The sequence below is a fragment of the Papio anubis genome, chromosome 11, assembly GCF_008728515.1.
Source record: "Papio anubis isolate 15944 chromosome 11, Panubis1.0, whole genome shotgun sequence".
NCBI lineage: Eukaryota > Metazoa > Chordata > Mammalia > Primates > Cercopithecidae > Papio > Papio anubis.
Window position 1 is genome coordinate 39,920,058 of NC_044986.1, and position 72,089 is coordinate 39,992,146.

The 72,089-nt window shown below is 40.3% G+C and overlaps 1 long non-coding RNA gene and 1 pseudogene across 1 annotated transcript; both read left to right on the forward strand.

The window, feature by feature from the left end:
- Nucleotides 1-17,532: 17,532 nt before the first annotated feature.
- On the forward strand, nt 17,533-58,347 carry LOC116269428 (annotated as a pseudogene).
- Nucleotides 58,348-62,149: 3,802 nt separating this feature from the next.
- Nucleotides 62,150-66,420, forward strand: LOC103887661. The gene is made up of 2 exons (XR_651858.4): nt 62,150-65,823; nt 65,910-66,420. It is a non-coding gene; the product is annotated as an uncharacterized LOC103887661 (long non-coding RNA).
- Nucleotides 66,421-72,089: the final 5,669 nt, after the last annotated feature.

Genomic DNA, 72,089 nt, shown 5'->3' on the forward strand with positions numbered 1-72,089 from the left:
GCCTCAGCCTCCCAAGTAGCTGGGACTACAGGCGCCCGCCACTGCGCCCGGCTAATTTTTTTTGTGTTTTAGTAGAGACGGGGTTTCACCGTGTTAGCCAGGATGGTCTCGATCTCCTGACCTCGTGATCCGCCCACCTCGGCCTCCCAAAGTGCAGGGATTACAGGCGTGAGCCACCGCGCCCGGCAGTGCCGTATCTTTAAACTGTAGATTCCACTTATGATCTTCACTCATTTATACATTCATTCTTCCAACCCCTCTTTGTGGAGATGCCATTTAGTGCCAGCCTCTATCCTAGGAGCTAGGAAAACAGCATGATAATGAAAGGAGCCAGAGAATAAGCAAATACTCAGGAAAATATGTCAGGCTGTTAAAAAGGCTATGAAGAAACTAAAATAGGGTGATTTGGTAAAATTGAAATAAGCTTTAAAAACTCATTACTGGTTTCCTTGTGGTGATCCACACATTGGGAAGGTGTCTTGAGAAATGCCTTTCCATCTGTGAAACCCTTAGTGTAGCTCAAAGAGAGAATCTGGGTGGAGCTTGGAGTGTTTTCTTCCCCTATAACTCTGAAGATTAACTTATTTATCCCTTCGAAAGTAAAAGAAGAGAGTGTTAAAAGACTCTCACACAGCAGACACACAGTAAATATTTATTTTTATTATTCCTTATTTGTTATTGCCCAGCCCTCTGTGGTGGTCTCAGTTCACTGGGCAAGTAAAGTTACAAATACACAGCAATTAGTCTCACTTATCGGGGCAATGGTCTGCTCCAAGTATTCGTGTTTAGAAGGCAGAGGGTTGGAAAGGAACACTGAGAAGTGTTCGTTCCTCAGAGGAAGTTTGCTGCACACAGTCACCTGCCTGGCCCCAAGATGTCTGCCTGGTATGTATGAGCTGCTCGGCAGAAAAGGCATCTGGTGTCCCCCCAGCATGGCACAGGGGAGACACGGTCCCATGACTGCGGAAGCCCTTCAAGTCCCTTGTCTTCAAGTACAAGTAGGGAGCTTTCCATATATGAACTCACTGTTTGCTACCTTCGTCCTAAAGACCCTTCTCCTGGCTGCTCACTCTTCCATTTTGGTTCTTGTCCCCAACTTTGCAATTGACCTTCGGGACCACTTTTACAGCAATGGCCTTGGATCTTGCAGCAACAGTTCTTGTTCTCCACCCTAGCTGTGCTGTTGCCTCACAGCTCAGATAAATCCCCACTCTGAGTTCATGTCAATCCTTCCGAAGTAGCTTTTTTTCCAGGGACTGCTCATGTGAACAGCCTCCCAGCTTCCGCGCTTTCCCTATCCCATTTTATGAGCTTGAAAACTAAACATTCAGAGTGTATCTCAGACAAATTAGCCAAATGCAGTGTAGTAGTAGAGGTTAACCATGCAAGTTCAAAGCATAGCTTTGAAAAGGAGATCTTCCACTTAGTAGCTATTCAAACTTGGGAAAATGACCCTCTCTAAGGCTCTACCTTCTCATCTATAAAATGGGGCTAATGATTCAATGATTCAGTGAGATGATGTCCAAGGCCTGGCACACAGTAACTAAATGTGAGCCACCACTGCTGCCTCTCCTGGTCCTTTAGCTCAGGTTGACTCAGTGGCATCATGGTGACCTTAAAGCATCTAAGGGTGCCTAATTTTCCACTAGAGCATACTGAAACATAAAACATAAAGCACAAACTTCATAAATCTTGATTATAAGAGTGGGATCCTCCTTCTTGAAAATCAAAATGGAAAAACATGGGATGGTGTGGTTCAGGTAAAAGATGACGCAGTGACTTTATGGTGGTCACTTATTTAGTAGATGTGAAAGGTTACAAGTGGCAGAAACAGTCTGATCCAAGGCTTGATCACAGAACACCCTGAGAAAATGTGTAAAGAAGGTAGTGCATGGCTGAGAGAAAGAAATGGAGAGTAAGCCTGGAAAGATAAGAAGAGGAAGGCGTGGAGAGCCTTGAATTCCAGGGTGAACAGCAAGTGGTGAAAATGCTGGGCTATGGGCTTTAGAGACCCATGGGCTCGGTGTGAATTCTCATTCCATATCATACTAAGTAAGGTAATGGCGTTCAAATTTTTTTGAAGATGACACACACTAAGAAAAATGTTTTACATTGTGTTCCAGGACACATGCCCACATATACACAAATGCACACACACCTGTGAATCAAAGGTGAATGAAATAGTTTTTATCCTAAGTATGCATGACATACTCTGATATTTTCTCTTCTACCTCATTTCTTAAAGCTGCTAGCTATGGACACGAAATTGATCTCACTGTCCATTAATGGGCTGTATCTCACAGGTGAATTAGATAATCTTGAAAAAACTACTTTTTAGTTGGAAGTAGTTGGTGGCTCATGCCTGTAATCCCAGCATTTTGGGAGGCCAACATGGAAGGATCGCTTGAGCCCAGGAGTTTGGGACCAGCCTGGGCAACCAATAGAGATGGAGTGTGGGACCCCATCTCTACCAAAAATTTAAAAATTAGCCAGGCATGGTGGAGCATCTCTATCAAAAGTAAAACAATTAGCCAGGCATAGTCCCAGCTATTCGGGAGGCTTAGATGGGAGGATCAATTGAGCTCAGAAGGTCAAGGCTGCAGTGAGCTATGATCACACCACTGCACTCCAGCCTGGGCCACAGAGTAAGACCCTGTCTCAAAAAAAAAAAAAAAAAAAAAAAAGGAAAGAAAGAAAAAAGAAAAAGCACTTCCTATCTCTGAACTTTAGATACCTTATCTATGAAGAAGAGGTAATGCCACTCTGATAGAGCTGAGGACTAAATAAAACAGCTCTTAAAGCACCTGACACAGAGCTTGACACATCGTGTATATTCAATACATACAGTTGAAAATATTTTTGCCAATTTATTGATGGAGATTAAGAGAAGGATTTTGAACAGTCAAAGTTTCCTGGAAATTTTTAGTCTGGTGATTAGGAGACATTGTGCAGTGACATTAACTGGATGAGGAGACAGGATAAGGCTAACTAGGGGACATTTTAAGGTTTTGTTGCATGGTTTCAGTTTTGCTTTTATTTTCAGACTATAAAAAATCATAATAGCTCATTACACAGTTTGGTTTCTGTATTTTTAATTGTTTGATGACTTAATATGCAAAGGTTTTAATTATTTATGTATTTTAAACTTCCAACATCTTCCTATTGCTTTAGACTTGGAAAGCCCCTCCCCACTATTAGAAAAGTTAAATATTCACCTTCATTTTGTTTTACTTGTTTATGTTAATGATTTTATCTTAACATTTAGCTATTAATTCTTCTGAAATTTATTTCATGTATATATGCATAAGGTGAAGTTCTTACTTGATATTTTTCCAAATAACTAGCCAATTTCCCCATGCCATTGTTTAATAATCTATCCCTTTCCAATTGCCTTGTCCTATATTATCATGTATTACATCCATGTGTATTTTATATATATCCAGTTATGTGTGTATTTGGATCAACTTTTTGATTATTTTGTTTGGTTTATTCTTGCAATCATATCATATGTTTTTTGTTTTTGTCGAATTGTGCAAGTGTTCAAACATATAGCAAAATACAGAAAGTAATTAACACTATGTGCCGAACTCCCAGAATTAACAAATAATTAGCATATGTGGTTCAGATATTTTTAAATTAATAAACTTTATCTTTTAATAAAGTGTAAAATAGAATAGTCTTAAGTTCATAGCAAAATTGAGCAGAAGGTACAGAGATTTCTCATATACTGCCTGCCCCCACACATGCATAACCTCCTTCACTAGAAATATCCCCCTCCATAGTTCTGGAGGCTGAGGCAGGAGGATCACTTGAGCACAGGTGTTTGAGGCTGCAGTGACCTATGATAGGGCCACGGCACTCCAGCCTCAGCAACAGAGCAAGACCCCATCTCTAAAAAAGAAAAAAATCCCCCACTAGAGTCCTACACAATGAACCTATGTTGCTACATCATTATCACCCAAAGGCCATAGTTTATATTAGGGTTCACTCTTGGTGCTGTACATCATATGGGTTTTGACAAGTATATAATGACATGTATCCACTATTATAGTATCTTACAGAGTAGTTTCACTGCCCTAAAAATCCTCTGTGCTCTGCCTATTCACCCCTCCCCTGGCCCGAATCCCTGGCAACCACTGATCTTCTTGCTGTCTTCATAGTTTTGCCTTTTCCAGAATGTCATATAGTTGGGATCATACAGAATGTAGTATTCCAGGCTGGCTTCCTTCACTTAGCAATGTGTATTTAAGGTTCCTCCATGTCTTTTCATGGCTTAATAGTTACTTTTTTTTTTTTAGCACTAATATTTCATTGTATGAATGTGCCACAGTGTATTTATCCATTCACCTATTGAAGGACGTCTGGGTTGCTTCTAAGTTTTGACAATTATGAATAAAGCTGCTATAAATATCTATAATTTATAATGGACATAAGTTTTGAATTATAAATATCTATGTGTGAGTTTTTTCGTGGACATTAATTTTTGATTTATATGAATAGTCTGATTGCTTGTTCATATGGTAAGAGCGTGTTTAATTTTATAAGAAACTGGCAAACCATCTTCCAAAGTGGTTGTACCATTTTGCATTTTTATCGGCAACGAATGAGAGTTTCGTTGCTGCACATCTTCATCAGCATTTGGTATTGTCATTTTTTAGGATTTTGGCTGTTCTAGTAGGTGTATAGTGGTATCTCATTGTTATTTCAATTTTGCAATTCCCTAATGCTATATAATGTTGAGTATCTTTTCACATGCTTATTTGCCATCTATATGTCTTCTCTGGCAAGGTGTCTGTTCAGGTCTTTTGTGCATTTTAAAATCAGGTTGTTCATTTCATTATCGTTGGTTTTAAGAGTTCTTTGTATACTTTGGATAACAGTCCTTTATCAGATGTATCTTTTGAAAATATTTTCTCCTAGTCTATGGGTTGTTTTCTCATTCTCTTGACATTATCTTTCCCAAAGCAGAAGTTCTTAATTTTAATGAAGTCCAGCTTCAGATATTTTTAAAGACCAAGAATCACTACAGATATAATTGAGGTAATTTTGTACCTTTTCTCACTCTCTTTTATTTCCTTACTCATCTAGAGGTGAATCACTGTCATGAAGCTCATGAGCGCACGTACCATTCATGTTTTTACACTTATATTTCGTATATACCCATGAACCAGATAAAATCTTATTTTGTTTATTTTTAAAGTTTACAGCCGTGACTGGCCAGGCATGGTGGCTCACACCTATACTCCCATTGCTTTGTGAGGCCAAGAAAGGAGGATTGTGTGAGTCCACAAGTTCAAGAACAGTCTGGGCAACATAGCGAGACCTGTCTTTACAAAAACTTTAAAAATTACCTAGGTGTGGTGGTGCATGCCTGTAGAGGTTGAGGCAGGAGGATCCCTTGAGCCCAGGAGTGAGAGGCTGCAGTGAGCTATGATCATGCCACTGCACTCCAGGCTGGGTGACAGAGAGAGACCCTGTCTCTAAAAATAACATAATTAACTTTAACTAATTAATTAAAATGTATGCAATGGCATTATACTGTGCATATTATTCTGCAACTTTTTCAACATTATATTTTTGAAATATATCCATGTTGATACTTATACATCTAATTCATCTACTTAAAATGCAATTGCATTGCGTTCTATCATGAGTAAACAAAAAAGGGTATTAATTCATTCCTCAATAGATGGACATTCAGACTTGTTTCAATCTGTTGGTTTTTGTTTTGGCAATTACCAACAAAGCTGCAAAGGACTTATAGTACACCTCTTTATGCATATATGTAGACATTGAATACAGACACAGAAGTGGAACTGGAGTTTGTAGTATAAGAATCTCTTCAGTTTTACTAGATATTGCCTAACTGTTCTTCAGAGTGGTTTGCCAATTTACACTCCCACCAACAGTATATTAATTCCCATATTTTTTAATTCTAGCATTTGTTCTTGCCAGACTTGAAATTCTGTGTGTGTGCTGGGGGGAGGGAGGGGGCGTGGCTAAGTAGCTGGTGTAAAAAGCCATCTCATTGAACAATTTTTAATTTGTTTTTCCCAGATTATAAATGAAGTTAAACATGCTTTGGTATGTTTATATAATTTGCTCATTTTCCATTTTTTCCTACTTCCATTCTTTAAGGATACGGATGATTTGTCTGTTATGCACGTTGCAACTTTCTTCTCTTGATTTTGGATTTTTTTTAACTTTGTTAGTAATGCTTATGGTTATACAAGTTATATGGTTAAAGCCAAATTTGCCAATTTTCTCTTATTCATTAGAGTTTTAAAAATCATTAAGAACTCCTTTTCTCCCCTGAGACTACAGAGATAATATCTTATATTTTTGTCTAGAAGTTCTAAAGCTTGTATTTTGGTAGAGTATGTCTCCTTCCTTTATCCATTGTGCAAGAGTGGCTCTTGTATATCAGACCTCAAAGAAAACTAAACAGTCCTTTGGGCACCCAGGGAAAAGATCACATCATCTAAAAGAAGAAATAAATTAAGGTTGGCCTCAGATACCTCTCTCTTTCTCTTTTTTTTTTTTTTCTGATACAGGGTCTCACTTTGTCACCCAAGCTGGAGTGCAGTGACACTATCATGGCTTACTGCGGCCTTGACTTTCTGGGTCAGGTAATCTCCTACCTCAGCCTCCCAAGTAGCTGGGACTACAGGGATGCGCCACCACGCCCTGCTAGGTTTTTTGTTGTTGTTGTTGTTTGTTTGTTTGTATTTTTTGTAAAGACTGGGTTTCGCCATATGGCCCAGGGGGGTCTCAAACTCCTGGGCTCAAGTGATCTGCCCACCTCAGCCTCCCAAAGTGCTGGGATTATAGGTGTGAGCCACCATGCCTGGCCCTCAGTTCTCTCTTAAATACATGAAGAAAGGATACCAAATACACCGAAGCCTAAACAGGTGTGGGAATGTCCCTAGAGAGGACACCCCAGCCTCCACTGGACACTCGCTGCCACCACATGGGCTCTTCCAGTGGACAGTCACTGGTGGTGCTGAAATGTTATCTCTGTGCCCACCTTATTGTCTTTCTTTTATAACATTGTTTTAACTAATCATTTATTTTTTAAGTTTTTAAAAATTTTTCAGTCATGTTTTTAAAAATGCTTAATATGGAAATTTTTTAACAAAAGCAAAAATAGAATTTCATTATAATGAAATTCAATGTAGTCACCTTAGTTTCAGCAAACTAACTTGCATTTTCTAGTGAGTTTTTAAAAATCCCATTGGGATTTTGTTGAATGTTAGATATTAATTTAATAGAAACTGGCATTTTTAATCTTTAGGTCTTTCTATGAAGGTATATTGTATCTCTCCCTATTTATTCAAATCTCCCTAATTTCTCCAAATTAATCATATACACACACAAGTATATACATCATTATGATTATTCCTAATTTCCATTTTTAAATTTCTGTTGCTACCATTGCTTATATGTTTTAGTGTTTTGGTTGAATTATCCCAATATATTGCTAAGTAGATAGCAGTGTTGTGTAGAAAAGCTGTTGATATTTGAATATTTGTCTGTATCTAGGCTCTATACCAAGCTCTCATTAATTCTGAGTATTTTTAAAATAATTGTCTTGGATTATCTTAGGTGCATAATCACATTTTCTGCATGTAATTATAATTTTATTTCCCCCTTTTCAGGAGGTATATTTCTATTTTCTGTTTTGTGTCTTACTATATTGAATAAAACATTCAGACTATATTGAATAATAGTTATAATTGGGCATTTTTGTCTGGCATTAATTTTAATATGTTTGCCTCTAAGTAGTTCACCATTTGTATGGTGATGGCTATTATTTGTAATTTTATTACGAGCATGCACTTCTATTATTTGTTTTAATAGGGCTTTGAAAATCAGGAAGAAAGTGATATTTAATTTTATGAAATGTCTTTCAGTTGTTTGACAATTTGATTCTTTGATTTATTGGTAATAATTCTTTTATTATTAATAGATTAGCTAATATTCAACTATCTTTAAAACGTGTGATATATCTCAATTGGTCAGAGTAGTAGATTTTATAGTGTGTTACTGAATTCGGCTTGATTGTACTATAAGATTTTCATGTCTAGACTCATAAATGATCAGGATTTATGGTAGCACTTTTTGTGCTATGTTTGCTGTTAATACGTTCTGGAATCAGGTTTATGTCACTTCTTAAAATAATGTTGAAATATATTTTTTTCTTTGGGAAATATTTTATAAGCATTTTATTTATGTCAATTGAAAGTTTGGAAGAACCAAATGGTAAAATTATCTGGCCCATGGGCAGCATTTCACAGCAAGAATTCCGTGCAATGCTTTATAAATTAGGGAATTTCGGATTAAATGCAGTTTAATCACTTACTCTGGAACTTCTCAGAGTTATGTCATTGTACCTTGTAAACCTCCAGCATATTCAAATTTATTTGGCCACAGAGTTCCTTTATATTGATGAACTAGTATTGGGTGAAAATACTTCAGGTACACCACAGTAGAGCTTTTTTTGGTGAGGATTCTTTGACAAATACTTCATTAGATTATGTCAGTACTTGTTACTGCCGTTTTCTCAGTATCTTGCATAATTTATGCCCCAAGAGTCACTCAGTAAATATTTAATTAATGAGTTAAATATTTTCATTTATTTCACTGATTATTGGGCCAGTGTTCTCAGGTGAAAGCAACAGAAAGTAATTTAGGCTGGAAAGCAATTTCTCAAAGGAATTTGAGTAGCCTGGAGACAGACTTCCAAGAACAATTCCTCAAGCCACGTCCTAGACACTGAAAGTATATTTTAGCACTGTTACCAGGAGCTCTTTCTTCTGGAGTCTCCTGCTACCAGCCCTGAAGCCGGAAGCCCTGGCACCAAAAATCCAGCTTTATGGTTGCTCTCAAAAGCTCATGAGTGTCTTTGCTGTCATTCTCAACAGCAAAATGTATTTTGTACATTTTCAAATTGTTCACTTTTTTTTTTTTTTTTTTTTGATACAGAGTCTCACTCTGTCACCCAGGCTGGAATATAGTGGCATGATCTTGGCTCACTGCAACCTCTCCCACCCAGGTTCAAGCGATTCTCCTGCCTCAGCCTCCTGAATAGCTGGGATTACAGGTACCTGCCACCGTGCCTGGCTCATTTTTGTGTTTTTAGTAGAGACAGGGTTTCACCATATCAGTCAGGCTGGTCTTGAACTCCTGACCTCGTGATTCACCCGCTTCCGCCTCCCAAAGTGCTGGGATTACAGGCATGAGCCACCACGCCTGGCCTGTTCATTTCTTTAGTGGGTCACGCTTATAATCCCAGCACTTTGGGAGGCCAAGGCTGGCGGTTCACTTGAGGTCAGGAGTTCGAGACCAGCCTGGCCAACATGGTGAAACCCCATCTCTACTAAAAAGAAATACAAAAAATTAGCCAGGCTGATGGTGGGCACCTGTTATCCCAGCTACTCAGGAGGCTGAGGCAGGAAAATTGCTTGAACCTGGGAGGCAGAGGTTGCAGTGAGCTGAGATCATGCCACTGCACTCCAGCCTGGGCAACAGAACAAGACTCCATCTCAAAATAATAATAATAATAAATATATATATTTTTTCTCCATACCTATATCTATATATCTATATATATATCAATATCTATAACTATCTATCTATCTACATATATATATATATATAGAGAGAGAGGGAGAGATAATTTATTTGGGCTAAAAGTTTGAGGACTGCTACTGGGGAGCATAAACTCAAATTGCCCTGAATATACACTTTGATTAGCAGCAGTTACAAGTCCAAATACTTCAGTTCTGAATTTAAATTTCGCATGGGTATGCCTGGCTGATGGTGCTGGGTAATCTGTCACTATCTTAGCTGCAGAGGAGGCTGGGCAAATGTAGTTAATGGCGAATAACTTGAGAAAACAAAATTATAAAAAATTCTCCAAACCCAGCAATAATGTTAAAAAAATACATATTTTTCTATTTCTTGGATCAATTGTGATAAAAATTCTCAGAATATTATACATTCATCCAGATTTTAAACTTCATTAGCTTAGACTTTATTTTAGTATACTTTTATAATTGAAGTGTTACATATCTATGCAGAATTCTCTTTTTCTTTTATAATTTTGCTAGTGCTCTTATTTTTGGTTATATATTCTGGAAGTGTTATTCTTTTTTAATGCTCACACCACTCCCCATCCTCCTCCTTGCCCCTGCCGAAAAAAAAAAAAAAAAAAAGCATTTTATGTTTTTTCGAAGAACCAGCTCTTGGATTTATCTTCTAGTTGGTTAAGGCTTTCATCTTTTCTATTTTTGTTTTATTTTTTTCTTAGAATTGTTTTGGTGTTTTTAATTTAAATTTTCAGTTCGTATATTTTTGCTTTCTTGTTTAGTAATAAAAAATATTTGAGATACACATTTGCTGTTGATTACTGTTTGACCATATTTCATTAATTTGGATTATGCAATATTTTCATTTTGTTATGTTCCAAAACACCTCTAATTATAATTTGGGTTTCCTTTGTGATCCAATAATTATTTAGGAGACTGTGTCTTAATTGTCGAGCAGCTGATGCTTTTTGGTTTTAAATGTTTAGTATTAATTTCTAGTTTTCTTGCATTTTAGTCAGAGAATATGGCCTATATATTTCTTGGAATTCCTTGAGATTTTCTGAACCCATTTTTGTAAATGTTCATGAAACTTGGAAGAGAAAATATATTATCTCTGTGTAGACTGTAAAGGTTATAAAGAGTTTAGATGTTGTTTCTTCACTTTTTTTTTCTTTTTTGAGATGGAGTCTGTTTCCCAGGCTGGAGTACAGTGGTGTTATCTCCTCTCACTGCAACCTCCGCCTCCCAGGTTCAAGTGATTCTCCTGCCTCAGCCTCCCGAATAGCTGGGACTGCAGGTGTGTGCCACCAAGCCCGGCTAATTTTTGTATTTTTAGTATAGGTGGGGTTTCACCATGTTGGCCAGGCTAGTCTCCAACTTCTGACCTCAAGTGAACCGCCAGCCTTGGCCTCCCAAAGTGCTGGGATTACAGGCGTAAGCCGCTGTGCCGAGCCCACTTTTTTGTTATATTAGTAAAAATCTACGCTAAAATCATGAACAAATTCAGGCCAAAAAGTTAGTTATAAAAGCATGTGGCATGAACAAGACCCATTAGCAGGAGAGGTAGCTATTTCAAGGTAAAAAGAGAGATCTGAAGGACATCAGAAGGGCGGGAGGGTAGGCAGAAAAGATAAGCAGAAGGGAGAAAGGAATCAGAATAGAAATGCAGATTATAGATGCTCAGGAGCACAGGTTTGGGACCCATTTCACAAACAATGGGCTCTGGTTGATGGAGTCATTCTTTTATACACCGCATGCAACGTCTTTGTCAGGGTGAGATAGATACAGCATAGGGTGAGAAGCTGCTTCTGGAAAATAAGGCTAAAAAAAAAAAAGACATGTCAGACTAAGAATGGAAGCAGAAGGGAATATTGTGGTCAGTGAAGGGAATTTCAGAAGGGAGACCCTAGAGGTCTCAGGTATGACCTCACTTGCAAACTCTCCGCTGAGTTTGAATAGAAATAAGAGCACTGAGGCAAGAGGTTCCCAGATTGACTGAGAACCTATCATTTTGCAGGTCCGGTTTTCCAGGCTAAGATACACTGTGCACAAATCCCTGCTCTCATGGAAGCCACTACATGTTCTCAATATGGTAGGGGGCAGGGAGGTAGAACTTCTTTAGAATAAAGCCAGAAACAGCCTGGAGAGGAAGCTAAGAGGTAGGATGTTGGTAAGTCTTCAGTGAAGACAGGAAGAAAGTGGAATATGCAAGCGTCCTAAGTTTTGAAAGCAGAAAGACTCTCTTGGGAAGGCCATGGGAAAAGTGGCGGTGGGGCAGCAGGAGCTAGGCAGCCCTTCCTCTTTCTACCTTCGTAACTAGCTTTCCCTGTAGAAGACTCAAGGAACGATGTGGTGTTGGTGTCAGCAAGGTGAACTCAGTGTGGAGGAAGCTATTTCAGATGTCCAGGGAAGGTTGGCGTAAGTAGATGGCTCTAGGACCAGATTAAGTTCAAATCTAGGTATCTGTGTAAACTTGGGCAAGTTATTTAACCTTTCTGAGCTTCTGATTTCCTTATCTTTAAAATAGAAATGATAACAGTGTCTACTCGTAGGTTTTTGTGAAGATACATACAACAGATTGTTGTACAAAACTTTTAGCACAGTGTGTTGTAAACCTCACCTTTAGCTATGAGGATTCTAACCATCCTCATGTCTTTACTTTCTTCCTTTCCTGATTTAATGTTATCGTCAGTCACTATGAACAGTCCCTTGCATGTATCCTAAGCCCTTGACCCTTTCTTGCCTTGTTAACAACCCTACTTAAATCCAACTCTCCATTGTTTCTTTTCCTGTACCTATGCAGCTAAACCTGGCAGAAGAAAAATGTACAATCATTGTGACTGGGCTCACTGTACGCTGGTGAGCATTTAATACCTGGCATTGCATTTCCCTATTCCATTTGCTCTCTCACTTTCCTAGATGATTACTTCATACCTTTTCTCTTAAACCTTCTGCATGTCCTACCCCATTCTCACTCTCACCTGATGACTTTGTTTACCATTTCATTGTGAAAATACAGGCAAGCAGAAGAATACTTTCACGAACTTCAACTAACTCTACCTGCCTCCCAACATTCATTCCTATTGTTCCAGTTATGAAAGCTATGTAAGGAACTATCCCAAAACTTATGACCTAAAAGACTGACCATTTATTTGGCTCAAAACCCAGAAATTTGGGCAGGGCATGGCAGGGATAGCTTTGATCTGCTCTACTTACTATTGCTGGGCTGGCTTGAAGGTTAGTGACTAGAATCTCTTGAAGTCACATTCACCCACATGTTCAAGGTTGATGCTGGTTGTCAGCTGGGATCATACATGCCTCCCCAGGTCTGGGCTTCCTTACAACATGGCGTCTGAGTTCTTGGGTGAGAGTTTTGGAGCAAGATAGGCAAACAAAAGCTGTCTCGACTTCCATTACATAGGTACTCTAGTCACAAAACATCACTTCTATGTCATTCTATTGTCTCTGACATAGAATTGTCAGAGGGGCTGCCCATATTCAAGAGAAGGGGAATTAGACTTCACCTGATATCAGTGGCGAGGTTCTAGAAGAGGATGTGGGACTGGAAATATAGCTGCATCTACTTTTGAAAAATACTTTCTGTATTCTCTCCTGTTTCTTTAAATAAACTGCATTTTGGCCACTGAGAACACCACAAAACCTTAAAAACTGCATATAGAGAAGTCTCCACACCTGAGGCCAGGAGTTCAAGACCAGCCTGGGCAACATAGCAAGACATCATCTCTACTAAAAAATTTTTTTTAATTAGCTGGGCATGGTTGTGCTTGCCTGTGGTCCTAGCTACTCAGGAGGCTGAGGAGGGAGGATCGCTTGAGCCCAAGAGTTCTAGGTTACAGTGAGCTATGATCACACTACTGCACTCTAGCCTGGCTAACAGAGCAAGACCCTATCTCAAAAAAAAAAACAAGAAGTTTCTAATGTGTATGCTTTGGAATTCCAGTGTAGCTAAAACATTTTTTAAAAATTGTGCTTTTATAGTATTTCATTATGGCTCCTTGAAACAATTTGAGCTAGTCCCACCTTTTGCTGACAGCAACTCTGAACCAGGTATTACAACGAGATTCCTGAATGTTTCAAGAAGAAAAAACGGTCTGTCAAAAGATTGACAAGATTTTTGGAATATTCAAAGGAGTTTATAGCCTTTAAATACCATAAGTCTAAATGAAAATAAAGATCTTAGTTTTATTCGTTTAAGTAATAAACCTTTACATGTTCTAAGTGTTTCATATACACTGGCTCATTTAATCCTCATAATGACACTGAGGGGTACTGTATTAGTCTGTTCTCACACTGCTAATAAAGGCATACCCAAGACTGGATAACTTATAAAGAAAAAGAGATTTAATGGAATCACAGTTCCATGTGGCTGGGGAGGCCTCACAATCATGGCAGAAGGCAAGGAGGAACAAAGTCACAGCTTACATGGCAGCAGATAAGAGAGATACAGCATGTGCAGGAAAACTCCACTTTATAAAACCATCAGATCTTGTGAGACTTACTCACTATCACGACAACAGCACGGGAAAGGCCCATCCACATGCTTAAGTACCTCCCACCAGGTCCCTCCCACGACATGTAGGAATTATGGGAGCTACAATTTGAGATTTGGGTAGGGACACAGTCAAACCATATCAGGTAGGTACAATTTACCTAGAGGAAAATGAGGCACAGTGAAGTAAGTAACCTGTCCGAGGATTTACAGCTTGGGGGTGGATCTGAGCATCCAACTCAAGTGGTCCTACACCAAATTCTGTTCCCCTAACACCGGCTGCACTGAGAGAGGATGTTTAGGATCATCTTTCCCTGCTTTGCTTACTATTCCCTGGGGACCCTCACTTCTAACCATGCCATACAGGTAGAGGTACCTACTGCTTTAACAAGCTGGTTGTTTTTCATCAACCTCAACTGCCTTAGGACATCTAACCTCACATACAAGACAACTCTAGGAAGCGTGTTTTTGACTCTCTGCTCACCGTCTGAACACACTAGTCTATTTGCAGACAGCTAGTAAGTCCAGCACAGTTTGATACAGTGACTTCGAAAGGGAGGAAACGGCAACTGGAAAAACTAAGGTCTGGCTTGTTCCTTCAGTCCTTTCTTGGCCTTTGTGCTACCCAGATGTCTGTTGGCAAATTCCTCTGTTTGACGATCAGCAGCTGTTTAACAAAGATCAATGCATTAGTCAATGGCGCCCACACTGACTACTCAGTTTCCAACCTAATGGTTTGTTTATGAATGGGTTAACTGATGGCTGGCTTGTTGAGTGTGGCAAAGCGCCAATCCTTCTTCTGTAATATGTGCAGTAGAGGGTGTGGGGCCTCCTGTTGGCAGCCACCACCATGAAGTCAGAGACCACTGCCCCCACCTCCTTTCTGAAAATTACAGGATAGGGGAGGCAGAAAGAAAGAGGGAAGATGGTTCCGTTTCTTAAAATAATTTTACTACTTAAATTCCCTAATCTCTATGTTTATCATGTATTTAAATCAATTTCCATTGACTGGAGACCGTTATGTAATGTAATAAGCTCAAAAGACATGTGTGCTTTCTTCTGAAATTTCAAACATAGATGCACTCTATTGAAATAAGGTCTCCACAGCATTGTTTCTTGGGGCTGTTGTTGTTGTCTATGCAGAATAGTCTTGTATAAAGAGATGCATAACTTAGTTTACTGAAGCTGAATTTTCCATGGAAATTATCCAGTGCTTTCCCAATTCTCAGGCGCTTTATCTGACAGTCTTTCTTCCTCTAGATAATGGCTGGCAGCAGCCCACAGAGTGGAGGTTAGATGGTGCACTTCTGAAAAAGTCTTGAATGGAGCCATTGTTCCCCTGAGATGGTCTGTGTGTTTCACTGAACAGAGAGCAGGGTGTAAAAAAGGCACCTTGTGTGCAACTGTTGGCGAGGTTGGGGAGTGAATTAAAATCTCCAGAAAGTCTGGGCAGTGCTGTTTAGAGGAGCAGTGAACACTCTGGAAGTACTGTTAGCTCAGACATTCCAATGTGGTGAGGCAGCCTCGGGGACACGACTTCCCTCCAGTCTCATTTAGAGAGGGAGCCATGGGGCGAGCAAAGGACACTGATCTGGACCTGCTCTCTTTGCAAAGATTTGAGGAAGGCGCCCCTTTCTAGGGATGGGGCCACAATGATTATCACACTTGGATAACTTTCCTGCACAACAGACCTAGATTTGCCTTGCTTACTAATCACGCAATGACTCATTTGAAGGATTCAATGTTAACCGCTTGTGCATCTACCGGTTTGTAGCTATCTATTCCCACGTGCCAAATTAAAAAAAAAAAAGTCTTTGGGGGTGCCAGGTGATGGATGAAGTTTGATATTATTCGGTCATTAAATGAATAATAAAACCATAATATAATACTGTATATTAAATAAATAGCCTACCTTGTTTATTGTCAGTGATTCTACCTCTTTCCTCAGCCCTTTATTTACTTGTTCAGGATAACATAGCCTCAGGGATTGAGTGAATTACCACTTCTCATTGTCCTAGTGGTAAAATCCCAAGATCTCAAGGAACAAAGAATTTCTTTAGAGCCCTCTGCAGAGACCTTTCTGAAATCAGCTCTCCAGGGAGGCAGTCATGTTAGTTTTCATTAAAGTACTAGTGGTGAGAAAACAGCAAGACAGTTTAAGGACCAGACAGGCAGATTTTTCTTAACAGCAGGATTCTTTGGGCCTCCTGTGCATTCTTGCTCCAACCTCTCCTGTGTTCTGGAGCATCCAAGAAGGGGAGATCACTTTTAAGAGGGACCGGAAAGAAAGGGTCAAACATGAGCAGGAGGAAAGTGTGTGGGAGGAGGCGGTGATGCTCCAGGTAGAAGGCTCAGCTTAAGTTCAGGTACAGAGCTGGAGTGGGAGAGACATTCTGTTGGGTGATCCTTATTAGCCAGGGCATGCTGGGTTACTACAGCCATGGGAAGTTAGTCTGGAGGGCAATAGGGAGCCAATGAATGTTTCTGCATAGATTAAAGTTGTAAAAGAGGAAGAATAATACAGAGGTGGTTTGAAGAATTGATATGGTCCAAGGGAGAGGACAGTCGGAGGCGATATGGGCCACAGGAATGGGTCCTCATCAGATGTAGGAGAAGAGGTCAGGCCTAGGGAAGGGTCTTCCATTAGAACAGGTAGAGGCAGGAGGAGCAGGTTTAGGGGAAAGGGAGGAGGATGATGATTTGATTTTTTTCCAGGTCCTTGGCTCTCGTAAGACTCATAAAAGCCGCTCCAGCGGCTAAGGAGGTTCTGTGCAGAGCCTATGGTTTCTAGCTGTTAAGATCTTCAGGTGTGCTTGAGCAATGAAAGAGTACTGGATTAGGAGTCCGCAGGCCTGGATGGCCCCGCATTACCAGCAAAAGGAGTATTTCCGGAGCCTGGCACAACGCTGGGCACATTGATGGGGCTCAATGAATATGTATTAAATGAACGAGTGACAGAACAGATTCGAGACTTGGTGCTGCCATCTACTACAGAGACCTTGATCGTGTCATTTATCTGCCGTGAGACTCAGTTTCCGTATCTGTCAACCAGGGATGGTTCCCTGGGGTAGTGTGAGAGTACATTCCCGCTGCCTGAGGTGTGCAGAGTTCCCGCCCTTCCCGGAGCCGGGCGCCCCAAGAGCGCTCTCTCTGGCTCCCGCCAGAAAGGATGGCTCCTAGGGGCCAGGGTCAGGGGTCTGGGAAGGGGTCGCGCCGCCAGCAGCCAACTCGGGGGAGGCGGCCGGGTCCTCGCTCCGCGCCCGCCTTCCCCGCACGGCGGGAGCCGGGGGCGGGCCCGGCACAGGCCGCTCCCCCGGCCGCTCGGCCGCCCGCGGCGGCGCTAGCGGCCTCTCACCCGGGGCGGGCGAGTTCTGGGAAAGCCCGGCCCAGGGCGGGGGCCCCGCTGCCGCCCGCGCAGCCGCCGCCGTCCGGGCAGCGCGCACAGCTCGGCGGGCGCGGACTGGGAACTGCGCGGGTCCACACGGTAACGCTGGGCAACGTGGGCAACGCGGCGGGCGGCGGGAGGGGCAGCGGCGGCGCGCCCGGGCTCTGCCTCCCGGGCTCTGCCTCTCGGGCACTTGCCTGGCTCCTGCGCGTTCCTGGGCATCGGCTCTGCAGCTGACACACAGTAGCGGGGACACCCGGCGCCGCTAGCGACAGGCGCGCGGACGGCGGGTCCCAGAGGGACTTAGCGCTTGGGGACGCCGGCGAAACTCGCCAGGAGCGAAGAGGTGAGGAAGCGACTCTGTAACTTGGTTCCTGAGGACTGGAGAAGGGGAAGGATGGGCTCGTTCTCTCCCAAGGCAGTCGACCCGCCGAAGGGAGCAGCCCGACCCCGCGTACCTGGGCGGAAGAGTGTCCTCGCCCTCCCGGGGGACCCAAGGCGGGTGGTACCCCAGGGCATGCAGGCCGCCCTCGCAGGGGCTAAAAGACACCCTGCCAGTACCTTCACTCCAAACGTCTGCCTCAGGTCACCCCTCCGTGTTGTGAGTGCGGTGTGGAGGTGGCCAGTGCAAAGAAAATCATAAGCTCTTTTTGTGGCAGTGCTTAGCAGCAGTATTTCAAGGAAAGTGCTCAAGAGATTGTTCCTGGAGAGATTTGTGTACATCAAGTCCTAGAAAATACAATATTGGACCTGGTCCCGCTCTAACTGGTAACTAGAAGAATAGCTAGCTTTTCCTTCAAGTCCTTTAATGCCACAGTAATAAATAACACTAGAGCAAGAAGTCTTCTGTCGTGGCGAATGTTAGGTGCATAGCGTAAATTTGTGGGAGCTTTCGCCCCCTTGCTCTGTATTGAAGCCATGAGACACTTGGTTCAGCCGACTTAACCAATTATTCAGTGTAAGACTCATTTAGTGATTAATCAGTGTCATTTTACATAGTGAGTTCCCTGAATGCATGTTAAGTAGGATTCACTTAAAACTTTTCACTCTTCGAAAAGTTATTTGCACGAAGGTCATAATTTCAGTTGCATTATGCAAAATTTGCCTGTAGGTCTTTTAGATCTCTGCAGGATTGGTGTGTTTTCATATTTCCTATACCCCCGAAGAGGTAAGGCAGGGCCACTGCCACAGAATGGGCGCTACTGTGGCCGAGAATGCTTGACCCCCCTAGGGAGAATTTTTGAGAGCCTGACTTGGGAGGTGGAAGCAGGTGACCCCATCGATGCTTGTACAGGTGCCCAGTTGTCATTGAGGAGAGAGGTGGACTATCTCTAGGTTACTGCATGCATCCATGTCTTCATGAATACTTCTCTGAAGAATGTCTCATGGTGTAGTCTTCTAAACCATATGATGGCACATCTTCTCCCACATCTACCACTCTAAAGTCTAACCATCCTTCAAACTGTGTTTTGCTGGTGTTGTGCGGCTTTTCCCGAAACAGCCAAACTCCACCTGCTCTGATTCCTGCAGGATTTTTTCTCCAGGGCCCTTTCTGCTCTCCACCTTCTGAGAGTTATTTATGTAGATGTCTCATTTTCCCTACTAAAGGTATTTGCTGTGGCTTTCATGGCAAAATGCTTGCACCTAGAAGACTCTTTACAGATAATTGTGGGCCAGTATTAAATCTTAAGATTTTGGTTTTACAACATAAATATCTACTTTGGAGAAGGAGACAATATAATTGAAAGGAGCTAGAGGAATGTATAATGTTTACCATTAACACTATCCTTTATTTACAGCCCCATGGGGGAAATTCCTTTTATACCTGGGAGCCTTGTCTAATAATCATCTTTGGTTCATGCCTTGGGACCAGGTAAGAGGTGAGATTGAACTGGAGGGACATTCTTCCAGTCCTCTTAGTAACATAAACTCCTGGGATGTGCTCCAAGTTTGACCTGTCATTAAAAATTCCATACTCCAGTGGGTTAGAAGCTAGATTCCAATGAAGGCAGTTGGTTTTCTTTTTCTATTTACAACCGTTCTTAGTCACATTCTTCGCTGGGCTTTTGTTGTATATTAAAAAAAAAAAAATCATTTGATGTGCAATTTGTTACCTGTAACTTTCTAAATGAATAAAAGAAGATTGAAAAACTACTGTGTATGGTGGAAGCGTTTTCTAAAGTAGGCAGCAGGGGATGTTTCCCATGCCTAGGCAAGAGGAGGGATTTGCACAGAGTGAGGCTGTGCTGCACGTGTGTGCGCGTGCGTGTGTGTTCCACACGCCTGGCTGACAGGTGTCTATACAGGACAGTTACTATGGTCCTAATGCCTTCTCTCTCTGCTGGAACTACTTCTGCGGTAGAAGAACAACAAAACAGAGCTTCTGGGTTCAGAAGCAGAGAAAAAGCCAAAAGCAGTAGAAGCAGCTTAGAGTGTGAATTTGTTTGCTGAAGTTGCTTTCCTCCTAACGTTCAGTTGAGATGTGTGGCATTGAGCAAGTAGGGGTTTGGTTGAGGGGAGGGAAGACAGGTGATTGGGGAGTATGGTGCTTCTGGAGGAGGGCTGGAAGGTTCTCATAGGGTTTTAGGGAAGCGTGTGATTTAATTATGTAAGGCCCAAAGAGGAGAGTTGGAGATGGAGGAGTAGGGAGTGAAGAAAGAGAGGAAGAAGATATCAAAGATGCATTTTGTTATAGGCCGACCATGTGGCCTACAAAGAAGGGCAGAACTCTTTCTAGCGTCTTGTGTTCCTCTCTGCTCCCTGGATGCAGAATGCAGGGTTTTTACGGAGGCTATAATTCATCTGTGTTATGGCTTGAATAGATTTTTATGGGCCAGATTGGGAACCAAGCCCTTGGAGGCTGCATTGTCCAACATGGTAGTCACTAGCCACATATGGCTATTTACATTTGAATTGAAATTAGTTAAATGAAATTAACCAGCCATATTTCAAGTGCTTGAAAGCTACATTGCAGCTAGTGGCCACTGTATTGGACAGTGCAGATATAGAACATTTTCACCATCTCAGAAAATCCTTCCCTAGAGGATTGTTTCAAAGGGGTAATACCTATTAATCTCCAAAGTGTACTGGTTTCCAAATGAAATTTAGTCATAACTTTAAAGCTTCCAAATTTTACATGAAAATAATAGAAGTGGTTGTTGGTAACACTATGGTGCCTACTACATCCAGGCACCACTCCAAGCACTTTTATCAATTAACTCATTTAATTTTTACATATTAGGCAGTCAGTGTGAGAGATCTTATCCCTTGCCTGTATTTCCAAAATCAAAAAAGCTCTGAAAACTGTGGTTTTCATAAATTTGGCTACAAAACTTGGTCTGAACTGATGTGAGGTTATGACAGTCTTTATTTTTCTCACTTGGTGAGAACTACATGTACATTTTTACTTCAGAAATTATGGGCATGTTTTATTTGCTGCAGATACCATTGGAGGTGTTATGTAATATATGGCATATGCACTTTTACCGTTACAAAATCCATAAAGCTTCTGAATCACAGTTGGCTGGCTGCTCAGAATTTGGATTAGGGAGTGTGGACTTCCATGATTATGCCCATTTTGAAGAGGGGAAAACTGAAGCGACGAAAGGTCAAGTGACTTGTGTAAAGTCACAGCAAGGAAGTGCTAGTGTCAGGAACCACTCAAAGTGGGCTGTCTCCAGAGTCTGTTCTCTTGACCACTGTGCTAGCCTACATTAACCTCTGGGTTCATGACCCAAAACAAATAACCGTCTTTTTTTGTTTGTTTGTTTTTTGTTTTTTGGCTAGGTGAAACCTAATAGCTTTAACTCAGCTCATTAGAAAGTTTCACATAGTGATCTGGCTAAATTGTTTAGCAGTTGAGGTTTTGAAATGCTGTGGATGGTTCAACCACCGTAATAGATGTGCTTAGCCATTGTTTAGCTTGCCCCTTTCCACCCTGTGTCAGCCACACTTGCTTTTGAGCATTCACTGTGTAAGAACTGGTAGGAAAAGAGGTGGGTGCTGGTGAAACCATTGGGCTCCTGTTGAAATCTTTGGCACGTGGGGACTTACATATTCATAACTGTTGTGGGGTGGAGGGTGGCCGGCAGTTTGGTCCTAGTGTAGATCAACTGTTACAGGCAGGGGCCATTTGGTGGACTACCAGGATTGTAAGCCTTCCTGGCATGTTTTCAGAGGGTCTGCATCAATCTGACTCAGTCGGAAGTCTTTCTAGGGAAACTGTGAATTCCTCTTTTCTTGTGGGAGTTTGACTGGAACTGCAAGGCTGGTCTGGGGGCAAGAATGGACTTTTCATTTCCCCTCCCCAAGTAATGGGAAGCCCCAGTGATCTCTTCTTAGATTTTTAGTCCAAACCTGCCTTTGAAGAAATTATTGAGTAACCCCAAGGTTTCTCCTTTGAGTAGGAGGAGATGTTCTAGACATTTGACCTTTTGTGTGTAGTTTAGCATGGCCTCTGCAGGACCCCCTGTCTCTTTGCAGCCAGGGGCATGTGTACCTCTTGTGGCACAATCTCTGAGGCCCTTAATGATCTTTCCCCACCCAACTCCCCAAATCCAGTTATCATGGCTTAAGGTATGGAGCCTGGACACTCTATTTGTCAATTCAAGATTCTCTAGAATCAAATTTCCCTGGGGTTTACATAGTACAACCTTGGAGGAGCAACTGACCTTTGCGTAAAATAGCAATAGTAATTGTACAGGGTTGCTTTGAGGCCACAGTGAGATAGTTCACCTAAAACACTTTGCATGGAGACAGACACCTCCTGAGTGCTCAAAATTAGCTACTAATATTAGCTAACTAACATTAAGAAACTAATGGTTCTTCCCCCAGGGCTCCTCAAGTCTTTCCAGTCTGCAATGTTAGGCTTTGGGGAGGTATAGATGGTAGGCTAGATCATGATCTCCCAAAGATGTCCAAGTCTGAATGCCTGGAACCTGTGAATATGTTACTTTACATGACAAAAGGGACTTTTACAGATGTGATTAAATTAAAGCTCTTGAGATGATCCCGGATGATTAGCTCTGACTAATCTTGAGTATACTTAGAAGAGGGAGACAGGAGTGATGTGAGGAAGGGGTCATGAGCCAAGCCTCTAGAAGCTGGAGAAGGAGAGAAAATGAGTTCTTTCCTAGAGCCTCTGGAAGGAATGTATCCCTACTAACCCATTTTAGACTTCTGACCTCCAGAACTGTAGGGTAGCACATTGCTGTTATTTAAACTACTAAGTTTATGGTCATTTGTCACAGCAGCTGTAGGAAACTAATACAGCATAGAAGAATAAAGAGGGAAGCAGTCGGAGTGAGAAGAAAGCTATAAAAATCAGAGAATGATAATAGCTAGCATTTAGTGAGAGCTTTGTACTAGGTATTGTTCTAAGCACTTTATAGGTACTAACTTGTTTAATCCCCACAATCACTTTCTGAGGTAGGTACTTTTGTTATCTGCATGTCACAGATGAGGAAACTGAGGCACTGAGAGGTTAAGTAACTTGCCCAATGTCACACAGCTAGTATGCAGCAGATCTGGGATGTGAGTCCAAGCATTCTGGCACTCTTAACTGTCACCCAAACTACTCCCAAAGGCAGGCATTTCTGGCTGTTGAGTCTGACGCTATCAGCCACTGAACAGTACGTGACTGTTCGTGGGGAAAATGCAATGTTGGAATTGGAGAGAAAGAGGGCAATGTAGTTGTTTGTTTCTTCCCCAGAACACTGGTTATTGAAATACTCGTAAGTTTTCACTGTTGCCATCTCCTAGACTGCATCTGGACAGCCTGAAGCCGTGGGAGCGGTTCCTGGGCTGGCCTCCCTCTCGCTCCCACCTCTGTTCCTACAGCCGCCTTGCTCACCACAGACCGCTGGCCCCGGCGCCCTGTTGGCTCTGCTTCCCGCCTCTGCCTGTTTATTGGATTTGCCTCATTCCTGACTCTCTGCTCCAGCCTGGAATTCCACCACCTCTGGGCCCTCCAGTGCTCAGACTTGAGCTGGTTAGTGTCAGCGCCCAGATTGGAATGGCCCTCTGTGACTGCCAGTGAGGAATTATTTTGCCTTTTTCCTTTGATTATGCTGGCTGTTGTTGGTGTTCTAGCTGGGCTGCTTTTGTCTCTCAAGCACATAATTCAGAGTGATATTGGTTTGGAGCAGGGGTTTTCAAACTGTGTTCCAGGAGTGTTTGGGGCCTCTGCAGGGTGAGGGAGATGCTGGGGAATGAAGATCTCAGTCATTTACTTCGGCTTCTACCGAGTAGTCCTGCTCTTATTTGTCTTATGTACTGGTGCTCTGTTTTAGATTTTGCGTGAAACAGGGGCTCTATTGTTACATAAAGAGACAAGTTTGAGAAGAACTAAATAGACTTGCCATAGACTTGGATGTACAAGAAATATAACTCTGTATTTTCCCTCATTTCATTTTATAAGTTTGGGATCTGGAGTCAGGTTGCTTAGGTTCATTTATATCCTGCCTCTACCACTCATAATCTTCATGACCTTGTGCAAGATACTTGGCCTATTTGGGCTTAATCATCCTCATTTACATTATAGAGGGGTTACAGTAGTACCTACCAAATAGGTTTTGTAAGAATTAAATGAAATAACTCATGTCGGAGGCTTAGAACTGTACATGGTCTAGAATAAGAATTCTAACAAATATTAGCTTCTTTGATAATTTTTATTGTTGCTACTGAGTCTCCCAGTTGAATGGCAGGAAAAGAATTTAGCCTCCTATCTTCATGGGGTTCCCTTCTACTGCTCTCTGAGTGGTGTTGCAGCAGCAGGTCTTACTTCCTCTCTCCCTGGCTGCCACTGAAATAGCCACTGTCCTTGTCTGTGGGTGATTTCATATACAGTGCCACTGAGCTGCCTCTCATGGGTGCAGCAGCCACAGCGCCCTGAAGTCTCTGAGGTCTCATTGCCTTCTGCCAGGAAGCGAGGTTCCTTCTGCTTTCGGGACTTACAAGACATTTTGTCTTTTCTCCCCTGACTACCAGCCAGTAGGAGTTGGAATGGGGGCAAGGGTCAGAGTAAAGCTCCAGTCTTCTCCCTATTTCTGCTCGATATTGGGTCTATGATACAGATTTAATGCCCTTTAACCCTTTCCTCTGTGCTCTTATGGTTTAAGTTTTTAAAACAAAAGCCAAAAAGGCTCACAGGTCTGCTCCCAGCCCCCCATATCCCTCCTCTGAAGCAGTGAGTACAGGGCTACTTGCTTGAATGGGGGAGGAAGAAGATATCTGGGGAAAATAAAACAAAACATAGATAGGGTGCCTAATCTTGACAGGGCTATTAGTCAAACAGTACTGGCCAGTGTCATCAGTGATGTTTGCCCAAAACCTCTTATCTCTTCTTAGTAGTGGCATCACTGCTGGCTGTGTGGTTGTATGGTAACCTCCAGGAAGTGTGCTCCATTTGTAAAAATAACGAAAGGTGTCCTTTAGAGGGGCTGATGATGGGTGCACACAAGTTCAGAGCTATAACAAAACTCAGCTAGCATTTGTGTATTTTCATTGCTTTATAGGACTAGCCACATAATAATAATAAAACAGTAAGGCTGCTATATTCAGAATGAAGGAAGAGGCAGATATAAGGAGAGTCTCTGTTTTGATGACTTCACTTTAGGTTTAAACTATATAATATTACTGACTATGGAAAATCTGGAGAATGGAAAAAAATCATTTGGGAAAAAAACATGTGACGAAGTACATGCTATACAAATCTGGGATTAAAATATCACATAACATGGCTTACTTTGGATATCACAGGAGTTGTTTCAAGTTACTGTCATTTCTAAAGAAAGTTTCGATTCATTTGTTGTTATTAATAACACAAACTCAGATTTCATTGATTGAGCATGTTTTTCACATATGAAATGTTTCCCTGGAAGAACTTAAGCCGTCTCTAGTAGCCTGTTTTGTCAATCTCAGAAAAGTGGATAAAATTCACAAAAGCTAAATACTCTGGGCATGAAATTGTATTCCTTTTCCCTCTACAAAGGCAGAGTGAATTTGGATGACAGAGCAGAGCTTGAGCAGTTTGGGTAACTGCCGGGGTCTGAGTGGATTCACTTCTCTACTACTCAGCAGGCTAATTTGCTTCTAACCCAGTTTGGCTTACTGTGCTTGAGGTTTTTCTTTCATCATGGCTTGGGCACTGTTTTAAAATTTACAGTGGTAGGGATTGGTAAATCTAGAGGTAGTTGTGAAAAAAACATGCTCAATTATTATTTGAATCTAAGAGAAGAAGGCAGGGAACTGCTGAGCTATGCGTAGAAGCTATATAAGTTTGCAAAAAGAACTCCAAAAATCAATTTCCTGCACCGTCAGTGCAACACAGACATCAGACAACCTTGCATGCTCTCCCGTGACACTCTTGGATCTAGGCTTTTGACTGCCTTTTGCTGGCTGAGAATGGTCCGGGCGTCTCTAATGCCAAGTCATGGGATGGCTGACAACAGGTGGAGGGTGTTCCTGTTGCAGGCAGGCAAGCCTAGATCAAATTAGTCAGAGAAGTTAGGAGAGTGTGCTCATTTCTCGCCATGCTATGTATTTCTAATGAACTATCACTGTCTAAGTGGTCAGATATAAAATATATCACCTATTTAGGAGATACTCGTTTTTAAAAAAATCTTTAATCCAAAACCTAAGTTTGCTTTAACAACTAAAATTCTATATTTTATCTTAAATTATTAATACAGACATACTTCTGTTTATATTTGTTTATTAATTTTTGGTTATGTGCTGTTATCCAATACTTAAAATTGAGGGGAAGAAAGGAGAAAGGTCCAAGCTTGGCCCTCTTGCTTTTGGAGGAGTTGAAGGAACCTGTCTCCTAAGAGACTGATGGATTTGTCCTAAGCTACCTAGCTGGGGAGCGGTAGAACAGGGACTTTTGTTTTTTTGAATAAAATTGGGATCACATGGTAAATACATCATACCCAATTTTGGATCCTAGATTCCTTGCTTAACATTCTATCATGAAGATTGTCAACTTTAAGTAATGAGATTCAGAAAATATGATTAAGTATAGAGTTTATTTGAGCACAAATCTTGCAGATGACCACTCGAGGAATACCAGTTCTGAAATGAATGGGGTCAGTGGTCCATAGTGGAGAAGTTCTATGTCTTACTCATTGTTTTCTAAAGGTTTTATATTTTTTTATTTAATCAACTTAACTTTTTAGTAGATTCTCCTGCACTCTTTAGGTAAGGAATTATATTACCCACAAATAATGATTACTTCTCTTTTAAATCAGAAATTCCAGAACATTAATAACTGAGTGAGGATAATAGACTGTTTTATTTTATTCCTGATTTTAATGGAAATGCTTTTCATACTTTCTAGAAGGCATAATGTTGGCTTTTGGTTTAAAATAGTTTAAATTACTTTGAAGAAGTAGTTTTGTATTCCTGGGTTTAAGCAAAAGATGAAAGGGAGTTGAACTTTATCAAATGCCAAAAAGGTAATCTTTGAGATGATTTTATGCTTTTTCGCATTTGACCTACTGATGTGTTCTATAAGGTTCACAAATTTCCCATCATTAAACCATGTTTGCAATCCTGCTGTGGCAGTTCATTGTCTGTGTGTTAATCAGTTGTATCTCTAAAATAGAGATATTAATCTAGAAGCCACTTAGATTTTACTTTGAACTTAAAAAATTAGCTCTACTTTAGCCATGGTCATCAAAGGCAAGAATTAAAATTAGCTTGCTGCTCCTGAGTGTGCATAGATTGAATTCCTGGAGACCCCGTGTGCTTTCCTAAGAGTGACAGGTGCAGCTTCAGATGTGGTAAGGAGCTAGGGACACTGTTTATGTGGGCGAGTATAAGGAGAATGAAGTGTGCACCATGGATTGGGTAATTTGGGCTTGTGCTCTTCTAAGAAGTTTTGGTGTTAAATCAAGGGTGGCCTCTAAAATGGCCTTTCTGTGAGATGAAAATGAAATGCCTTTTTAAAAAAATTATAAGCTGGGCATGGTGACTCATGCCTGTAATCCCAGCACTTTGGGAGGCTGAGGCAAGTGGATCACAAGGTCAGGAGTTCAAGACCAGCCTGACCAAGGTGGTGAAACCCCGTCTCTACTAACAATACAAAAGTTAGCCGGGCATGGTGGTGGGCGCCTGTAATCCCAGCTACTTGGGAGGCTGAGGCAGGAAATTGCTTGAAGCCAGGAGGCGGAGGTTGCAGTGAGCCGAGATTGCATCACTGTACTCCAGCCTGGGCGACAAAGTGAGACTCCATCTGAAAAAAAAAAAAAAAATTGTAAGCAAGGATGCTCTCATTTCTTTGTGTTCCTCTCAAGACAGGCAGAATTGGAACTCTACCATCAGATGGATAGACACCATCCTTAAGGATTCTGGACACGCAGTGTGGACTTCCTTTTCTGGAGTAAAACATTAAATAGCAGAGCAGCAAACCTGCAAGATGAAGCTTGATCCAAATCATGACCTTAGAATCTAGTAATAGTCTAATTCAATGTCAAGTTTTAGTTTAGGTGAAAGCTAAGCGGGGAGAAAGTGTTCCTAAGGCAAATAGAAAGGAAAATAGAAAGCAGGTATAAAACTTAAAACGTAAATGTCAAATACTTTTAGTTTGCATTTGACAGCACCTATGGGACTCAGAAACTGACCCAAAGATTTAGCTACTGTGTGGGTGTCTTTATGGAGAAAGTGAGGAGAATCTGAGCCCAAGATGTAAGAAGGTGGTTGGTTGCCTTCTTCACATTCTTGTTACTTATGTGTTACCCCTCATCCTTGTCTCCTTTTTGCCCGCAATTTTGGACTTTTTTTCAACCATCTTTTCTCATCCGTTAGTCACTGATCCATTCAGCAGTTATTTGGAGTCACTCTCCTGTGTTAGGCACTATGCTGGCTGGTGCGGGCAATAGTGAGCAAGGTCCCCATAGCAACTGCCCACCTGAGTTTACCTGAGCCAGATGACCATGCAGGTGAAGACCTGACACTTTCTGTCTTTTGTGAAACAAGATATTGCTCACTCTCTGTTTCTCAGAGTTTCAGACATTTATTTATTTATGGAAGGATAGAACAAAGCATTATAAGTGAGGAATCATTTGTAAGTTGTAAATTTTGACAACGTTTTGTTAAAGGGGCTTAGTTAAAACTCTCTAACTTCACTCATGGGAAAGAGGCTTCTGTTGCTGTTACCTGGTGTTTTCTTTTGCTAAACATTTCCATCCTCATTCCTTCCTTTTTGAAGAAATTTATTTTTAATTTGAAGAATTAGCACATTGCAAGGAATCAGACTAGAATGTACAAGGAGAGGCAGCAAATGCTCACCTTGTGACCAGTTCTATTCAGTGGGAAGACTTAGCAAAAACTTGGGAGGATGCCCAGGACGTTGGTTACTCTTGTATTGAGGAAGCCATTCAGGTTAATCTGGAGTAACTAGTTCACATAAATGCTCTACTATTGATTTATGGCTTTGTTACTCGTTTTGAAATGAAGGACTTTTGTTTGTTCTGTAAATGGAATGTTTACTGCATTCCTTGTTCTATATCCAGGATTTGCCATCAAAGATGTTTCAGTTAGTTAGAGAGACATGGTGCATATACCTGAACTTCTCAGCATCTTTACCAAGAAATGTCTGGTGAGGACATCCACCTCTGTGAGTGCAGTTGCACCTCTACACCAATGATTCCACGCCTCTCCACAGCCTACTTCTCACTTCTGAGCTCCAAAGCTGCATATCGGGTTGGCTGGGTAGCATCTCCCCAAAACTCATGTCCCAAACTGAATGCGTCTTTTCCTAAACCCATTTCTCCTGTGATCTCCCATCGTGAATAGAACCTTAATCAAACCACTTGCTGAGACCAAAACCCTCACCTGATTGAGTCTGTGGTTTCTTAGCACTGAAGGCCTCATCTTCCCAGTCATGACACGCTGCTGCCTTCCCCTCTAATGTTTGTCTTTCCCAATAGAGTATGTGCCCTATGAAGCCAAGGCCAGGGACTTTTGTTGGTTGTTCATTTCTATTATCTCTAGCCCTCACACAATATTGAACATGTGATAAAGGTCTCAAGAAGTACATGCTGATAGATTGTACAAATGGGAATTCCTGTCCATTCTGACTCCTAAATATCTCTCGAATCAGGCATACCCAGGTTTGATCCAGCTTTGCTGTTTTCTAACTGGGTGGACCTTGATGAAGCTATTCTTAAGAAATTATTTTTAGATAATTTCTGATTTACAGATTAAGCTATTTTTAATCTCTCTATGCCTCAGTTTCTGAATCTGTAAAATGGACGTGATCACAGCACTTACTTCATGGGGTTGTGGTGAGGATTAAATGAAATAGAGCATGTAAAACTTATTACTGTGTTTGACATGTAGTGTAATCTATTATTACGAAGACAAGTTTGGAGCTAGAATGTGAAAGACGTTCAGTGCAGATTAAGAGACATGTGCTTTATCTTTTAGAAGGTAAGGATCCAGTAAAGGTTTCTACTGTGTGTTGGAAAAACCGTGAGCTATGGAATCAACAGACAAGTTCAAATGACAAGTCTACCATTTAATAACTGTGAGACTTTTTCACATGTTTACCTAGCCATTCTCAGCCTCAGTTTCAAAGACTCTAAAATTTGGGGTAACGATACCTCCTACAAGGGGATTGTTGTAAGGTATAAATGAGATGGTGTCAAAAACATCCAACGCTACCTTTTTTTTTTTTTTTTTAATTTACTTTCTTTAGTACTAAGCTCTAGGTTTCCTTGGAAACAGATCTGTAGTCAGAACCTTGTTCTTGTCTCAGCTCACTTTAACATTTTTTATCAGATACTTGGAGAAGGCATAAAGCCATATTTCCCAAATTGGCAAATGACTCAAAGCTGGGAAAATAGCTAATACAATAGGTGATGGAATGAAGGCTCAAAATGACTGTGGCAGGCTGGAATGTTGATCCTTTACCAAATGGGACATCTAGTTAGTGGGTCAAAGCAGTTAAGAGCAGGGAGACCACTTAGGGTGATTCTCCTAGTCCTGATGATGTATGGAAAGGATCTGAATTGAGGTGGTATCAGTGGCAACACAGGGAGTTATTAGTTGGAAAGAACCTTTTCAAAAACTCATTAGAATGTGACAGCTAATTGGATACTTGGGGGTGGGTGTGTTGATAAAGAGGACTACGGAGGACTACAGATGATTAGGAAGTTTCCTTTCTGGGTTTCTAGGGGAAAACAGAGGTGCCGGTTCAAAGGAAGGAGAAAGTTAGGCAGAAGAGCTGAATTAGGGAGAGGGGGATGATAGGAGTCTAGTTTTGTACATCATGTGTTGGCTCTACTGAAGAGGAAGTTGGAAAGTCAGGACTGTAGCTCCAAGGAAAGGCTGTGTCTGGAAAGAGGCATTTGGAAGTCATCCACATAGAGGTGATAGTTGAATCTGTGGGTGGGAGGGGAGGGGATGGCCAAGGAGTGGCTGGTGCTATTCAGAATCATTAGCATTGTTGGCTCTAACTTTAGATAAGCAGTGTAAACAAACCCTTGCCCAAGTGGGAACTAGTTCCACTGCCTTTCTGGTGCTAGTATGTAAGTCATTAAAGCAAAGTTCTACAGGATAAAAAGAATCTGATAACAATTTCAAGTTTAAAAAATTATATTTTTAATTACAGAAGTGATATGCAAATACATTCTCTCTCTCTCTCTTTTTTTTTTTTTGCTACTGGTGTTTCCAGAAGAGTGAATGCATTCTTGTTTCTAAATATTGTAAACTACATATAGGATAAAAGCCCTGTTAGTCCCCATCAAAGCCTTTCTTGTTTTTGAAGTTATTTGGTCTGGTGGGTATTCTTATAGACTTTTTTCTATGTATTTACATAGTTACACACGTGCACATGCACATAAAGATATATTTTTGTTTTTGTACGTGGTTTTCTTTTGTTTTCTATAAATGAGCTCATACTATGTTTTGTTCGGTTTATTTTTATTTTTAATAATACGGCCAGTCATGGTGGCTTATGCTGTAATCCCAGCACTTTGGCAGGCCAAAGTGGGAGGATTGCTTGAGGCCAGGAGTTCGAAGCTGGCCTGGGCAACATAGTGAAACCCCCATCTCTACACACACACAAAAAAAAAAAGAAAGAAAAATTATCTGGACATGGTGGCACACACCTATAGTCCTAACTACATGAGAGGCTGAGGTAGGAGGATTGCTTGAGCCTGGGAGTTTGAGGCTGCAGTGAGCGGTGATTGTGCCACTGCACTCCAGACTAGACAACAGAGTGAGACCCTGTCTCAAAACAAAACAAAACAAAAAAAGTAACAATATACTCTGAAAATCTTTCCAGGTAACTTTATCTGGATCTAAGTCACAAAAACAATAAAACCTGTTTTCTGGGTACAAATGTACCATATTTTACTTTGTTTTTTTTTTTTTTTTTTTTTTTGAGACGGAGTCTCACTCTGTAGCCCAGACTAGAGTGCAGTGGCCGGATCTCAGCTCACTGCAAGCTCCGCCTCCCGGGTTCACGCCATTCTCCGGCCTCAGCCTCCCGAATAGCTGGGACTACAGGCGCCCGCCACCTCGCCCGGCTAGTTTTTTGTATTTCTTAGTAGAGACGGGGTTTCACCGTGTTAGCCAGGATGGTCTCGATCTCCTGACCTCGTGATCCACCCATCTCGGCCTCCCAAAGTGCTGGGATTACAGGCTTGAGCCACCGCGCCCAGCCTACTTTGTTTGTTTTTGAGATGGAGTTTCGCTCCTTTGCCCAGGCTGGAGTGCAATGGCATGATCTCAGCTCACTGCAACCTCCGCCTCCCTGGTTCAGGCAATTCTTCTGCCTTAGCCTGCTGAGTAACTGGGATTACAGGTGCGTGCCACCACACCTGGCTAAGTTTTGCATTTTTAATAAAGACAGGGTTTCACTACATTGGCCAGGCTGATCTTGAACTCCTGACCTCAAGTGCTCTGCCCGCCTCGGCCTCCCAAAGTGCTGGGATTACAGGCATGAGCCATCACACCTGGTGAACGTATGATGTTTTATTTAATCATTCCACTATTGTTAGAATATACCTTGCATCTCTCCATCCTACAGGAATTTACTTCTAGGAGACTGCTGAAGTACCCCAGAGGCTGGAATACTTTGGTAAATAGTAAGCCAGGAGGTAACAAGCTATCTGGGGCAACGAGAGGCACATAAGAAGAAAGGAAGTAGAAAATGCTGCTTCTTAATGTTGCTGCCATGGCTTAGAGGAAGGAGACCTATTCTTTTTGGGGACTCGGAAGTAGATGAGAGAGGCTGAGCCATGTGCATGCATTTTGCAGGGCGGAAACATGGGTGGATGCTCCTTACCGCCCTGGTCCTATCACCTCCCAGGGGTCATCTAGTAACAGACCTTTGACCTCCTGTGTTAGTCTACTTGTGAGTTGCTATAAAGAAATAACTGAGGCTGGGTAATTTATTAAAAATTTAAAAAGAAATTTTAATTGGCTCACCATTCTGCAGACTGCACAGGAAGCATGGTGCTGGCATGTGCTTCTGGTGAGGGCCTCAAGAAACTTACAATCAGCGTGGAAGGCAAGAGGAGCCAGTATGTCACATGGCAAGAGCGGGGGCAAGAGACAGAGAAGGGAGAGGTCTCAGACTCTTTCAAACAACCAGATCTCATGTGAACTAATGGAGTAAGAACTCACTCATCACCAAGGGGATGGCACTAAGCCATTCATGAGGGATCCACCCTCATGATCTAAACACCTTCCACTAGGTCCCACCTCTAATATTGGAGGTCACAATTCAACATGGGATTTGGAGGGCACAAACATCCAAACTATGTCATTCTGCCCTTGGCCCCCTAAATCTCATGTTCTTCTTATATTGCAAAATATAATCATCCCTTCCTAATAGTCCTTAAAGTTTTAACTCATTCCACCATCAAATACAAATTCCTAAGCCTCATCTAAGACTTATCTCCTTCTGCCTATGAGTCTATAAGATCAAAACAAGTTATTTACTTCCAATATACAATCGTGGTACAGGCATTTGGTAAGCATTCCCATTCCAAAAGGGAGAAATTTTCCCAAAGAAAGGGACAAGAGGCCCCAAGCAAGTCTGAAACCAAACAAGGCAGGCATTAAACCTTAAGGCTCCAATATAATCCTTGACTCCATGTCCCACATTCAGAGCACACTGGTGCTTTATGGCTTTGCAGGGTGCAGTACCTGTGGCTGCTGTCACAGGTTGGAGTCTGGTGTCTGTAGCTTTTCCAGGCTTGAAGAGTTTAAGTTGCTGGTGGCTCTACCATTCTGGGGTCTGGAGGGTGGCGGCCAGCTTTCCACTGCTCCACTAGGTACGAAACACTTTGTGGGGGCTCCCACTCTGCATTTCCTTTAGCACTGCCCTAGTAGAGTCTCTTTATGTGGGGGCTCTGCCTCTGTGGCAGGCTTCTGCCTGGGTACCCAGACTTTCTGATACATCCTCTGAAATCTAGGGGGAAGCTGCCGGCCTGTGTCACACTTGCATCCTGTGCACCTGCACACTTAACACTGCATGGAAGCCGCCAGGGCATATGGCAATTTGTACTCTCAGAAGAGGCAGCCTGAGCTGTACATTGAATCTTTTCAGCCACAGCTGGAGCTAGGGCAGCCGTGTCCTGAGGCTAAACATGGCAGGAGTGTCCAGAGTCTGGCCTCTGAAACCATTCTTACCTCGTTAGCCTCTGAGCCTGTGATGGGAGGGGCAGCTTGGAAGATCTGAAATGCTTCAAGGCCTTTTTCCTATTGTCTAGGGTATTAGCACTTGGCTCTCTTTTAGTCAGGCCATTGTCTTTAGCAAGTGGTTGCTCTGCAGCCCTTTTTAATTGCTCCCCTGAAAACAGGCTTTTCTTTTGTACCACATGGCCAGGCTGTGAATTTTCCCAACTTTTATACTCTGCTTCCCTTTTAAATATAAGTTCCAACTTTAAGTCATTCCTTAGACTGATCACACCTGATTGCAGGCTATTAGAAGCAGTCAGGCTACCTCTTGAATGCTTTGCTGCTTAGAAATTTCTTCTGCCAGATATCCCAAGTCATCATTCTTAAGTTCAAACTTTCACAGATCCCAAGGACTTGGACACAATGGAGCCAAGTTCTTTGCTAGGGTATAACAAAGTGACCTTCACTGCAGTTCCAGTAACTTCCTAATTTCCGTCTGAGACCTCATCAGCCTTGACTTTGCTGCCCATATTTCTATCAGCATTTTGGTCATGACCATTTAACCAGTCTGTCTAAGAAGTAGCAAACTTTCCCCCATCTTTCTATCTTTTTCTGAGCCCTCCAACTCTTCCAACCTCTGCCCATTCCCCATTTCCAAAGCCACTTCCATATTTTCAGGTATTTTTATAGCAATGCCCCAGTCCTCAGTATTGATTTTCTGTGTTAGTCATTCTTGCATTGCTATAAAGAAATGCCTGAGGCTGGGTTACTTATAAAGAAAAGAGGTTTAATTGGCTCACAGTTCTGCAGGCTATATGAGTATGGCACTGGCATCTGCTTGGCTTTTACTGAGGCTTTGGAGTTTTTACTTATGCTGGAAGGTGAAGTGGAAACAGGCATGTCACTTTACCAAAGAGCAAGCAAAAGACAGAGAAGGGGGGAGGTTCCAGACTCTTTTTTTTTTTTTCTTTTTTCTTTTCTTTCTTTCTTTTTTTTTTTTGAGACGGAGTCTTGCTCTGTCGCCCAGTCTGGAGTGCAGTGGCGTGATTGTGGCTCACTGCAACCTCCCGGGTTCACGCCATTCTCCTGCCTCAGCCTCCCGAGTAGCTGGGACTACAGGCACCCACCACCACGCCCAGCTATTTTTTTGTATTTTTAGTAGAGACAGGGTTTCACCATGTTAGGACGGTCTTGATCTCCTGGCCTCGTGATCCGCTCGCCTCAGCCTCCCAAAGTGCTGGGATTACAGGTGTGAGCCACTGTGCCCAGCAGTTCCAGACTCTTTTAAACAACCAGATCTTGTGTGAACTAACTGAGTGAGAACTCATCAATCACCATCACGAAGGGGATGGCACTAAACCGTTCAATAGAGAATACACCCCATAATTCAGTATCTCCCACTAGGCCGCCCCACCTCCAACATTGGAGGTCACATTTCAACATGAGATTTGGAGGGGACAAACATCAAACATCCAAACCATATCACCTCTTATGACAGGGAAGCCACTTGCTGTGCTTAACCACAACAGGACCCTCTCAGTGCGATTAAGCTGGAAAAGCTGGAGGCTATAGGGAGGAATGGGAAAAGTGAGTGTGCTAATGAGATAAGGATTTTCACCTCTGTCCCCAGGTCCTGACCAAAGCTGGAGTGATTGATTTGGGGAGGGGTGGGTTGGATTTGAAAACATTTTTCTTTTTACAAATATTATCCAAATGAATATACAAAGTTTAAAATTCTTATTTGGCAGCCCCTGAAAATATAACCCCAGGTGAGCAACTGTTAACCTCTTCATTTCCTTTTTTTAAGTGCATGGGATTGAGGCAGCTCCAGAGTTAACGACAGCAGGGAAAAGAAATGGAGGGACCCTCTTCTCTCTCCTCTCTCCCTCTCTCCCTCTGGTTTTCCTGCCTTTCATGCTCTGAATCATATCATACCAGGTGAGCTAATTTTGGGCATAAGCATTTTACTAAAACCCCAGGGCTCTACTCCTTCTGTTCATTTCTGCTGCCTTCACTCAGGGCTCAGAAGAGTTTCCATGTTGGGCTAACTGCAGCACCTCTCTGTCAGCACTGATGTATCAGCTGCCCTGCCCTGCCAGGTGTTGAGGAAGCTGCCCCGTCCCGGGGTGAGACTGCCTGGTGCACAACTTCCTAGGCAACTGTGAATCAGTGACATGGCCAATGTTTTCCAGCATGTGAGCCTGGGAATTTCTTCCCTTGATACCTCTCTCCAGTTCCCCAGGTCTCACCCCTCCGGACTGAAGTCCTCCTGTTTGCAGCACAGGGAACTCTGGTTTATCTTTTGATGCCTCTAGTTTCAGTCACATGCCTATGGAATTCTGCCCAGGATGAGCCCATTCATTGGTCCAGTAGCCAATAGGGCAAGTCAAGCTTGGCTGGGAGTAGAAACAGGTGACACTCAAAAGATAAACTAGACTTCCCTGTGCTCAAACAGGGAGGACTTGAGTTTGGAGGGGTGAGGCTTAGGGAAACTGGAGAGAGGTATCAAGGGAAGGAATTCCCAGCCTCACATGCCGGAAGACATCGGCCACGTCACTAATTCATGATTGCCTGAGAAGTTGTGCATCAGGCAGTCTCACCCTGGACAGTACAGCTTCCTCATCACCTGGCAGGGCAGGGCAGTGCAGCAGCTGCATCAGTGCTGACAGAGGTGCTGCAGTTAGCCCACAGTGGGAGAGTGGCTGCTGCCCACCTCTCCAGGTACATCTTCTGGTCCCCTTCCCTCCCCTGTACCCCAACCTTTTCACAACACACTAGATACTCCAGCAATAAATACCCAAAGCTTTCACTACTTGGAACTCCCTAAACTCTGTGTAGTCTTTCTATTCCGTGTCTTACCTTGGCCACTCACTCTTCCCCAACCCCTCTTTCCCCTATCCTTTGTACTTTAAATTCATTTAGGCATCAATCACTCTAGAAAGCCTTCGTTGACTAGTGTAGGCCATATTTACCACACTGATTTTGAGTTTTCTGTTTAGTAACTGTCTCCCCCACTGCACTGTGACAATCTCAGTCACCTCTCTCTCTATCCTTGGGACTGAGCCCAGGACCTGGAATATACCAGCAACTCACTCAATTCATACTTGCGTAGCCCAACTAAGCCAAGGCAGGAACCATCTTTGTGTTCTTCCCGTAAGTTTGCCCTCCTGGCAGATCCCTGACTTCATAAGTATCATCTTGTTATTTGAGCCCCTTAGTGAGAAAACTCTCTGAGAGGCCTCACCTTGTAATAATTTGGTTGCATTCTGTTTGGATGGTCTGCAGAGTGGAGCATTGTCATTTTTAGATTCCAGACAAATCTCCACCTAAGAGGAGTGGAGAAGGGAGGAGGGAGCACATCACTATGCCAAGGTCACAGAAGGAGGCCTTGTAAGGCACTCAGGGTTTTGTGAACCACCCCACTCTGTGCCAAGCACAATAATAACCCTACCATGTATGTGACACCTTTCCTTTTGCAACACTTTGGTGTATCTGATCTCATTTGACCCTTCCTAGAAATCACCTTGTGAGGTAGAAAGAACCCTTTATACAAAAGAAAACAAATGAGACTGATTCATTTATTTATTCTACAAATACTTATTGGGTTCCCACTATGTCTCAAGTGAGGCCTTGAGAATGGGCAGTAAACACAAGTAGCACATTCTCAGCTCTCAGGAAGTTCTGGTTCTAGTCCGGGGAGGCAAACAAGTTACTGGTGTGGAAATAAGTAATAAGTATTTCCAGTGGTGGTGCATGCTCAAACGACAACCAGGCAGAGTAATATTATAGAAAGTAATGGGTGTGGAGGAGGGGCTGCTTTCAAGCAGGCAAAGCCTTTCTAAGGAGATGATATTTGAGCCAAAATCAGAATGGCCTGAAGTACTAGTAGATGATCCCCGGGGGAGCTGACACTGGAAACCTGAAGAAGGCTCTTTCCCTACCATCCTTTGGGCTCCTCTTTTCCCTCTGTCCCGTATCCGTGGACATCTATGGGTTATGTTAGGGACTGGACATTGGTTTGTTTCACGGTGGGCAGGCAGGGGATGAGGCGTGATGCAGTATCTTGGGAACTCGTACAAGCACAGCCCTGTCCCCTCAATCTGAGTATACACAGCCAGCTCAAAACTGAAGAGGGACCACACAGGACCAACTGTGCTTCACCTTTTGCCTTTTAGTAGTCCCTTTCTCAAGTGGTCCCTTAGGATTAAACTTCACTTCTCTCTGGGTCAACAAGAGGGGGTGTCAGAGACACCTTCCCTAAGGCAGCTGAGAGGTTAGGATCCTGCCATCTTAGAAATTGTTTTAAAATATACATAACAAAATTGATCATCTTAACCATTTTAAAGTGTACAGGTCAGGTGGAGTGGCTCAAGCCTGTAATCTCAGCACTTTGGGAGGCTGAGGCAGGAGGATTGCTTGAGGCCAAGAGTTTAAGAACAACCTGAGCAACATAGAGAAATCCTGTCTCTAAAAAAAAAAAAATTAAAAAAAAAAAATTAGCTGGGTGTGGTGGTGCATATCTGTAGTCCCAGCTGAATGAGATCATGTCTCTAAAAAATAAAAAATAAAGTGTACAGTTCCGTGGCATTAAGTACATTCACATTGTTTTGCAATTGTCACCATTGCCTCTCTCCCAAGCTTTCTCATCATCCTAAGCTGAAGCTCCATACCCATCAAACAATAACTTCCTGCCATTTTTAAAGCCCCGATGGATCATGGGTAATTAGCAAATTTTACAAAAGCCTCTGCTCTGATGTGTAGGATCCTCTTATGCTCAATGCAATATCTTTAAGTATATGCTGAAGAAAAGAATCACCTAGCAATGAGGTGATAGGAGAGGTGCCTGCTAAAAATGCAGATCTCTCGTCCCCTTCCTGAATCAAAATCTCTTGGGTTCCACCCTAGTAAGGATAGTTTTACCAAGTCCCTGCCATGATTCTGATGCTGATATAAATGTGAGAATCACTAGCCTCAACCTCATGGGAAGAAAAAGTGAGGAAGACTATTAGCCAGGGTGGATGGGTTAACTCACAGAAAAGGCTTGTATGGGGAGGCAGCTGCCTGGATTTGAATCTTCACTTCACCAGTGGCTCACTGTATGACTTAATCTCTCAAAACCTCAGTTTTCTTATCTCTAAATTGGAAATTGTCATCTTGGTACATACCTCACCGCAGTTCCTGTGAAGATTGAATAAAATTATACACACGAGGTGCTCAAAACAGGACATGGAGTCAAACAGAGGTCTTGATATAGTATAGGGGCTGCTGTGTGCAAGGTAGTTATGTTTTCCTGAGGAGTTATGGGTAAAGTGAATCAAATTTTACTACCTCAAAGCTGCTTTATTTTAGCTGGCATCCAGTGCAGGAAAGCAACCAAGGTTATTAGGATAGAAAAAAAAAAAATGGCAGTAGCAACTGAAAGGGTAGAATGCTTTTCTTGAAAAATCTTTTCAGAGTTGGATTCAGATAGAGGTTCCTGAGATGAATGATTAAGGGACTAGTAATATGCATTGCATCTATTGTTTAGCTGTGGGAAATAATAAAGAAAACGAGGGATTGGTGCCTGAACCAGATCCTTAGCACAGACCCACTGGGAACAGGGCAGTCAGGGTTGTTTAAAGAATATTCTGGATGATTGGTGCCCCAGTCGTTTGAGAGTAAGGCTTATAGACGCTGGTCAGAAAAGCTTCCTGAATAGAACGTGGCTTAGCAGAAAGGAAGGTAATGGGGCCTTGGCAATGATAAACAGGACTCAGAAAAGGGAATGAATAGGCCAGGTTCAGGGAATAGGGGGCTAGTGCACCCTGACTGAAATGAGTGTCAGACTAGTGGGTTGGAGAGGCTAGTGTTGATCAGAGCAGCCTCAAACCCAGCTCTATTTGGCTGAATGAAATATAAACTATCACCTAAGTCTAGTAAATTTCCCTTTGATAAATATCAATTAGGCCAATTAGAGTAGTTTTATGGGCCATTTTTACTTGGTGCCTACCACATAGTAGGTGTTAAAATTTATTTGTTGAATGAGTGAATGAATCATACCCATTGGTTGATCAGCCGTTAGAGGAAACATTGAGCAATCTGGAAGCCACTATATGTCCAAGGATGTGTTTACAAATACATAAAACAGCTGAGAGTATGTGTGGTTTCAAGGGGCAAGGCAGTATGATTTTCCATGATTGCCTCCTTTTAAAACATAACATTTAGAACTTTGGGAAAGAGATTGCTGCTATTTATGTAGGTTTTATTATGTCCAGAAATTATTCCTTTAGACAGTATAATATCATTATATATTATTATATTTAGACAATATTACTAGGTTGAATGTCCCTTATCTGAAATACTTGGGACCAGAAGTGTTTCGGATTTTGGACTTTTTTGTATTTTGGAATATTTGCATTATACATAATGAGCTATCTTGGGGATAGGACCTAAAACATTAAATTCATTTATGTTTCATACATACCTTATATGTATAGTCTAAAGGTAATTTTATATAATATTCAGAATAATTTTGTGCATAAAGCAAAGTTTTGACTGCAGTTTGACTCTGACCATAACATGATATCCGGTATGGAATTTTCCACTTGTGGTGTCATGTCAGCACTCAAAAAGTTTCAGATTTGTAAGCATTTTTGGATTTCAGGTTTGCAAGTTAGGGATGCTTAACCTGTGTTTTGTCTAATGAAGCAGGATAAAAACAGTATCTAGTATAATTTCAATTCTGTAAAAGATCTGTACTTATGGGGAAAAAGCTGGAAGGAAGTTATAACAAAATTAGAATTTACTGATGGTATCATTTCTTTTGTTTATCAGCCCTTTTCTCAAATTTTCCTCAGTAAATGTGTAAGTATGTATTGCTTTTATAATCAGAAAAATATATAATAGCGTGTTTTATTTGTCAAGAAGTTAGTGTAGAATGTGGTACAGCACTTTGGCCAAAGCTTGCTTTTTTTTTTTAATCCCTGGTACCCGTAAAATCACAACGGATATTTGAAATGATGACATAATGCTATAAAAAAATGAACTATACTTAACATGCTTCCTATGCTAGTCAAGTCTAATACTACCCGTGTTCTGTGATGCAGTTGATTTGCTGAGGAGCCCACACCATTCAGGTCCTGGGATGTGCTTCATCCCCTACACCTGCATTTCCCTCCACCTTCCTGGGTAGCCCCACCCTCAACCCCCTTCAGAGCCTCAGAAATGGCCTGAAGGCTGGTAGGGGACAGGTCAGAGCCACCCTTCTTGCTTCAGATTGTGGACTCTGAAAACAGTTCTGTCTGTTTTATTTGGGGTTACACCATCCAGAAAAATAGCAAAAGTGCTACAGTATTGGCCTGCAGATTAAACACTTTAAAAAACAAAAACTAACGCTGAAACTTGTTTGCTTCATTTTTTCTTTTCAATTAGGTAAGATGTGTAATATTGTGTCCTTCCTTTGGATGATGAATTCTCAGTGGTAAATCAGAGGCACAGCTAAAATGAACTTTGAGTTTTAACGAGGTGTTCTATTTGCATTTTTAACTCTATCCAAAATAAGCCATTAGAATGACATCAAGTGTTTGAGTCAGCTGTTGCCTTGGGGCATCCACCCAGAATTTGATGTCATTGATGGGCATCCGTGAGAATAAGGAATAGTTTTTAAGCTTGTTAACTGGAGGGCTACTGAAGGCCTTCAATTGGTGTCGGTGTTGATTATAATACAAATATAAAAAAGAAAATGGCTAGAAATCACCATCTTATATGACATAATACTTATACATTAAGTGTATGGATTTAAAATGCTTCCCATCTGCTACGGCTTTGTGGGGGAATCTCTGTGAGACTGGAGAGTTATTTAGTCTGGAAAATGTTTTGCTTGGTGTAATGATAAAATGTAGGCTAGACATCAGATGTAGGGGATCCAGATATGAGGGGATCATCAGACACAGGAGATCCAGACAGGAGGCACAGCCTGAAGAAAAGAGTTGCAGAAGCTGAATCATATCTTCTTTTGATTAAATCGGGATCATTTTACTGAGAGACTGTAACGTAAGAATGTGTGAGGGTGGTAGAGTGGTTCTATTATGTTTATCTCGTCCAGAGTGAGTTTTCATCTTATGAGTTTTTAATTCTTTTGAAGACAATTACCTTAATTAAGGAGTGACTTGTAGAGTGCTGGTTTGAAAAAACATTTAGCAAACAGGTGTGTTGATGTTGCCTGTCAATTAATTTAAAATTGCTTATAATACGAGCTTGAGTTACCGCAGCTAATTGGAGGCAACTGGCTGCTTGAGGAAGCTTGTTGTGTTTTTGATGCATGGATGTGTCATGCAATGTGTTCAAGGAAGCACCTCAGGGCCCTTCCCACTTTTCTTTTCCTCCTCGTTGCCATGCTTCCGAAATGTACTATCCTACTTTGACCTGCTATGAGAACTTTCCTGGGCTTGCCCAGGATAGTTCTACTGCTTTTGCTGATAGAGGCTACTCTGCCCTTGCTAAACAGAGGGCAAGGTCAACCCACGACCTTCCATCCCAGCTCCAATAAATGACTGTGATTCCCTCTCTGTTCTGTTTTCTCCTGACTTTACTTCCCAGGGCAGGTCCTCTTCTACAGACTATGACATTCTCTGGAAAGTCTTCACTGATGACTTGAGTTCGTGCTGATTTCTACCATCTCTATCTGCACTTTTGATCTGTTGCACAATTAGTATGCTTACAATTGAATGATTCTCTCACTTTTTCACTACCTGAACCATACTATTGAGTATTTTGTGGTATTAGTTCATATCCTAATTTTTTTCTTTATGACTCTGTAGTAAGTAATGATTTCCTTATGGGAGGGATTCTGTCTTTCCCTTCTTGTGAACTCATCTGGTACCTTTCTCATGTGCTAAGCACCCAGTAAACTTGTAGAAATTTTAAGAATCATTTAGCTGCCTGCACTGGATGAGATAAGGAAAATGATCACATATAACATACAATAATATCCTACACAAAACAGTAAGTGTACAGATATTTGAGCCTTTATTATTATAGTGCTGAAGGGGTGATTTAAAAGAAATGGACATAGTCCTATATCAGGAAATAATATTTGATGACTCTGGAGAGGTTTTTATAATGGTAAGAATAAAAGGTACTACTTTTCGAGAGATTGCTATTTCATAGGATCATTATGAGAATTACATGAGAAACTATTATTTTCCCCCATTTTACAGATATGAACACTAAGCCTCAGCAAGGTTGAGTTGTCTAAGATAAACCTGTTAAGTGGTGAAGGCGGGATATGAACCCAGACAGATTGATTCTGCCATTCCGGTGCTATGTATTCATTTGAGATTTTCAGCATCAGATCTGTACAATTGAGAAGGTTGTTTGCTGCTCAGAGGTGCCCAGCTAAAGGAGCAAGTGGGATTGAAATGCAGCCTGTGGTCCAGTTGAAAAGTTGATATGATATGGGTGGTAAAGTATACATCTGTATAGCCACCACCTCAATCAAGAGAGAACATTTCCAATATTTCTCAAAAAGTGGCTTTGGGATATGTTACAGTCTTTCCAGTCCACCCTCCTCATCACCCACCCTGCTTCCAGCAATAACTGATCCAATTGTATCTCCATAGCTTGATTTTGCATGTTTTAGAGCAGCACTGTCCCATAGAACTTTATGCGATGATGGAAATGTTCTATATATCTACGCTGTCCATTATGTTTACCACTAGCCACATGTGACTCCTAGAACACTTGAAATGTGGCTAGCACAATGGAAGAACTGAATTTTAAAATTCTACTTAATTTTACTGAATTTAAATTTAGATAACTGTGTGTGGCTAGTGCCTACGGTATTAGACAGCACAGGTCTAAACTTCAAATAAATGGATGCATTCAGTGTGTGGCTTCTTTCATGCAATGTGATGTTTTTGAGATTCATCCATGTTTGTTACATAATGGAAATCATTCCTTTTATTGCTGAGTAGAATTTAGTTTTATGAATATACTACAAGTTATTTATTTATCTGCTGGTAGACTTTTGGATTGTTTTCAGTTTGGGGCTATTGTGAATAAAGTTGCTATAAACATTTTTGTACAAGTCTGCTTATGGATGTATGCTTTTATTTTTCTTTTAAGAGTAGAGTTTTTGGATTGTGAAATGTATTTAAGTATATGCTTACCTTATAAGAAACTGCCAAAGTGTTTTCCAAAGTGGCTGTACCACTTTATATTCTGACCAGCAATGTTGCAGTTGCTCCCTGTTTTTACCAACTTTGGTATGGCTGGTCATTTTAATTTTAGCTAGTCTAGTGGGTATGAAGTACTATCTCATTGTGATTTTAATTGCTGTTTTCCTGATGACTAGTGATATTGATTATCTTTTCGAGTACTTCTAGACCATTTGTACTTCTTCTTCAATAAAGTGCTTATTCAAACCTTTGTCCATTTTAAAAAATACAGTAATTTGTCTTCTTATGATTTGTAGAGATTCTTTGTGTATTCTGGATGTAAATCCCTTGTTAGATGTTTGTATTACAAATTTTTTTTTTTTTATCATTCTGTGGCTTGCCTTTTGAAGAGGAGATGTTTTTAATTTTGATTAATTCAGTTTACCATTTTTTTCTTCTGTGATTTGTATTCAGCCTAAGAAGTTTCTGTTTACTCCAACACTGTGAAAATTTTCTCTTATGTTTTCTTTTAGAAGTTTTTTAATTTTAGCTTTTATGTGTTGGACTATTATCTATTTTGAGTTAATTGTTGTGTGTGGTGTGAGATAGGGGTTGAGGTTCATTTTTTTTTTTCATGCAGAAGTTTTTTGATCCATCACAATATGGTTGTAAGCTGTTTGTATTTATTATTTTGTGGGAAATGTCTGTTCAAGTCTTCTGCACATTTCTTAAAAACTTGGGTTGTTTGCTTATTATTGAGCAGTAATAGTTTTTTTATTGTTGTTTGTTTCTGTTTTTGAGACAGAGTCTCACTCTGTTACCCACACTGGGGTACAGTGGCATAATCTTGGCTCACTGCAGTTTCCACCTCCTGGCTTCAAGTGATTCTTGTGCCTCAGCCTCCTGAGTAACTGGGATTACAGGTGTGCACCACCATACCCCACTAATTTTTTGTATTTTTAGTAGAGATGAGGTTTTGCTGTGTTGGCCAGGCTGGTCTTGAACTCCTGGCCTCAAGTGATCCACTCATCTCAGTCTCCCAAAGTGATGCGATTACAGGCTATGAGCCATTGCACCTGCCAATAACAGTTTCTTATATGTACAAATACAAGAACCTTTTTAGGTATGTGTACTGTGAATATTTTCTCCCAGTCTGTGTCTTTTTCCTTCTTAATGTTTTTTTTTTTTTGAAGACCAGAAGTTTTAAATTTTGATTAAGTTCATTTTATTGTGTTTTTAATGGTTAGTGCTTTTAGTGTCTTAAGAAAATTTTCTGTATCCCAAGGTCTTGAATATTTTTTCTGTTTCCTTCTAGAAATTTTTGTTGTTTTATATTTTATATTCTGGCCTATATCTGTTATGAATTAATATTTGTGCATGGTATGACATGGGGGTTGATGTTCATTTCTGTTTTTATTTGAATCCAGCACCATTTAGTGACTGCCCTTTCCCCATTGAATTACATTTGCACCTTTGTTGACAACTCAATTGACCATATATATGTAAATCTATTTCTAGACTATATTCTATTTCGTTGATATAAATTTCTATCCTTATGCCAGTATCACATTGTCAAGATTATTGTAGCTTTGTAGTATCTTGAAATTAGTGCCGACAGCATTAGACAGCACAGGTCTAAACTTCAAATAAATGGATGCATTCAGTGTCTGGCTTCTTTCATACAATGTGATGTTTTTGAGATTCATCCATGTTTGTTACATAATGGAAATCATTCCTTTTATTGCTGAGTAGAAGTTAGTTTTGTGAATATACTACAAGTTATTTATTTGTCTGCTGGTAGGTTAACTTCTCCAATTTTTCTCTCTTCTAAAAATTATTCTGACTATTCTAAAGCCTTTATGTTTTCCACAAATTTGCTAGATTGTTTCAAGATTTTTCAATTTGAAAAATTAGTTGATATAGTTCACGATGTTAACCTATTAAAAGAGGAAAAATCATATTATCTCACTAAATGCAGAAGAATATTGGGAAATCCTCATTTGTGATAAAAATTTTCAGCAACTTCAGTTTAGTAAAGGGCATTTATTAAGACACCTACAGCTAATATATTAAATAGTGATATATTGAATATTTTCCCCATATGAATGAGAACAAAGTAAAGATGTATGCTCTTAGTACTTAGCATCATAATTGAAGATTCTAGCTACTAGAGTAAGGCAAGAAAAAGGAATAAAAGATATACCTTTGGAAAGAAAGAAGTACAACTTTATTTGAAGATGAGATGATTGTCTATGTAGAAAATTTTAAGTCACCTAAAAAATATTTGCTAGAAGTAATAATTGAATTTAACAAGGATACAATTTATGATGTCTATAAACAACAATTGTGTTTCTGTGTATTAGCAACAAACAACTGAAAAATAACATTTAAGATAATTTTATTTACAAGACCACCACTAACATAAAATATTTAGGAACAAACTTAAAAGATGTGTAGACCTCTATACAGATAAATAAAAAACATTGCTTAGGTAAATTAAAGAAGATATGCATATATGCATATGTATGTGTGTGTATTCATATGTCTATGTGTATATATGCATATATATTTTTCTTTGCATATATAAAAATATATATGTAAATCTATGTAGAGAGAGAAAGATAGCAGAAAGTGTACTAGCACTGGCTAACTATATTATAGAGTAGAAGCCTCAATATAGTTAAGATGTTATTTTTCCCAAAATTGATATACTGATTTAAGCCAATCTTATCAGAGTCTGTATAGGTCCCCCTTCTTTTTAAGAAGTTGATTTTCTTACTGATCAAGGTAAATGGTTTGGATTTATCACACTAGATAATATGGAACTCTGTTCCTTCTCAGGTAAAGTGATGTGATGAAAATAGTATTTGGAGAAGATTTTTCTGAAAATTATATGGAATGGATTCAAACAGGAGGAAGTTAGTTTCAGAGACTTGAAGGCCTTAAGTAATCCAGATCTTAATGGACAAGGATTGGGCTCGTATAGCCATGGAAGGAAAGCAGAGGGTCAAATGTTTATTGAGACTAACTATATGTCTTGGTATAGTTGGAAATGGAAATGGAAATGGAAATGTGAAGTGTAGTGTATTTATAAAACTCTTTCAGTTTAAAGATGCATGTTCTTCAGGGGCTCTCAATCCGTAAGGGGGCCCTATATAATCAATAGTTACAAAATAATGTGCCATGTCGTGATGTGGTAGTGGAAGGTAGGAAGAGCTACAGGAAACAGATGATAGCAATTAATGCGGACAGGTGGGTGTCAGGGAGGGCTGCAGAACAAAGATGGCATTTAAGCTGAATGATGGAGTCAACAGAGTTAGAAAATAGTGGGAAGGGAAATGCACAGAGGCATTAAGTGCTAGGCTGATTCAATAAATTGCACAAAATCCAATGTGACTGCTTAACTCTTCTTTGGGGATTGGCCAGAGATGAAGCTGGAAAAAATAGACTAGAATTGACTTTTGGTGGGTCTAGTGCCATCTAAAATCTTCTGTTGCCCACTTTTCTCTCTTTTCATATCATCAAAGATGTGCATCTCTGTGTTTGTGCGTGCCTGCACACACACATAACTCCAGAATCTTGACATTGTTATACAATGAAGGAGAGGGAGTCCTGTGAGCATCACAACATCACAATTCTATCCACTTCCACTCTTGGCTTAAAGTTACATTCTACTAACATCAATGACCCATATTTCTGGGAGAGATATGATGATTTGCATGCTGATTAGAGACTGTCTTTACAGGGAAGATTTCCTTTCCTTGTGAGTTTTGCAATTGGGAATTAACCTATTATGGACAAACTTTTTTGTGATCCTCTATTTTACTGTATTGGCAGCCTTGTCAATGTATTAGTTCAAAAATATTTGTGTAGCCTTCTCATCTACTTATTAGTCAACTCCTGATATCTAATATACACAAAGTATAAAGATTAAGGTATCTGGGTTTTCTGGGTCTGAAGCCTCACATTCCAGATTCAGAAACTTTTCTAATAAAGGGAGTTAAAGGCCCAAAGGGTTAAATCTTTGTGGTCTTGGAAAGGAACTCAGATGAGTACACCAGTGCCTTTAGGGAATGTTTTAAGAGGTTTGTTTCCTTGTGAGTTATGGAATTTTCATCATAATAGTTCAGAGAAAGGAGGTCAGGAGGGAGTGGAGCAGCAGATATTCGGGAGAAGAAAAAGTGAAGACTGACTCATATTATGTAGGGTTTGCATGTGGGTGTATACAAACTTAAATCCATGTGCACCATGTGCACGTGATAAGGGAAAAGGGAGGAAAGGATTGCTTGGCAAAATGTTTTCTTTAATCTGTTTGCTGAGTGGGCCTTGGAGAAGAGAATGCATAAGAAAATAACTGACCAATGGTTGGTTGATTGTTACATACAGATACTCAAAGGGACTCTATAAAACTCTAAAGAAGCAAATAGGGATATTAAATTCTATTACCAGCTTTGGCAGTTACTTTAGTGTATCTTTTCCATGATGGTGAAATTACTGAGTAACTTTTACTGTCTTTGATTGGATGAAATATTCTTCTGAGGACTTCAGATGAATTCATGGTTATACATTGTGTTTTCCTACTTTATCTTTTGTTACATCGTTCCCTTTATCTAAAGTCTCCTTTCCTTTCCATGGATACAGGTAATTACTACTTTACTATAAAGTCCCAGCTCAAATACCCTATCATTAGACTTTACTGATCTCTTGGTTCATAGCCATCTTACCTTCTAAACTGTATGGAATTCAACAGACGCTTAACCAATAGACAGTTGACTGACAAATTAGTTTTTGTTATTGTTAAGCCACACCTCCTTTAAACATCTATAATATGCTTGTATTTTATATTTTTCTAACTTAACTATTCTTTAGAATTCCATCTGGCTTAAGAGGATAAAATTGGAAACTTTCTAGGAATTAGTGAATATAATTTTCCCACCAGTGCAGGAATTTTCTATAGAGGTTTCTTGTTATGTCACTCTTCTGTACTCTTGGACAAGTCATTCAAGCATTCGGAGCCTTATTCATAAAATAGGTATGATAATAGTACCATCCCCACCTTTTTAGTTTTAGTTAGGAAAGTATTTAGATGTGAGTGACAGAAAACCCAAGACAATGGTGGCTTAAACAAGATAGAATTTTATTTTTCCCTCCCCTAAATCCCAAAAACAGGCAGTCAGGTTTCTATCTTGTTTTTTTTTCTATGCATGACATTCATTCTCATGTTCACCTCACAACCTAAGATGGCTGCTTCAGCTCTGGCCATCATGCCTTTCTTCCAACCAGCAGCAGAAGAAAGAGGGGCAGGAAAAGATTACACTCTGTTCCTTCAAGCATTCTTTCCAGAAATTGCAAACCACTTTGCGTATATCTCATCAGCTGTAACTTAGTCCCATGGCCACATCTAGCTGTAAAGGAAGCTAATAAAGAAATATCCATATGCTTAGGTCAAATTCAGAGGTTCTACTACTGAGGGAATAAGAACAGATTTTGGAGGGGAATTAGGAGTCTCTGCCACCCTACTGATAATGTTGTTGTAAAGATTAAATGAGATAATACATATTCTGTGCTTAGAACATACGTGATAGATAATACATGCTCAGTATTACTTCATTGTTTTTATAATTAACCGTGGTAGACAGTCATCCATTTTCACTCTGTCATTCTAAATTCTCTCTGTTTATTTGTTCAGCATATATTGAGCATCCCTGATGCTGAATAATGTGCCTTTGTTTAAATCTATCAGTAACTGAAAGAAGACCATCATCCAAGATAGCTCATCCTTTGTTGAAAAGCTCTAAAAGTTAGGGAATTATTTATCGGACTGATCCAAAGCTTATCTCCCTTATAATTCGTGTCTTAGCCCTGCTCCTACCTTTTGAAACAATATGAGATGAGCCCATTTCCTCATCTCAATTCTTCAAATAAATAAAGATGGCTATCAAGCCTCCCACATAGTTTTCTTGCTCTAACCATGCATTTCATTAATTCGTTATTTATCTAGTACATGGACTGGCAAACTTTTCTGTAAAGAGCCAGATGGCACATATTTTCAGCTTTGTAGACCATATGGTGTTTGTCACCACTTTTCAGCTCTACTATTATAATGCAAAAACAGCCACAGACATGACATAAATAAATAGATGTGGCTGTGTTCCAATAAAATTTCATTTACAAAAACAGATGGCTCACCAGATTTGGAACTCAGGATGTAGTTTTCCAGCCCTTGATTTAGCCCATGAAAACATCCATCAGCAGGATTATTCCTGGCCCATGGACCCCTCTCCTGAAGCTGAAAACTTACCCTGTCATTCCTGATTCTGCTTATACCTTTCATTTCTTTTTCTTGTCTTAATGCTTTGGCTAGAATTTCCAGCAATTCCTGCATCTCCATAGATCTACTTCCTGGTCAGTCATTTCTTTAGTCATAGTCTTTAGCCTATCCCCAAATACCTCAAGATTGGACATACTATCTTGACAAGTACCCTCTTGTTCTGCCATATTTTTAGCCCACACATCCTTTGACCTCTCCTAGGCTAGCACTTATCCAATTTCCCCCACAAACCTGTTCACACTAAGAATAGAAGAATCCCTTTTTCCATCTTTTTCTTCTTCAAACCCACTAGACTATGATCTTCATTCAGTGTTTCAGGTTTTCTTTAGCCAACAGTCTAATGCCACTATAACTCTAACCCTAACCTAACCCAGCCAGCTTCCCTTAAAAACAACCTAGAACTGACCAAGAGTCAGTAAATAGAAAGTTAAGTTAACAATTATTGATGGATTGGCTGCTGTTGACATATAAAAAAAATATATATATATATGTATTTCATCTCAATATTATATATTATATATAATAGATATTATAATATAATATCTATAATATTATGTATAATAGATATTATAGATATTATATTATATGATTATATTATATATTATATTATAATATCTATTATATATTATATATAATATCTATAATCTATAATATAATATATATCTATAATATATATTATATCTATAATCTATAATATATAATATTATCTATAATATATAATATTATATATTATATGTCTCTGGAAGGCTGAGGATATACACAGACATCAAAGCAATGGTCTTTGCTTTGCCTCCAGTTTACTCTCATGAATCACGGATGAGCAACATTACAGGGAGCAGACTTTTTAGAGCACTAGACTTGGTTCTATAATATATAATATTATATCTAATATCTATATATCTAATATCTATATCTATAGATAATATAGATATATAATATTAGATATAATATTATAGATATATAATATAGATCTATAGTATCTATAATATATAATATTATATATATCTATATATAGATATTAATATATAATATTATAGATATAAAAAATATATATGTATTTCATCTCAATATTATAGATGTGGAAAGTATATTTTAAAATTGATAATTTAACCAGCTCAGGATCATGCAGCTTAGATTTAAGGAGTTGATCCCAGATATAGAACTGAAATTAAAATTGGAGTGGACCTAGTCAAGGGAGTGTGTGCATCTGGTACAGTAAATTCAATGCCATGTCACTGATACAACAGAGCTGCCGAACCTTGGTTGTTCTTTCTTACCAAAATATTTCAAGGCATAGAATAATAAACATTTGCCTTGAATTTTTGGATTTCAAAGTATTTCCTTCACAACCTGATGGAGTAGGTGATTTAATTTCTATTTTACAGGAGAAGAAATCAAACCCCAAAGTGGTTAAAATTTTTACCTGAGATACCAGACCCCAATGTCTGACTATTTCTTTTTATGACTGCCCACATTTGCTCTTCCTTGAAAACTCCACCCCACCTCTTTATCTAACTACTTCCTACTTATCTTTTGAAACTCAACTCAGTTGTCTTTTTCTGAAGGAAACCCTCTCTGGAAATCACTCCCACCTCATCAGCACTATCTGCTTTAGATGTTCTTCCTCTGTGTTAATGCAGATTATAGCTCTATTTACACTGTACTTTGGTGACTTATCAGCTGGTATGGAAATCCAGGACAAGATCCCTGCCTTATTTAATTTTGTACTCAGCAGATATTTACTAAATAAAGGAATAGTCTGAAATTGAACCAAGTCTAGTGCTCTAAAAAGTCTGCTCCCTGTAATGTTGCTCATCCGTGATTCATGAGAGTAAACTGGAGGCAAAGCAAAGACCATTGCTTTGATGTCTGTGTATATCCTCAGCCTTCCAGAGACAAAGCCACATATAAGATAGCCTTCTCGGCTGGGCTCAGTGGCTCATGCCTGTAATCCCAGCACTTTGGGAGGCCAATGTGGGTGGATCACGAGGTCAGGAGATCAAAACCAGCCTGGCTAACATGGGGAAACCCTGTCTCTACTAAAAATACAAAAAATTAACCGGGCATGGTGGCACATGCCTGTAGTCCCAGCTACTCAGGAGACTGAGGCAGGAGAATCACTTGAACCCATGAAGTAGAGGTTGTAGTAAGCCAAGATCACACCACTACACTCCAGCCTGGCAGCAGAGCGAGACTCTGTCTCAAAAAAAAAAAAAAAAAAAAGGGTTCTCCCAGCAGCCATGGGTCTTCATAGCTGGATGACTTCAGAAACCCAAACCATAGGGCTTCAGACTAGATGGAAAATAAAGCATCATAATCTATGGTTAAGAGAAGAGATTCTGTAATCAGTCTTCTTGGATTTGAATCCTGTCTCAATCATTTTCCAATAGAGGGATCTTTGGCAATTCACTTAACTTTTCTGTGCTTTGGTTTCTAATCTTTCGAATGTGGATAGCAGAAATTAGTTGTATTAGTTATCCATCACTGTGTAACATATTAGCCCAAAACATAGTGGGTCAAAGCAATAAACATTTATCATCTCACAGTTTCTGTGGTCAGGAATTTGGGACAAGGTTTATCTGTCTGAGGGTCTGTCATGTGGTTGCAGTCAAGATATAGGTTGCAGGTACAATCATCTGAAGTCTTGACTACAGCTGGAGGATCCACTTCCAAGATGGCTCACTCACATGGGTGTTGTCAAAGGTCCTCCATACTTGCCATGGGGATCTCTCCTTACAATATGGCAGCAGATTACCCTCAGAGCATGCAAGAGAGGAGCAGCAAGAAGGCAGCTCCAATGACTTTCATGACTGATTCTCAGCAGTCATGTACTGTTCCTTCTACCATATTCCATACGTTAGAGGGAAGCCACTAAATATAACCTACATTCAAGGAGTGGGGAATTAGGCTCCTCCTTGTGAAGAGAGGAGTGTCAAAGAATTTGTGGACATATGGTAAAACCATCATGCTGTCTTGTAGTGTTGAGTGAGAAGTATACAAGATAATAATTGCAAAGTGGCCAGGCACAGTGGCTCACACCTGTAATTCCAGCAGTTTGGGAGGCTAAGGTGAGAGGATCGCTTGAGCCCAGAAGTTCAAGACCAGACTGGGCAACATGGTGAATCCCTGTCTTTACAAAAAATACAAAAATTAGCCAAGCACAGTGCTATAGTCTCAGCTACTTGGGAGGCTGAGGTGAGAGGACCACTTGAACCCAGGCTGGTTTTAAAATATGCCCAGAAATTCTTTGATACTTCTCCCTTCAAAAGGTGGACCCTAATTCCCCTCCCCTTGAATGTGGGTTATACTTAGTAATTCCCACTAACATATAGAATATGATAGAAGGAACAGTATATGACTGCTGAATCCAGGAGGCAGAGGTTGCAGTGAGCAGTGATTGTGCCACTGCACTTCAGCCTGGTAACAGAACAAAACTCTGTCTCAAAATTATGGTGATGATGATAATTATAATTATAATAATAACAATAATTGCAAAGTCCTTAGAACAGGACCTAAGCATCACCAAAAATGTTTTCCCCTTCTCCTGTTTTGAATTACTTACCTCATGGGTAAGAAAGGACATATTAGCTGTCAATCTGAAGGCTTTGGCCTGAAAAATCTCTTTAAAAAATAGAACAAATATTTGAATTCAAGTTAATGCCATATGCCATTAAAATTGTCTATATAATTCTTGACTGAAAAGTTGTTCATAGTATGCTTTGAATTTTTAAAAGCAGGTACAGAACAGAATGACCAATATTATCTGGTATTTGCATAGTTATATACATATACCTCTATGTATGTTGATGCATAGGGAGTGTTCTGGAAGGAGGTTTCTTAAAGTATTGATAATAGTTATTGCTGTGTGGTAGGATTTGTTAGGGTGTTGAGCTAGGACACTGCTGCTCTGTGTGGGCTGGTTTATTCCCTACAAAGAATATGATTTCTAGGGTTTCCAGTGATTTTTCAGTGTAGTTATAGAGACATGCATATACTGGGAGCCTCTCACCTGAGAGGCTGTGTTTGTGCTTGAGGGAACACATATAGAAGGGAGTAAGGGATAGTTGATGACTCTTTGGGACAAGGGGGTATGGGAGAAGCAAGGGGAAGAAAGACTTCTATTGTCAAAGAGCAGAGGCAAGGCAAAGCTGGTGCTGACAGCAGTGTGACTGCTGATTAGTTGTCTCAGGAACAACTGCTTTACCTGCAAAGGAATGATATGCTCATGATGGGCACCCTCTAGTCCCATAGTGCCTTGTATATCCTTTATAATTGTGTTTCCACATTGGATAGAAATTTGTTCGATTCCCTCTCTCTACTAATAGAGTTACAAGCAGTGCAGGCTTGTTAGTGATAAATTATTTCAGCCTTATATGCCTGGAAAAGTTTTTACTTAACTTTCATTTGCAGAAGATATTTTTGCTGGGTATAGAATTTGAAGTTGACAGTAGTTTTTCTTTCAGTACTTTAAACATTTACTCCACTCTCTTCTGGATTGCATTGTTTCTGATTAAAAGTCTGCTGTCATTCTTATTTTTGTGCCTCTTTGCTTAATGTGCCTTATTTCTCTAGCTTCCTTGGCCTCCCTGAAGTCTCAACTTTTTCTCTTCTACTCAGCTAAATTGTTGGATTTTACCTGAGTTTCCTTTCCCTGCCTTGTCACCTGGAAACTTTCTAAGCAGTAAACTAGGGCATTTATAGGGCTTACTTCATTGTTTTTTCTTTTTCTTTTTCTTTTCTTTTTTTTTTTTGAGACAGAGTCTAGCTCTGTTGTTCAGGCTGGAGTGCAGTGGTGTGATCTCTGCCCACTGCAAGCTCTGCCTCCCAGGTTCATAACATTCTCCTGCCTCAGCCTACTGAGTAGCTGGGACTACAGGAGCCCGCCACCATGCCAGCTAATTTTTTGTATTTTTAGTAGATACAGGGTTTCACCATGTTAGCCAGGATGGTCTCGATCTCCTGACCTCGTGATCTGCCTGCCTTGGCCTCCCAAAGTGCTGGGATTACAGGTGTAAGCCACTGCGCCTGGCCCATTTTTTTTCTTCTTTCAGAGATCAATGTCTGTGTTACCTGTTGTTCAATATCTGAAAACCATTGTTTTTTTTTCTGATTTTCTTTTTAGTTATTTAAAGTGGATGAATAAATCTTGCCCTTGTTACTCCATTTTGGCTGGAAGCAGAAGTTCTGAAATATTAAATCAAAAAATAAATGCCAAAAACATAAAAACCAACTTCTGATTGCAAAAAAAAACAACCTTTTTTGTCTGTATCTTAGGATTGTGAGATCATGTTTTTAAAAAACTCACTGAGTACCACAGTGTTTGACATTATCTCTTTTCTTACAGGAAACAGGAATCATTCAAACTGAATTTTAAAATCATTGCAAATCAGTGATGGATCAGAAGTTGCAGAGTGCAATCCCGAGTAAAAGTCTTCAAAAATTTTTGCTTCAGGTAACAGAGGAAGGAAAATTGATCTACCACCTTAAAACCCTGATCTAGAAAAAATATATATTCATGATAGAAAGTTACAACTGAGAAAATTTATTTGCCTCTCAATGCTCCTGAATGAAAGGAATTATCCCTTTGTTCCTTCGGAGGACTTGTGTATCTGAGATTGTTGTAATAATCAATAATTTTATTAAAACCTTGACATGATCATCAGGGAGGAGAAATAGAGCAATAGTCAAAACCTGTGTGTTAGTCCAAGATGACTTCTGAAGAAATTACAGCTTCTGTTCTCATACCTGTGACTCAGAGAAAAGTGGTTTCTGCCCAGTCAGCTGCAGATGAAAGTAGTGAAAAGGTCTCAGATATCAATATTTCAAAAGCACGTACTGTCAGACAAAGTGGGGAGACTTCTCATACCATCTCACGACTGAACAAACTTAAAGAAGAACCTTCTGGAAGCAACTTGCCAAATTTTCTCTCAATAACAAGGGAGAAAATAGTGAGTGATGAGAACAGTAATGAAAAATGCTGGGAGAAAAGCATGCCAGATTCTGTGAAAAACCTTAACATTAACTGCAACAACATATTGAGAAACCATCAGCATGGCCTTCCTCAAAGACAGTTTTATGAAATGTACAACTCTGTTGTTGAGGAAGACCTGTGCTTAGAAACTGGAATTCTGTCTCCACTGGAAAGAAAGGTGTTCCCTGGAATTCAACTGGAACTAGACAGACCTTCCATGGGCATTAATCCTTTAGGAAATCAGTCAGCAATCATAGAGACAGGCAGAGCAGACCCTGACAGCAGCACGGCAGTATTTCATTTTCATTATGAAGTCGACAGAAGAATGTCAGACACTTTCTGTACCCTATCAGAAAACTTAATTTTAGACGATTGTGGAAATTGTGTACCACTACCTGGGGGTGAGGAGAAGCAAAAGGAAAACTACGTGGCATATACCTGTAAACTGATGGAATTGGCCAAAAATTGTGATAATAAGAATGAACAGCTGCAGTGTGATCATTGTGACACCTTGAATGATAAATACTTTTGCTTTGAAGGCTCTTGCCAGAAGGTGGACATGGTATATTCAAGTCATAGCTTTTGTAAGGAAGATTTTACTGACAGTCAAACTGCCAAGACCTTTTTGAGCCATTTTGAGGACTTCCCTGATAATTGTGAAGATGTAGAAGAAGATGCTTTTAAAAGCAAAAAGGAGCGGTCCACTTTGTTAGTCAGGAGATTCTGTAAAAATGACAGAGAAGTTAAGAAATCTGTGTATACCGGAACAAGAGCAATTGTGAGGACTCTGCCTTCTGGCCACATTGGGCTGATTGCATGGAGTTACATAGATCAGAAGAGAAATTGTCCCTTACTGCCTTGTGGGAGAGTAATGGAACCCCTATCAACAGTGGAGATAAAGCAAGGTGGGAGCCGACGTCTGTCAGAAGCCCAGTGGTATCCTGTAAGCATTTGAGTTTCTTTTTACCATTTCTTTAAACTTGCTTTTTAAAAAAAATCCAACTTTCAATAGTCTTAATTCATGAGAAATTTTAAGATCTGTCAAATTATGATTCTTAGGGTAAGCATTTGTAGTTATTGAAAACATATACTCCAATTGATAGCTATCAAGATTGAGTTGATACTGCAACAACATAAAAGTATGTCAGAAAATATTGGAGGAATTAGAGAGATTTCCTGGTAGTGGAAAAATGGCTCAATTTGTTGATTATCTGTTTGTGTTCTTTTGAGATAAATGCCTGGGTCCTCTTCTATGGTGTAGTTCATTGTTGTTTTTAGGTTTCTAGACCTGATGGAACTTAATTCTGATTTTTTACATTTTCCAACTAATGGCCCCATTTCCTTCCCTCTTAAACTTTTTTATGCTATGGATTGCTTTGGGAAAGTAATGAAACCTACAGATTCAGAATAATGTTTTTAATAGAAATAGAAATCATCATAGAGGACAAGTTATGTTGATACACATATATCAAGATTTTTAAAAAATTAACATGGCAATTTAGGTGCTTCTTTATTAATACATTAAATAATAATATCTAGTTATGTGATAACTGTCATAATTTCAAAATAGAATTGGCCCTCTCTATCCTTAGTTTCTATATCCACAGATTCAACCAACTGGATATTGAAAATATTTTTGTAGGAAACAAAAAATAATAATATAACAATAAAAAATAACACAAAATTTAAAAACCAATACACTGTAACACTATTTACATAGTGTAAGGTATTTTAAGTAATCTAGAAAAGATTTAAAGTATACAGGAAGATGCAGGTATGTTATATGCAAATACTAGGCCATCTTTTTTTATTTATTTCTTTTTTATTATAGTTTATGTACTAGGGTACATGTGCACAATGTACAGGTTTGTTACATATGTACACATTTGCCATGTTTGTTTGCTGCACCCATCAACTGGTCATTTACATTAGGTATTTCTCCTAGTGCTATCCCTCCCCCTTCCCCCCACCCCACAACAGGTCCCAGTGTGTGATGTTCCTCTTCCTGTGTCCAAGTGATCTCATTGTTCAGTTCCCACCTATGAGTGAGAACATGCGGTGTTTGGTTTTCTGTTCTTGCGATAGTTTGCTGAGAATGATGGTTTCCAGCTGCATCCACGTCCCTACAAAGGACATGAATTCATCCTTTTTTATGGCTGCTTAGTATTCCATGATGTATATGTGCCACATTTTCTTAATCCAGTCTGTCATTAATGGACATTTGGGTTGGTTCCAAGTCTTTGCTATTGTGAATAGTGCCGCAATAAATATATGTGTGCACGTGTCTTTATAGCAGCATGATTTATAATCCTTTGGGTATATCCCCAGTAATGGGATGGCTGGGTCATATGGTATTTCTAGTTCTAGATTCTTGAGGAATCGCCACACTGTCTTCCACATTGGTTGAACTAGTTTACAGTCCCACCAACAGTGTAAAAGTGTTCCTATTTCTCCACATCCTCTCCAGGACCTATTGTTTCCTGATTTTTTAATGATAGCCATTCTAACTGATGTGAGAAGGTATCTCATTGTGGTTTTGATTTGCATTTCTTTGATGGCTAGTGATGATGAGCATTTTTTCATGTGTCTGTTGGCTGTATAAATGTCTTCTTTTGAGAAGTGTCTGTTCATTTCCTTTGCCCACTTTTTGATGGGGTTGTTTGTTTTTTTCTTGTAAATTTGTTTGAGTTCTTTGTAGGTTCTGGATATTAGCCCTTTGCAGATGAGTAGACTGCAAAAATTTTCTCCCATTCTGTAGGTTGCCTGTTCACTCTGATGGTAGTTTCTTTTGCTGTGCAGAAGCTCTTTGGTTTAATTAGATCCCATTTGTCAATTTTGGCTTTTGTTGCCATTGCTTTTGGTGTTTTAGATATGAAGTTCTTGCCCATGCCTATGTCCTGAATGGTATTGCCTAGGTTTTCTTCGAGGGTTTTTATGGTTTTAGGTCTAACATTTAAGTATCTAATCCATCTTGAATTAATATTTGTATAAGGAGTGAGGAAGGGATCCAGTTTCAGCTTTCTACTTATGGCTACCCAGTTTTCCCAGCACCATTAATTAAATAGGGAATCCTTTCCCCATTTCTTGTTTTTGTCAGGTTTGTCAAAGATCAGATGGTTGTAGATGTGTGGTATTATTTCTGAGGGCTCTATTCTGTTCCGTTGGTCTATATCTCTGTTGTGGTACCAGTACCATGCTGTTTTGGTTACTGTACCCTTGTAGTATAGTTTGAAATCAGGTAGCATGATGCCTCCAGCTTTGTTCTTTTGACTTAGGATTGTCTTGGCAATGTGGGCTCTTTTTCGGTTCCATATGAACTTTAAAGTAATTTTTTCCAATTCTGTGAAGAAAGTCATTGGTAGCTTAATGGGGATGGCATTGAATCTATAAATTACCTTGGGCAGTATGGCCATTTTCACGATATTCATTCTTCCTATCCATGAGCATGGAATGTTCTTCCATTTGTTTGTCCTCTTTTATTTCACTGAGCAGTGGTTTGTAGTTCTCCTTGAAGAGGTCCTTCACATCCCTTGTACGTTGGATTCCTAGGTATTTTATTCTCTTTGAAGCTATTGTGAATGGGAGTTCATTGGTTATTTGGCTCTCTGTTTGTCTATTATTGGTGTATAAGAATGCTTGTGATTTTTGCAGATTGATTTTGTGTCCTGAGACTTTGCTGAAATTGCTTATCAGCTTGAGGAGATTTTGGGCTGAGATGATGGGGTTTTCTAAATATACAATCCTGTCATCTGCAAACAGGGATAATTTGACTTCCTTTTGTCCTAATTGAATACCCTTTATTTCTTTCTCTTGCCCGATTGCCCTGGCCAGAACTTCCAACACTATGTTGAATAGGAGTGGTGAGAGAGGGCATCCCTGTCTTGCGCCAGTTTTCAAAGGTAATGGTTCCAGTTTTTGCCCATTCAGTATGATATTGGCTGTGGGTTTGTCATAAATAGCTCTTATTATTTTGAGGTACATTCCATCAATACCGAATTTATTGAGAGTTTTTAGCATGAGGGGCTGTTGAATTTTGTCAAAGGCCTTTTCTGCATCTATTGAGATAATCGTGTGGTTTTTGTCTTTGGTTCTGTTTATATGCTGGATTACGTTTATTGATTTGCATATGTTGAACCAGTCTTGCATCCCAGGGATGAAGCTGACTGGATCATGGTGGAGAAGATTTTTGATCTGCTGCTGGATTCGGTTTGCCGGTGTTTTGTTGAGGATTTTTGCATCAATGTTCATCAGGGATATTGGTCTAAAATTCTCTTTTTTTGTTGTATCTCTGCCAGGCTTTGGTATCAGGATGATGTTGGGCCATAAAATGAGTTAGGGAGGATTCCTTCTTTTTCTATTGATTGGAATAATTTCAGATCAATATTCAGAATGGTACCAGCTCCTCCTTGTACCTCTGGTGGAATTCAGCTGTGAATCCATCTGGTCCTGGACTTTTTTTGGTTGGTAGACAATTAATTATGGCCTCAATTTCAGAGCCTGCTATTGGTCTACTCAGGGATTCAGCCATCTTACATAAGGGACTTGAGCATCCTTGAACTTTGGTATTCGAGGGGGTAGGTGGCAGTTCTGGAACCAGTTCCTCTCAGATACTGAGGGATAATTGTAGTGATGAATATAAGTCCTTATATTCATAAGTATAGATTGTATACTTTTGTGTATATTGGATTATGTATATATACTTATGTATATATAGTATGGATTGCCTGAAATTTTCTCAATTTTAGCACTGTAAATTCCACGTCCTGGAAAACCATTCAGACCAAACCAGGGCAGTTGGTCACCCTAAATATCAATAACAGTTTAGGACATCTGTCACAACTGTAATAGGATATGGAAATATCTGTGACTTCTATTGGTAACAAGATCACAGTTACTATTACTGCTACTGAAGTTTGTTGCCTATTTTCAGAATTAAAGGAAGTGCTAAATTTCCTTTGAGATTAATGAAAATAATGAATCATTTTTTTTTCCTCAACCAGATTTTCAGGTCCTCTGAATTCTGTACATGGTCTCCCCTCTGTAAGAATCCTGCTCTAGAAATACACATGGTCAGGCTGCCTGCCCTCAGACCTTATCTGTACATCTGAGGACAGTGCCATATGCCATCTTGGATTTTTTTATCCTGAAAACTCTTGCTTCCTTCAGTCATTCTCTATATGAAACTGTTTCTAGAACTCTCACATTCCAATTCTTCACAAGTCCTTTAAAACCTGACCCTAGAAATAAGCACCTGGTCTGGAGAAACATCCTTTTTATTGAAATATAAGTGCTATATTTTTACTTTCATCATCATCATCATTGTATTTAGTCTGTTCTCATGATGCTAATAAAGACATACCCAAGACTGGGTAATTTACAGAGAAACAGAGGTTCAATAGACTCAGTTCCACATGGTTGGGGAAGCCAAACAGTCATGGTGGAAGGCAGAGGAGGAGCAAAGACATGTCTTATATGGTGGCAGGCAAGAAATCATGTGCAGGGGAACTCCCATGTATGAAACCATCATATCTTATGAGACTTATTCACTACCATGAGAAAACTATGGGGGAAACTGCCCCCATGATTCAATTATCTCCACCTGACCCTGCCCTTGACACATGGGGATTATTACAATTCAAGGTGAGATTTGGGTGGGGACACAGCCCAACCATATGAGTCATCAGTCAGGGTAGCTAACATTTATTGAGCATTCAACAAATGCCAGATATTGAGCTAAATAATTTACATATTCCACGTTGTACAGTCATCTTAACTACCTTATGATTTTGGTATGATAATTAACCCTATTGTATTGCTAACCAAACTGATTTCCTGGGAAATTATGTACCTCATCCAAGGTCACTTAGCTAGTAAGTGAAATAACTAAGATTTCATCCAGGCAGCTGACACTCTTAAGTAGTTTCTTAAGATCCAGACAGAAATAAAATTCAGAGGAAGCTTTTAAAAGAATGGGAGAATTCTGTTCATTTCAGCATCTGTTGATTGAGTGATCCCATTCACTGATGCTCATAGCATCTCAGACTTGGCCATGTTAGATATGGTGATTGTAACCCTGCTTACACATCACAGTCACTGTCCAGACCCCTCCCCAGGCCCTTTGAATCAGAATCACCGGGGTAGGGCACAGTGTGAGTATTTTTTTCAAAGTTCCTTTGGTGATTCTATAGATTCTATGGAGTTGAGAACCATTGGCTAGGAGTTTAAACAGAGTTCTTTGCTTTTTGATCAGGACATTTCAGGAATATTTGCCCTTCCCTAAAATCCCTGACATTGCTTGGGTTCTTAGGAACATTTGGGCTGACCTGGGAACCTGCCTGAAAAGTGAAAGCTCACAGGTTCTTCTCTATACAGTTGACCACTCACCCCGTCCAGTGTCTAGGATGTGTTTCTGTGTCTCTTGACCTGATTCCACATGAAACCTGAATCACAGACAAGGAGCCTGTCACCAGCATGCCTGTCCTGCTCAACACTAGATGACTTGCACAGCATCTCCCTGCCATGAAACTGCTGCTGAGAGCAACATGTCATCTTAGTTAAAAATGCAGTGGTTTAAAAAATCATGTACACTCGAACATTAAGAGCACAATCAAAATTTAAATATAGCAAAGTGAATGGAAATAGGTTGCTTTAGAACCTTTATCATGGTTTCCCTATGAGGGTTGTGAATCGGGTGTAAATTTCAGAACAATTTTTGGTATGCCCATAGTCTTCTCCAGTTTTTCCTTTTCTATAGCCCTGCTGCTATTTCTTCTGAAGTTGTTCACTGATCCTCAGCTCAAACCTGCCGTTGTTCATCAAAGGCCCTGTGACGGTTAATTTCTAATTAAAAAGGACCAAAGGGATGATGCAAATTGTCTCTTCCCTGCTTCTTAGTCTCTGGAGGCTGGGAGAGGTTGCCACACCTCTGTCAGAGTAGACTCCAGGAACTTTTATCCCCTTAGTCTGAGCAGGCTTGGAGGAGGTTATTGGCATTTTTATTAACCATTAAGATGCAGCTGGGGAATAGGCTGGTTGTCCTGCCCTTTCTTAAGGGGGATTTCTAAAGGGGGGCCCTTTCTGAATATTCAAACCACACCGTATCAGGAATGAATCAGTATTTTCTAAGGTATGGTATTCTGTATATCTTGTTTTTTAGTTTAGAATCTGGTAGAAATTCTCAAAAGTTGTACAGGTGGATTATAACTAGTTTCCCCCAGCTCCTATGAATTACTTTCTTCAAAGATGCAGATCTTAATGATATACTCCATTTCCTATGTTTTCATTATTTCGTATGTGTCCATTCTAGTTCCTCAATCAGATTGTAAGTCGATTAAGGGCAAGAAATAGGTTCTGCATTTTTTCACTCATATTGCAAGCATAATGCCAAGTACATAGAGAATAAAGGCAATATCATGTGTAGAAATAGTCTCTGGAGTCAGTTGACTTGAATTTAAATTGTGACCCTCACTCCATCACTGACTGGCCATGTGAATTCTGGTACACGGTTTGACCTTTGTTCCTAATTACCCTTTTTAAAAACTGAGAATAATGGTGTTATTGTGGCTTTAAATGAGATGCTACTCACCACACAGTTCTAGCAAGGAGTGAGTGCTGCTCTGCTCACTCTGGCCATTGTGGATATGCTTTGTCGAGAACACATTTCCACCGCCTTCTGCTGTTTGTCTTCTCACTCAGGGATGTTTACAGTGGTATGAATTTGAATTCATGCTTCTCAATCTATAGTGTGGTGGTTTGAACAATCCTTCCCACACATTTAAAGAATGTGCTATCTGTCCAATTAATTCCTTGACCCTCGCATTAAACATGTTTTTTTCTAGGATGCCTTGGTCAGAATGACCCATTTAATTTATATTTGTACAGCTGTGTAGAGAAGAATGGATTCGAATAGAAAACATTAATGAAGATTAATGCTTGCTGACATACTAACTACTGGTATCCTCCTTCTCCTCCTCATAAGAAATTAAAACCCTATTCCTTATCCAGTTACAGTCATACTCCCTCTCTCCTGCTCTGAAATAAGACAGGATATTTTGATGGGTGGCTAAAGTCCCCAGGTTAAAGATTGGTTAGGGGTGTTTTTCCTTTTAAAAAAAAATTCTCAATCTGCCTGAATTTTGAGGAGTTTAGATACATATAGTTATCTTGAATGTGAAGTACAAGAAGTTTCTGCTTCTGCCTTGCTGGAATTGCTCATGTAACCCGAGCTCCACATGCACTCAGAGAATGTGAAGGTGCCAGGGCAGAAATTCCACTGGCTCCTGTATTATCACTTCACTTATTTCCCTTCTTTGTTCCACAAGAAGATTTACTGTACAAGAATATGTATGACAAAATGGAAAAAAAAAACTTAGGTAAAATAAAGAGTAAAAAACAAAGAATAAAAATGAAAAGTAAAGAATGAATAAAAAAATTTTAAATCAGTCTAGAAAAGCTATAATTTAAAAAGGAAGGTCAAAAGTAGCTTCTGTATTGCTGCTTCTTATTTTACTTTCTTCCTTTTAAAGTGTGCCTTTCTTCTTCATACTTCACTCTCAAGAACAGAAAATTAAACCTAAGAGGCAATTATTTTTTGAGTGTTTCACAAAAATACCTTTGTTGGTATACATGTCCTTGATTCTAAATTTTGTCTCTTTCAAATTGAAGAGACCTGAACCTTAGGGGAGAGCCAATGTCTGTTACATGTAAAGGGGCCAACCAGTAATAAATTCATCTTCTAAGTGGTAGTTTTTATGGATGATAAAATATCCATCAAGCCACACTGTTCAATGTTGTCAGGGATTGCTGTTGAGATGGCAACATGTCTTGTTTTCTGGTCTGGAAATTTGGTTGCCCTGGAGCTAGGATACAGTTTGGACCTTGAGATAATTAAAATTTCGTGGGGTGCTTAGGCTTAGCTGGAAGCCTGTGCTTGGTGATTTGCCAGGCTGCCTCTTTCATCACAAAGGGTAGTGCTGGGTTGATGACATGGGTATAGGATGATGCTGGTCCCTTCCTGTTGAGCACAGTGAAAGGGAATCCAGCTTCCTCTCAGCTCCTGTGCAGTTTCGTCACGTCTAGTGCCTCAGTGGAAAATATGATGACTGTCAGAGTCCAGCTTTGTGATGATTGGACTGCTTTCCCTTATTAGCTGCATGGTGCACTATGGGATAAATGTCCCCCTGCATATCTGTAGTTATACTAGCCCTTTGGCTAAGATTTGGTAAGAGCGGGAGTGAAAAACCTTGACTCTGGATTCCAGTGTAAGGTAAATGCACTGTGGCCAGTGTTATTCTCATAGTAGTCTTGGGACAGTATCAGCATTAGGATTATTATTATTTTTCTTTTCCCTAGATATCCTACACAATGGGAATTGGCAGCTGGAGAGGCCCTGTCCCTGAAATTGGGCCATGGTAGTATGTGGCCTGAAAAGAATTAGATCCAATGGGCGAGGATAAAGCCATCTGGTGAAACCCTAATCTGCTCTACAACCTGTATTTTACAGAGTGGGGACTCAAGCTGCCCTCTGAATGACCTCTGAAAAGTCATGAGTCATAGAAGTAGCCCCGTCTGAGCTTAATGGAGTCCTGGGGTTAGAGAGGAGGTTTATCACCCTGTTGCCCAAATGATTCAGCATTCAAGGATTTGAAGCATCAGTGGGGGGGCAGGTGCACCCACTGACCCCCATGACTAGACTAACTGGTGGCTCAGACAGGGTCCTCTCTCAAAAGCTGTTCTCAGACAGCAGGGCTGGGCTTATTTTCTGGCACCATGACAGCCAAATGGTGCCCCTTTCAGTGGTTCTTTATTCTAGTGGCTTGCCTGAACACATTCAGAGCCTCATATTAAATATGGGTCTTCTAGAGCTCAGGCACCAGAACCCTGAACCCCTAACCCCAAGGCTCAGTCCCCTACAAAGAACCCCAAACCCTTCCTTCTTGTTTAGGCCATCACTTCTCAAACCCTCAGAAAGCTCAGCAGAAAACCCCCTCAGCCTTCAGCAACACAAAGTCATGCTCTCATCTTTTAAGGATAGGGAAAGCCAGTCCTTTGAAACACAATAGCAGATTTCCTTGAAGGGGAGGAGAAATGCTTTGGTTTCTTCTTATTTTTTTGTAACAGCTTTATTGACATATAATTCACATACCATACAATTCACCCAGTTAAATTATACAATTCAGTAGTTTTAAATATGTTCACAGATATGTGCAGGCATCACTGCAGTCAATTTTAGAACATTTTCATCATCTCAAAAGGCAACCCTGTTTCTTTTAGCTATCACCCTCCATCACCCCATCCTGTGCCTCTCTCCCAGCCCTAAGCAATCACTGATCCACTTTCTGTCTCTATAGATTTCTCTATTCTGGATGTTTATATGAATGGACTTTTATAGTGTTTGGTCTTGTGACTGGCTTCTTTCACTTAGCATAATCTTTTCAAGGTTAAAGTTTCATTTATACTGTAGCATGAATCAGTACTTCATACTTTTCACTGCTGAATAATATTTCATTGTATGATTATGCCCCATTTTATTGATCTATTCATAAATTGTTGGACATTGACTTGTTTCCACTTTTGGATTATTATGAATAATACTGCTGTGAGCATTCTAGCAGAAGTTTTTGTGTGGATATAATTTCCATTGCTTTTGGATAAATACCGAGGATTGGAATTGCTGGGTCACTTGATAACTCTGTTTAATCTTTTCAGCAATGGCCAGACTGTTTTCCAAAACAGCTGCACATTTTACGTTCCCACCAGCAATGTAAAAGTGTTCTGGTTTCTCCATATCTTTTTTTTTTTTTTTTTCCTGGAGACACAGTCTTGCTCTGTTGCCCAGGCTGGAGTGCAGTGCTACGATCTGGACTCACTGCAACCTCCGCCTCCTGGGTTCAAGCAATTCTCATGCCTCAGCTTCCCGAGTATTTGGGATTACAGGTGAGTGCCACCACGCCCTGCTAATTTTTATATTTTTAGTAGAGACAGGGTGTCGCCATATTGGCCAGGCTGGTCTCAAACTCCTGACCTCAGGTGATCTACCCATCTTGGCCTCCCAAAGTGGTGGAATTACAGGTGTGAGCCACTGCACCCAGCCCAATTTCTCCACATCTTGAACAATGTTTCTTATTGTCTGTCTTTTGGTTATAGCCATCCTAGTGGGTATAAACTGATATTTCATTGTTTTGATTTGCATCTTCCTGAAGGCAAATGATGCTGAACATCCTTTCATGTGCTCTTAGCCATAGGTGAAATTCTTTGCTCATTTTTAAATTGAGGTGTCTTTTATATTTTTGATATATATTCTGGATATAAGTTCATTATCAGATATATGATTTGCAAAATAGATTTAGATATATGTATAGGTATAGATATATGAATGAAGATAAAGAAAGTGGCAAAGGAGGTTTACACTTTTATTTAAAGTGTAAATTTAAAGTGGAGGTTTACACTTTTATTTAAAGTGTAAATTTAAAGTGGAGATTTACACTTTTATTTAAAGTGTAAATTTAAAGTGGACAAGTGGAGATTGTTAAACTTGTCCCTTGGACATTCATCTCCTTCTCAATGTTTCTCATATTATTCTACCAGCAACAACTTTCAAATATGATTAAAATTTTTTTTTTTTGGTAGTGGCAAGATCTTGCTGTGTTGCCCAGGCTAGTCTCCAACTTCTGGCCTCAAATGATCCTCCTGCCTCAGCCTCGGAAAGTACTGGGATTACAGGCATGGGCCACTGTGCCTGGCCCCAAATATGATTTTAAAAATTTTCCAACTTCTCCAGATTCTCCCAAACTCCAGTCCACATAGCTTTTCTTTTTTTTCCCTCCTCCCTTTCTGCCTAAATGTTATTATCTAAATTGTTTTTCTTATTATCCAAACTCTGCACCCCAGTACAGTGGCTGGGAATGAGATTGTCAGTCCACAACCTTGGGCACAAGGATATCATCCAACACAGTGATGATTAAGGAAGAGGTCGCCACATCACAATAATGCACTCTGTTATGCACAGGTACAAGCAGGGCCATCACTAGGGTGAGATGAGTGAGTGTCTCACCCTTGTGCACCTTCTCTCAGGGTCTCAGAAGTGCCACCCATATACTTCTTAGTGAGTGCCTCCTTAAATTGTGAGTGCTGGGCAGCTCTCTTGTCTCACTCTAGTCCCAGCCTTGGTATAAGGGCCTAAGGGAGTCCGTGGTTTAGAAATGAATACCATCTTCCTAGTTCAGGAATGACCTTGACTGAACCCTCATATACATCAATACAGATATTTGTAAAATAAAAGCTAAGAGTGGCTTCTGCATTTTTAAATGGTTGAAAAAATCAAAAGAAGAATACTATTTCATGACATGAAAATTATATAGAATGGAAATTTTATTGTTCATTAATAAGGGTTATGGAACACAGCCACACTCATTCTTTTATGTATTGTCTGTTGGTGCTTTTACCCTCTAATGGCAAAGTTAAATAGCTGCCAGACACTGTGTGACCTGCAGAAACTAAAATATTTGTTATCTTGTCCTTTACATGAAACCTTTGCCTATGCTTGGCTTAGAACATTCCTCGCTACCTGGCTAACTCCTATTCAGGTTTCAGGCCTGAGCTTTGTTTCACATTCTCTTGGTGGTTTTCTCCGCCAGCCCCCAACTCGCATCCTGGACCCTAGGCCAGAGTTTCTGACAGTCAGTGCTCAATATGTATTTCTCGAATGAATCTTTGAATTATAAATGAAGAAGGGCGGTTTCCACCCACTTCTGCTGTCTCCTTCTTTCCTTCTTCAGAACCACTGCAGGCTTGTTAGCTGTCCTCCCCTTGACCCTCAGAGCTTGGAACCAGTTCTTTTGCGCAATACCTGTAGGACAGAATCAGGATTTTCCATTGAAATTTAAAAGGGTCTTTTTCAGTCCTGCAGACCCAGAAATCCATGCTTGTCATCTCCCCAGACTTGGCCTGAAAGGTCATGTTTTCATCTCCTTGTCCCTGGCTCCCCATTTCAACTGACTGTTAGAACCCTTGAGAAAGTTTCTGGATCCTTTTTGCTTCCAAGGGATCACCTGAGACTGCTGTGTGCTTCAGTGGGCCAAGAAGGAAAGACGCCCTGTGATCTCAAGACCCCAGAGCTCTGTCTCTGCTCTTCAGAACCCCCAGTGCTTCCTAGAGAGCATTTTCCCCATGGACTGGAGGGAGTCTAGCTTCTGTCAGTGGGAGTTCGGGGATGGGCGTGATGGTGAAGGGATAGGGACAGCATGCTGTCGTTATAAGTTGGGGAGATCATTTCATTCCTGGGTGTTGGAAGTTGTTTGTCTAGTTCCTTCAAACCATTTGACACCAGTACTCTTGACAATAGACCTGAAACGGCACCCGTCTCTTCTAAAAAGATCCAGGTGCCAAATCCAGCTCTGCCAATGACTGTTTGTGTGACTTGAGCAAATCACTTTAGGGCCGAGAATTTTAGGTGTTTTTCAGTATTAAAAAAAGAGGGAGGGCAGACATGTATTCATTGTCTGCTATATGTCAGACACTGTGTCTATAATTTGCATATAGTAATTTAACAGATTATAAATTATATACTTCCTCTTAAGTCTAAAATTGTACCAGTCTGTGGCTTCCTGATTTAAATCCTGACCCTGAGTTTCAGGTTGAGTGAATATTCTACCTCCCCCAGCAATGCCTCCGTGAGGTTTGATTTGGAATGAGTCTTGTGACTCACTCCCTGACACTCTGTGTAGTAGAAGGGCAGAGGATTTGGCTAAGCCTGGAAATGTCTGTAGAAGTAAGATGGTAAGTACTGGCTGGATGCTCACTGTGTCTTATACTGGGCTTCCCAGATGTCATGTCTTTTATCTTCTCTTTCCTTTCATTCTCATGGTGACTGTCTATGAGGTTAAACACCCCCATTTCATTGGTCACTGTGTGACCAATGTCACACTGTGTCAGCACTTGAACCCAGGTCTGGCGACGTCTAAAGTCCATGCTCATAACTGCTCCTAAGTTCCTCTGGAAGATTCTGATGCAACTCACCCCTATAACTTGGCAGAAATTCTGTTCTCTTATTAAATGTGCAAATGTTGAGCTGGATAAGTCCCTGAGCTCTTTTTTTTTCTTCAAATGCGAACTGGGTGTGACTTTTGGATGAAATGGGAGATGCAGGGAACAATACCAATTCTTAATGCGAGGGGTGTGTTGTCTATTGAACTGGCTGAGATTTATTTTTTATGACTCAGCCTGCTAGGAGGAGAAAACCAAGCCCCAAGGTTTGAATGTTTTATGGAATTGCTATAATTTAGAAGTACAGTTAAGAAGTTTTATAAGTAAGTAAGCAAGAACAAAGTCCAAAGCAAACTGCACACATCTTGAGTCAGAATCTATAGCTTATTCACTCTCATGCTGAGATACCCAAAACTACTGGGAACATATGTTAGTATTTTTCCATTTTAATTTAGTTTTCTGTGATCTCCCAGGGTTCTGACCAACTGACCTAAGTATGAAAGACATGACTCAGTAGCATTTCTTTCCATAGTCACACCATTAAAATGAAGTTTTCACCTACTTCACAAGGTTGTGAGGCGGGAGGAAAAAAAATCTAAGCGTGTTGTATATTAAAGTACTTGACAAACACTATTTAAACCTCCTTGCAAGTATAACTTTTTTCCCCTTACTCCATGCTCTAAAGGATTCAGAGTGAGGCACCCAGAGGAAAAACAGACACAAAACTACAGAGGAGGCAACAAAACAAAACCAGAGGCAGCCTGTTTTCCTTTCATAAAGGCTGCAAGCGCAGAGTTGAACCCGCTATGGAAACCCGACGCTTTGGTTTCCCTTTCAGGGTACTGGCATGAATGAATAATAACTTCATTTTCAACTTGAGGTTAGATAACTTTTATCACCAACACCCACTTCATTTTCTCCCTATGTTTTAATAGAATAAGGAATAGGGAATCAATTTGTTGGTAGACCATGTTGAGTAGCTTAGCTTCAGAAAGATTTAGCACCAAATTGTAAATGGTGACACTTTAATAGCAACCGTGATGTGCATTGGGAGCCAGCCTGTGGGAGTTTGGCAGTTGGAAAGCCCCATAGCTTCATTTTTTCCAGATTTTTGTACCCTTCCATCAGATAGTAACTCCTTAGCCTTGAGAAACTCTCTTCCAGGACAAGGGGAAAGTTTATTTGAGTTTGAATTCTAAATTGTTTAATAGCAAATACATTATTTGTCTCTTTAATGAGACCAAGAAAATGGCCTCAGACCCTGGTTGAACCAGCCAGTTCTCCTTTTGATGGCCACAAACCAAATATGGGCAGTGTAATGATGGTATGACTCTGGCCTGACTAATATTTTTGTGAGGAGAATGCCATTATTATGGTGACCATATTTTCCAAATAAAAAATTGGGAACTTTTTATTCAGAGGAAAGAGGGGCAGAATATTTGAAATTGAGACTGACCCAGGAAATCCAGAATGAATGGTCTTGGTAGCTATTGATCACAGCATAAAGGAAAAAGAATGTGAATGAACCAGTGCAAATCTAATTGGTTG